Source organism: Xenopus laevis, chromosome 9_10L, assembly GCF_017654675.1.
Source record: "Xenopus laevis strain J_2021 chromosome 9_10L, Xenopus_laevis_v10.1, whole genome shotgun sequence".
Classification (NCBI taxonomy): domain Eukaryota; kingdom Metazoa; phylum Chordata; class Amphibia; order Anura; family Pipidae; genus Xenopus; species Xenopus laevis.
In genome coordinates this window covers 39,592,337-39,664,425 of record NC_054387.1, presented here as the reverse complement: position 1 = coordinate 39,664,425, position 72,089 = coordinate 39,592,337, and the positions used below count along the sequence as shown (strand labels likewise).

At 41.7% G+C, this 72,089-nt stretch overlaps 2 pseudogenes; both read left to right on the top strand.

The window, feature by feature from the left end:
- Positions 1 to 19,359: 19,359 nt before the first annotated feature.
- On the top strand, positions 19,360 to 40,248 carry LOC121397953 (annotated as a pseudogene).
- A 1,062-nt stretch (positions 40,249 to 41,310) lies between these two features.
- Positions 41,311 to 68,888, top strand: LOC108704598 (annotated as a pseudogene).
- Positions 68,889 to 72,089: the final 3,201 nt, after the last annotated feature.

Here is a 72,089-nt window from a genome sequence, read left to right as displayed (position 1 = left end):
TTTTTCTGGCAACTGTGCTTCAGTGGCTGCAACCAAAAAAACTGGGCAAACAATGTCTACAAGGTCAACGTATGGCGAAAAATTACTATTTTCAGCATTTATATGGCATATTTTTTATGGCAACTGTGCTTCAGTGGCTGCGTCCAAAAAAACTGGGCAAACAATGCCTACAAGGTCAACGTATGGCAGTTGTTTAAAGAGAACAGTAGATTACTAGCCAGCAAAGCTACCTAAGCTAAAATGTCCCTCAAATCCCTGCAGACTTCTGTCCCTCCAATACAGAGCAGTATCAAGCAGATTACTAGCCAGCAAACTTACTATCATCTGTCCCTGAAATCACTAACAGCTCTCCCCCTACACTATCTCTTCCAAGCACACACAGGCAGATTTTTCAGATACATTTTTGCCCTTGATCCCCCTCTGGCATGCCACTGTCCAGGTCGTTGCACCCTTTAAACAACTTTAAAATCATTTTTCTGGCCAGAAATGTCTTTTCTAGATGTTAAAGTTCGCCTTCCCATTGAAGTCTATGGGGTTCGCGAACCGTTCGCGAACCGCTCACATTTTTGCGCAAGTTCGCGAATATGTTCGCGAACTTTTTTTCCGACGTTCGCTACATCCCTAATCTGCACCTATACATACCACATTCCACCATCCAGCCCTGCATTTACACCTTTACCTTCCCCTAATCCGACAACTCACTAATCCCTCCATTGACAAATCTGATAGGGATGCAACAAATCCAGGATTCGGCCTTTTTCAGCAGGATTCGGATTCGGCGACTCCTTCTGCCCGCCGAACCGAATCTGAATCCTAATTTGCTAATGCAAATTAGATGTGGGGAGGGAAATCGCGTGACTTTTTGTGACAAAACAAGGAGATAAAAAAAGTTTCCCCCTTTCCATATGCAAATTAGGATTCGGATTGGGTATTCAGCCGAATCTTTCGCAAAGGATTCGGGGTTCGGCTGAATCCAAAATAGTGGATTCGGTGCATCCCTAAAATCTGTCTTCCATTATTCTCCCTTATTCCACCTTTTATGAATTTAGTAATCTGTCTACACCTTCATTCTATTTATTTGCTCCATCTTCACTTTTATTTGCCGCAGTCTATCCATTCATTCATGCATTACTTCACCTGCCTCTATCTATGTAATCGTTTATCCATTACCTACCTCTACCTACCCCATCTCCCCATCCCTGCACAAACCATTCCCTCAAAGACCAACAGGAATTAGACATTTACCCATCCCTCTCATTGAATTCTCTCTATTTCCCCTTCCTACCCAACATCAAAGCTCTTCTTTATTTTATATATGTATAATCTAACATCTATCTATCCAATTACTTGAGTGGCCATTTGGAGCAAAAATGCAAAAACCATGCTATTTCAAGAGCGTTCAGTGCCTTCTACATTTTATTCAATGTCTCCTTAAAGATGGCACCCCTGCCTTGCCCAAATTCAGTACAAAAAAAGACACTGTTATTTCGCAGGCATCGGTGCTATTTAGCGCTGCAGTAAAAAGTTATCATTTTGGTTTCCAGCAATGGTGACTATAACATGAATATCCTTTAAACCCTGATTTATGAATTTATGTTAAATCTTGATAACTATTACTAGGGATACACCAAATCCACTTTTTTGGATTCGGCCGAACCCCCGAATCCTTTGTGAATGATTCGGCTGAATACTGAACCAAATTCTAATTTGCATATGCAAATTAGGGGTGGGAAGGAAAAACATTTTTTACTTCCTTGTTTTGTGGCAAAAAGTCATGCAAGTTCCCTCCTGCCCCTAATTTGCATATGCAAATTAGGATTCGGCCGAATCCGAATCCTGCTGTAAAAGGCCGAATCCTGGCCGAATCCCAAACCGAATCCTGGATTCGGTGCATCCCTTATTATTACAGCTGTTATTCTGAATGTAGCTAATTAAGAACTGATTTTATCCGTGGAGCCTGTAGCCCCAGTGGATGCAATAGTAACTGTATACTATGTGGTTCCTGTCCAAAACCTACATGCAAGTGCACAGGCATTGATGCCATTGGAATCCTCCGCAGCATGCCCACTTTAATGTGTACCAATATCAATACTTAAGGATACTTAACATAAAACCATTACTATTTCACATGCAGTGAAGCGGGGAGATGAAACAATATATACTTGCTAAAGCCATTTAAGTCTTGAGTTAGTCTGCACTGCCCATTGTTGTCTTTAGGGGGTTCTAAATGGGATGAGTAACCCCATGAGAGAAGTCATAATAAGCAGGTAAAGTGGGAATCATGTGTATAGTAGTGCAAGGTGGAAGTAGTATTGTAAGATAGCAACAGTAGAAATTTATAGCAATTTATCGTCACTGGTTATTGCCCAGAATCCATAGACACAGCTCCTTGATGAGGCCAAAAAAACAGACCAACAATTCAAGCAGGCACACAAGGCGAGTTAAACCGGGGTCATACCCCTGGTGCGTTTATAGCGTCACACAACGTTTCAGAGGGCGTTCCCCCTTCGTCAGGTGATACAGAGACGTATGTGCATACCCAATATATAAACTCCCTTAATCATAGGCTTCCTATGCCTCTGATTAAGGAAGTTGTTCCAAAAACTCGTTAGGTGAATGCTATCCGCAGTCTGCGACAATAAATCTTTTTTCACCAGAGCGCCGTAAAGTTGCTTATAGTGGTTGCTAGACTTTTCCAGTTCAAGCCCTCATTTGCAGGTTTAGCCTGGTATGAGCCCCTCTGTTAGTTTATAACAAAAAGAAAGAAACATTGGTGCCAGCCACATTCATTTTCAGTCTAATTTACAGTGATTGGATTTAGAGATCCAGCTTCCAATCAAACCATAACCATAATCAAAGGTTTTTGACTTATTTTACTAATTAATAGTAGAACAAATTTGTCCTTCTGCCATAGGTAGAACCAGTAGACTCTGCTTAGCCTCTTTTCATCACATCTCATTTTATAACTGTCAGTGGCAAAAACTATGATATCTGGGGAGTGTTAATTAGCTTTAAAAAGGTTTTAAAAAGTTTCCTCATATCTACGTGTGTCTTACATAAATGCAAAATGTGGTCTTGTTCTTAAGGAATACAGTTAGAATCAAAGATTGCATTAATATAGGTTCATGTTATTGCCGGTGACGTCATGCGCAGTGCGCCGCCGGTGACGTCACGCGCAGCACGCTGCTGGTGGAGCGTGCCTTTGAGAACCGGCAATTTGGACACAACTATACCCCTGTTGCGTTGAGGGCCCCATCGGGGGTGCAGGGACACGAGCCCTGGTGCCGCTGCACCCCTGCACCCCTGGTAGTTCCACCACTGCCACAAAGCTTTCCTACATTTGGCAATTTTTTTGACATTTCTGAAAATCACCTCAATACTCCAACTCTGAAGCATCGTATCGCCCACATATCATCACATACCATCACATACCAAGATAAAACACCCTAAATATGAAAGTCCAGGATCCGCTGAATAGCTTGATGCCCAACGTGCATAGGTACACCTAAGTGTGTAGCATATAGGGACCCCAGAACGAAGAAACCCCAAAAGAGTTCTGTAATGCCAAATACTGGAAAATCAACACATTTACAGCAGAGGCAAAAGTAAAAAAATGTATGTTCACCCCAGAAAACCATATATTTTTGGAAAATACACATTCCCGTGAATCTAAAATGGGTATGCATGTCTTTCTACTCCAAAGTACCAAGACGCAAATTTGGCAATTTTTTCTGAAAATCACTCAATAGTAAAAAAATCACCTCAATAGTACACATTCTGACAAATCCAAAATACGTAATTATGTCTTTCTACGCCAAACTACCATACTGCAAAGCAACGCTAAAGGCAGCGATTTGTGACATTTCTGAAAATTGTCCGCATTTATCTCACTTAATTTCCTACATACAATTGTAAAACACCCTAAATATTGACGCCAAGGGTCTACTGGACAGTTTGATGCCCAATATGCATAGATATACCAAAGCATCTGGCATATGCAGACCCCAAATAAAAATAGTGCATATGAATTTTCTCTGCTACCGATTCACCTTCTGTAAAAATAGACCCTGGACTGAAAATTATGTGCCCAAGACCCTCTAACAGCAGAAAGACCCCCCAAAACCATATATTTTTGTAAAGTACTCATTGTGGCGAATCCAAAATTGCTAAAAATTTGTTTGTAAATAAACAATTGCAGCAGCACTCCGATATGTTTTTTCACATATCGGAGTGCTGCTGCAAATGTTTATTCACGTGTAGAGAACCTGTGCAGAGAGGAGTTCAGCGTGCACCCGAGACTGCAAACAGTGAGTTGTGTGAGTGTGGCACTTTACCTCTGACTTTGTATAAAAATTTGTTTGTACTCCAAATGATCTAAGTGCAAATGACGCTGACAATGCAAATAAACAACAATGCAAATAACAATGCAAGCATAAAATCATAAAAAAATCAAAAACAATTAGGCAAATCAATGACATAACAAAATAACTGATCCGACAGCGTGGCTAGCGGTCAGAATGCTTGATCCAATAGTCACGCTGTGAAATCAACAGTTTTTAGTGAAATAACAAGACGAAAACTGATAAAATGAAGAACTAAAAATTTTTTATATATATATATATATGTTTGTGCTTGTGTATGCATGTGTGTAAGCTCTAAAAAGTGTGTAAATGTGTCTATATGTGTATGTAAGTGTGTAAATATGTGCAAAAGTATGTAAGTGTACAAAAGACAAAAAAAAACAGAAAAGCAAAAAAACACCTCCCTTTAGTTACATGTGTAGTGGGTGTGTACATACATGAGTGTGTAAATGTGTGTAAACCAGTAAAGAAACGCTACTTACCGTTTCTGTGGCTGGGGGAGTCCTTGGCAGCGTTGGAGGGCCCAGGATCACTCACAGGAAGTGAGTGGGCAGCGCTGGATTGTGTCCCACGAGGTCTCCGATGTTCCTGCGACTCTGCTGAATAAGGTAATAGCCTGAAGTCGGGCCCTGCGACAATAGTGTTGCAGGATCGAGGTGGGAGCCCCCTAAGCTTGTTGCCTAAGGGGTTGGGGACACCGCAGACTCGCCTTCACGGCGGCTAAAGCCACCAGTGCAGCGAGAGGCCCTGAACGTTGCAGCATGTAGGTACCTACATGCTTAGCAGGGAAAAGGTTAAAGAGGTTGTTTACCTTTGAGAGAATTTTTAGTATGATGTAGAGAGTCTTATTCTGAGAGAATTTTCAGTTGGTTTTAATTTCTTATTACTTTTGGTTTTTGAGTTATTTCGCTTTTTATTCAGCAGCAGCACTCAAGTTAGCAATATTAGCAATCTGGTTTCTAGGGTCCAAGCTACACTAGCAACCATGCACTGATCTGAATATGAGACTGGAATATGAATGGTGGAGGACCTGAATAGAAAGTAATATAAAATAGCAGTTTTTATGTCTCATCTTTCTAGAAAGGTCATCTCCTATTTCATCTCTTATTGAAATCGGTGCATGGTTGCTAGGGTAATTTGAACCCAAGCTACCAAATGCAAATTGAAGAGCTGCTGAATAAAAAGCTAAATAACTTGAAACCCACAGTACTAAAAAATGAAAACCAATTGCAAATTGCCTCAGAATATCACTTTCTATATCAGTGGCCCCCAACCAGTAGCTCGCAAGCAACATGTTGCTCACTGACCCCTTGGATGTTGCTCCCAGTGGCCTCGAAGCAGGTGCTTATTTTTGAATTCCTGGCTTAGAGGCAAGTTTTGGTTTCATAAAAAACAGGTGTAGTGCCAAACAGAGCCTCATGTAGGCTACTAGTCCACATAGGGGTTACCATTACCAAACTTACAGCCCTTATTTGACATCCCCCATGGACTTTCTCATGCTTGTGTTGCTCTCCAACTCTTTTTAAATTTAAATTTGGCGCACAAGTAAATAGGTTAGGGACCCCTGCTCTATATCATACTAAAAGTGAACTCAAAAGTGAAGAACCCCTTTAAGGGAGCAAAAAAAACAATTTTCCCCTCTAAAGATGAAGGACTGTGCTCTGAGCTTTCTTCCAATGGGAAACCCAAAATGACATCCTGGGAAGCTGGTTGGAACGTCACCAACAGTATCCAGGTAAGTCGTCCTTCATCTACAGGTATCTGGCTCCTCAGCACAACTCGTTGCAGTCAATCTCCTTTGGGCATAGGGTAAATGTGGCACTGGCACTCTCTGTTATTCCTTGTACTCTGCCCCCACCCCCGCATCTCTGTAACCCCTCAGAGCTCACAAGTCCTGAGAGTTGATCGACTTAGGTCAAGTCTCCAAGGTCAAGTTTTTCTTCAGCCCTAATACCTTGTCCCTCAATCTCAGAAACACTGTGATGAAGAATTGGATTTTTTTGGGGGGGGGGGGGGATCCTATAGCATATATGGTGCAGTAACAACCAGACAGGCTTTTCATCCCCTAGAAATTAATTTCTTTTTTTCAGCCTTTCAGGTTGGACGCACCTTTTCTCCCAGTGAAATTTGCGCATTATGCATCAACTTGTCACCTTCAAATGTACTAATACCTGCTCCAGACGATTTGTATAGTAGAGACACACAATTCCCAATATTCACCTTATAACACTATAATACAGAAACCTCCAAATCTGTCCCCCAAACGAAACCACAATGATCTTGTTTAATAACCCCAATAAAGAATAAATATATGATTCCAAAATCGTTCCTATAATATCTTTAAAATGAGGGGATTCCCAGGAGGATGAAGTAGGACAGTAGTCGAATTCTGGCAGTGTCGGGAAAAGCTAGCAAGGCATCCTAGGCAACCAGCGCGGCGGTGCGCAAACGAGTACCCGTGTGCGCAAACGAGGACGCACGTGCGTATTTGTGCGCAAACGAGGACGCGCGTGCGTAACTGTGCGCAAACGAGGACGCGCGTGCAAACACGAGCGAGGACGCTTTTACTTCAGAGAGTGGCACCTGCTTAACTGTTGCAGTTCAGACTCCTGTCGCTGATATGATACATCCCTCTCTGTAACGCTATTTTCTGTCTGTCTGTATAGCCAATATCTCACCCAGTCTCATAGACACAGATTTACAATGGTCTCTCGGCTGCCTTCACCCTGACTTTCTGTCTAATGTCTGAGCACTCACATACTGTACACTCTCAGGCACATAATGACACAGTCTGTCTGTATTCACACTCACAAGCCTATTTGTTCATTCTATACCCTACTTAATCCCCTCATCATATTCTATTCACTTACATGTCCATCTACCCATAAATTCCCATATACCATACCCTTTACACTACCCATAATTCCTTACCCATAGACACCTACCCACTCATCCATAACCCATTCAATCAGATACAGGCACCCAACCATCCTCCTTCCTACCTACATCCACTAACCCACCGCTCAATACCCCCCCCCATGCAGGCTTCAGTCAGTCCATATATCCCCATTCCCTATGTACCCATCAATCCCTTCTTCTACACCTTTAACCTTCCATTCATCCATTTACTAATTCCTTCATCTGCACCTATACATACCACATTCCACCATCCAGCCCTGCATTTACACCTTTACCTTCCCCTAATCCGACAACTCACTAATCCCTCCATTGACAAATCTGCCTTCCATTATTCTCCCTTATTTCACCTTTCAGTGCACTTACTCATCTGTCTACACCTTCATTCTATTCATTTGCTCCATATTCACTTTTATTTGCCATGGTCTATCCATTCATTCAAGCATTACTTCACCTGCCTCTATCTATGTAATCATTTATCCCTTACCTACCTCTACCTGCCCCATCTACCCATCCTTGCACAAACCATTCCCTCAAAGACCAACAGGATTTAAACATCCACCCATATGTCCTATCTATCTCCTTCTCTCTCCCTATTCACAAGCTCTTCTTTATTTTATGTATGTATAATCTAACATCTATCTATCCAATTACTTGAGGGGCCATTTGGAGTAAAAGTGCAAAAGCCATGCTATTTCAAGAGCGTTCAGTACATACTACATTCGATTGAAATTCAATGTCTCCTTGAAGATGGCACCCCTGCCTTACCTAAATTCAGTACAAAAAAAGACATTGTTGTTTCACAGGCATCGGTGCTATTTAGCGCTGCAGTAAAATTGGTTTCCAGCAATGGTGACTATAAAATGAATATCCTTTCCACCCTGATTTTGAAAGCAATTTGTGTTAAAACTTGATATTTATTTCAGCTGTTATTCTGAATGTAGCTAATTAAGAAATGATTTTATCTGTGGAGCCTGTAGCCCCAGTGGATGCATTAGTAACTGTATACTATGTGGTTCCTGTCCAAAACTTACATGCAAGTGCCCAGGCATTGATGCCATTGGAATCCTCCGCAGCATGCCCACTTTAATGTGTACCAATATCAATACTTAAGGATACTTAACATAAAACCATTACTATTTCACATGCAGTAAAGCAGGGAGATGAAACAATATCTACTTGCTAAAGCCATTTAAGCCTTGAGTTAGTCTGCACTGCCCATTGTTGTCTTTAGGGGGTTCTAAATGGGATGAGTAACCCCATGAGAAAAGTCATAAGCAGGTAAAGTGGGAATCATGTGTATAGTAGTGCAAGGCGGAAGTAGTATTGCAAGATAGCAACAGTAGAAATTTATTGCAATTTATCGTCACTGGTTATTGCCCAGAATCCATAGACCGAGCTCCTTGATGAGGCCAAAAAAACAGACCAACAATTCAAGCAGGCACACAAGGCGAGTTAAACCGGGGTCATACCCCTGGTGCGTTTATATCGTCACACAACGTTTCAGAGGGCGTTCCCCCTTCGTCAGGTGATACAGAGACGTATGTGTATACCCAATATATAGGCAAAAAACCACCCCAATAGAAAAAGGAAATGTCCAATGTCCAAAAGTGCAAAAAATGTTGCAAACAATTCTCTCCAGGTGAAAGTCCTAATACACACAAGGTTACAAAAAAAGTTGCCAAAAAATGTTACAGACATGAATCTCCTGATTACACAAAGTATCAATATTTTAAGCAATGATAAGGGGGTAATTATGTCAGTTTCACAGTGTTCTATCAGCATAACAAATAACTGTCCCTAATAATGGCAAAAAGGTTTTACCTCACCCTGGATGCATATTTGACTTTTTTCGAATATCTGAAAAATAAAGGAAAACGGTTTATTAAACTGGCAATAAAAATTCTATAAAAAACATGTTAAATTGAATCCTTCATTCAAGCCTCTAGGGGACTGTGTCTGTAGAGTCCATATCCAATAGCTTTCATGTTGTAGTAATTTTTGTTTAAAGTCTTGTCCCTGTTTCTCATTCACTTTTTCCAGAATCTGCCAACGGATCTGTGAAACCCAAGGTTTGTTCTCATAAAAATGTTTGGCTAAAGTTGTTTTTTTTTTGTTATTTTTATGAGAACAAACATTGGGTTTCACAGATCCGTTGGCAGATTCTGGAAAAAGTGAATGAGAAACAGGGACAAGACTTTAAACAAAAATTACTACAACGCGAAAGCTATTGGATATGGACTCTACAGACACAGTCCCCTAGAGCCAATAAGTTTATTTTGCTACCAAAATGGATGCAGGCAGCTTAGTTACCATCAAGTACAAGCTACTGTTTTATTGTTACAGAAAAATGGGTGTCACGTAATGCAGAGCTTTCTGCATAATGGGTTTTGGGATTAGTGATCAAACACCTGCCTTTCTGATATTTGCAACAATACATAGACTGTGGGTAGACTGTCAAGGTTGGGGTTGTTTTCTCTGGAAAAAAGGCGCTTGCGAGGGGACATGATTACACTTTACAAGTACATTAGAGGACATCAGGGCCGCCTGGGGCCGTACAACAAAATTTTCAGGGTAAATGTGGCACTGGCACTAATACCTGCTCCAGATGATTTGTATAGTAGAGACACACAATTCCCAATATTCCCCATATAAAACTATAATACAGAAACTTCCAAATCTGTCCCCCAAACGAAACCACGATGATCTTTTGTAATTACTCCAATAAAGAATAAGTATAAAGTGCGTTCACATTATATCTCATTCCTAATTAGAACCGTTGTCCCTTAGCTATATAAGACATGCTTCCTAAACACTAGATATGTGTATGAAGAGTATATATGTAACGGACGTAGCTCGGAATATACCCATATATACTGCTTACTAGTCATTTGGATTACACGGGATATTATTGTGGGCGCAGCTTTAAATGAAAGGATCTGTGAATCCCCAAATATAATTGGTATAAATTAGATTGTGATTTTAGTAAATCTAGTAAATCTTTAAAATAATATCTTTATAAGGATGGGATTCCCAGGAAGATGAAGTAGAACCGTATTCGGATTCTAGCAGTGTTGGGAAATGCTAGCCGGGCACCCCAGACAACCGGCGCGGCGGTGCGCAGACGAGGACGCGCGTGCGCAACCGTGCGCAAACTAGGACGCACGTGCGCAACCGTGCGCAAACGAGGACGCGCGTGCGTAACCGTGCGCAAACAAGGGCGCGCGCGCGTAACCGGGCGCAAACGAGGACGCGCGTCTGGCACCTGCTTAACTGTTGCAGTTCAGACTCCTGTCGCTGATATGATACATCCCTCTCTGTAACGCTATTTTATGTCTGTCTGTATAGCCAATATCTCACCCAGTCTCATAGACACAGATTTACAATGGTCTCTCGGCTGCCTTCACCCTGACTTTCTGTCTAATGTCTGAGCACTCACATACTGTACACTCTCAGGCACATAATGACACAGTCTGTCTGTATTCACACTCACAAGCCTATTTGTTCATTCTATACTCTACTTAATCCCCTCATCATATTCTATTCACTTACATGTCCATCTACCCATAAATTCCCATATACCATACCCTTTACACTACCCACAATTGCTTACCCATAGATACCTACCCACTCATCCATAACCCATTCAATCAGATACAGGCACCCAACTATCCTCCTTCCTACCTACATCCACTAACCCACCGCTCAATACCCCCCCATGCAGGCTTCAGTCAGTGCATATATCCCCATTCCCTATGTACCCATCAATCCCTTCTTCTACACCTTTAACCTTCCATTCATCCATTTACTAATTCCTTCATCTGCACCTATACATACCACATTCCACCATCCAGCCCTGCATTTATACCTTTACCTTCCCCTAATCAGACAACTCACTAATCCCTCCATTGACAAATCTGCCTTCCATTATTCTCCCTTATTTCACCTTTCAATGCACTTACTCATCTGTCTACACCTTCATTCGATTCATTTGCTCCATATTTGCCATAGTCCATTCATTCATGCATTACTTCACCTGCCTCTATCTATGTAATCGTTTATCCCTTACCTACCTCTACCTGCCCCATCTCCCCATCCCTGCACAAACCATTCCCTCAAAGACCAACAGGATTTAGACATCCACCCATCTCTCTCATTGAATTGTCTCTATTCCCCCTTCATACCCAACATCATGACAGTTTCATTAAATCCCATTGATTCTATTACAAAATGTACAAAAGGTAAACACATCATTTATGAGATTTAACCCACTTTACATGAAACATGCATACACTATCTTCTTCTTTCTCTCCCTATTCACAAGCTCTTCTTTATTTTATATATTTATAATCTAGCATCTATCTATCCAATTACTTGAGGGGCCATTTAGAGCAAAAACGTAAAAACCATGGTATTTCAAGAGTGTTCAGTGCCTTCTACATTTAATTCAATGTCTCCTTGAAGATGGCACCCCTGCCTTACCCAAAAAATATCATTTTGGTTTCCAGCAATGGTGACTATAACATGAATATCCTTTAAACCCTGATTTTGAAAGCAATTTGTGTTAAATCTTGATATTTATTTCAGCTGTTATTCTGAATGTAGCTAATTAAGACATGATTTTATCTGTGGAGCCTGTAGCCCCAGTGGATGCATTAGTAACTGTATACTATGTGGTTCCTGTCCAAAACCTACATGCAAGTGCCCAGGCATTGATGCCATTGGAATCCTCCGCAGCATGCCCACTTTAATGTGTACCAATATCAATACTTAAGGATACTTAACATAAAACCATTACTATTTCACATGTAGTGAAGCAGGGAGATGAAACAATATATACTTGCTGAGGCCATTTAAGCCTTGAGTTAGTCTGCATTGCCCATTGTTGTCTTTAGGGGGTTCTAAATGGGATGAGTAACCCCATGAGAGAAGTCATAAGCAGGTAAAGTGGGAATCATGTGTATAGTAGTGCAAGGTGGAAGTAGTATTGCAAGATAGCAACAGTAGAAATTTGTTGCAATTTATCGTCACTGGTTATTGCCCAGAATCCATAGACCCAGCTCCTTGATGAGGCCAAAAAAACAGACCAACAATTCAAGCAGGCACACAAGGCGAGTTAAACCGGGGTCATACCCCTGGTGCGTTTATAGCGTCACACAACGTTTCAGAGGGCGTTCCCCCTTCGTCAGGTGATACAGAGACGTACGTGCATACCCAATATATAGGCAAAAAGAACACCCCAATAGAAAAAGGAAATGTCCAATGTCCAAAAGTGCAAAAAATGTTGCAAACAATTCTCTCCAGGTGAAAGTCCTAATACACACAATGTTGCAAAAAATGTTGCCAAAAAAAATGTTACAGACATGAATCTCCTGATTACACAAAGTATCAATATTTTAAGCAATGATAAGGGGCTAATTATGTCAGTTTCACAGTGTTCTATAAGCAAATAACTGTCCCTAATAATGGAAAAAAGGTTTTACCTCACCTTGGATGCATATTCGACTTTTTTTCGAATATCTGAAAAATAAAGGAAAATGGTTTATTAAACCGGCAATAAAAATTCTATAAAAAACATGTTAAATTGACTTCTTCATTCAAGCCTCTAGGGGACTGTGTCTGTAGAGCAAATACACAAGGGGGGTTGTGGGAGCAAAAAATATATAGAAGCAGTGTCGGACTGGCCCGGCGGGACACCGGGAAAAAACCCGGTGGGCCCCGACCCTCGTGGGCCCCCGCCGGGCCAGACCCCCTCTAATAGTATAAAAATTTTTAAAACGTTTTCGGCGATGCGCATCGCATCACCACTTGCGCATGCGCATCGGCGCTTGCGCATGCGCATCGGCGCTTGCGTGCCGAGAACTGCGCTCACGCATGCACGTGGCGGCGTTCGAGCGGCGCAGTAGGGGGGCGGGGGGCCCTGGACCAGCAGTCCCGGTGGGCCCCGGTCCCCCCAGTCCGACCCTGTTTAGAAGTATAAGGGAAGTGCTACTGGCATATCCAAATGGGTTCAGTAGATATGCAAATGCATGTGTTAACAAAGACAGGGGTTTTTAGTTGCAAAGTTATGATCATAAAGTTGAAAAGCCACCATAGCACGTCAAGGTAAACCCCATATGGCGGTCCCTTACTTGTTTACAAGAAGCTTAGCCAAAGCTACAGGCTGTAAGAGCAAATACACAAGGGGGGTTGTGGGAGCACCCGCATTGCTAAGTAAAAATATATAGAAGTATAAGGGAAGTGCTACTGGCATATCCAAATGGGTCAGTGCACATTCCCTGGGCCCCTGTCTAAGTAATTCAGTAGATATGCAAATGCATGTGTTAACAAAGACAGGGGTTTTTAGTTGCAAAGTTATGATCATAAAGTTGAATCATAACAGCCTGTAGCTTTGGCTAAGTTTCTTGTGGCTTGTAGCACCCCCCATACCCACCCCTATTAATTAATAGTGGCCCTATGCTTTTAACTACACCATATTTATACATTTTTTTCAAAAATGGGCGTTGGTTTGGGCAATCACTCTCTCTTAAAAGCTGCAATTCAGCAGCGGGGGAGGATTTAGCCCTCCAGAAACCAAGGTTCAGCAGACTTTTACTTTTTACTTTACTAATGCTATTATGCAGAGAGACACAGGATCCTCAATACTATGACTACCGCCATATGGGGTTTACCTTGACGTGGTATGGTGGCTTTTCAACTTTATGATCATAACTTTGCAACTAAAAACCCCTGTCTTTGTTAACACATGCATTTGCATATCTACTGAATTACTTAGACAGGGGCCCAGGGAATGTGCACTGACCCATTTGGATATGCCAGTAGCACTTCCCTTATACTTCTATATATTTTTACTTAGCAATGCGGGTGCTCCCACAACCCCCCTTGTGTATTTGACTGTGTCTGTAGAGTCCATATCCAATAGCTTTCGCGTTGTAGTACTTTTTGTTTAAAGTCTTGTCCCTGTTTCTCATTCACTTTTTCCAGAATCTGCCAACGGATCTGTGAAACCCTATGTTTGTTCTCATAAAAATGTTTGGCTAAAGTTGTTTTTTTTTTTTGTTTTTTTTTATGAGAACAAACATAGGGTTTCTCTCCCTACTATACCTGCTATCCTACAGTCACAGTCCCTTCCCAGAGACTATTATCCACTGTTACTATAGGCACCATCTCTCCCTACTATACCTGCTATCCTACAGTCACAGTCCCTTCCCAGAGACTATTATCCACTGTTACTATAGGCACCATCTCTCCCTACTATACCTGCTATCCCACAGTCACACTCCCTTCCCAGAGACTATTATCCACTGTTACTATAGACACTATCTCTCCCTACTATACCTGCTATCCCACAGTCACACTCCCTTCCCAGAGACTATTATCCACTGTTACTATAGACACAATCTCTCCCAACTATACCTGCTATCCCACAGCCGCAGTCCCTTCCCAGAGGCTTTTATCTCACTGTCCTTCTCCTTTAAGGTTGAGCTTGATGGACGTGTGTCTTTTTTCATCCTAACTTACTATGTTATTACTGTCAATGAAATCCTACTGCACTGAGGGTCCAGCAGACAGGGCAGCCATAAGGAGGAGACAGACAGGAGTTCGATCAGGGCTATGGACCACTGCAAAACGAGCTTTCTCATACAATTGCAGGGTCGGTGGGGTTCGGGTTGTAACCAGGTGACTCTACAGAACCTCATGATTCTGACCGGAGTACTTTCAGAGGCTAGATCCCTTGAAAAGTCAGGAAAACATCTAATTAATGTATCTAAGAGGCCAATACAATTTACACTTCAATCAATGCTGTCCGTCAAGCTGCATTTCCTATAAACGTCACTCACGTGATCTGGTAACCTCGGTACCACCGCACTCGTACTGGCAGCGGGGCTGTTACACAACAGGTTGTGTGGGTTATATCTAGTTCCATTGGGGTGGGGGGATTCTCACTGGACTTACATTTTCACCCATTAATTACAATGGTTTAGGACCTACCCTGCTAATTTCTTCATTCTGCTCTCCTTCTCCTTAGTATTTAGCTCAGGGGGTTCCCCTTTAGGAGAGTGTCCAGAACAGGCTTAGTTCGTCCCCAGAGTCTTGTTTTAGCCTCTATATTCCAAGCAAGTGGTTTGGTGCAAAAGTCACCAGTTTCCTTGATCCAGTTCCAGGGCTAGCCAATGCCTCATGCACCCCCGGTGGCACACAGCTCAGGAGATGAGTAGTTTACAGCTAGGCGCTGAGAAGCTGTTCTCCCATATATAACTCAGGTGAAGAAATCTAGGAGAAGAGCTGTTGCCCCTGTTACCCAGCAGAGAAGCCTTTAAAAGGATCCCTGTGATATTTACCCTGTGCCCTGGAACCCAACCATATCTCTTCTAAGGAGCTTTTAATCCAGAGCAACGAAAGGGGAAAGTGGAGCAGCCCTAACACCAACAGTATCTGGTTTTTATTTTAAAAGATGAACATTGCCAGTTCTTTTTTTTTTTTTTTTAATCATCACTTAAACATTAACCACAAGGTTTGAATGGATCCAATAGACATCACTGCAAACCAGTGCGATTCACTCTTCCCACCACTAAACTTGTTTAACATCATTAGTGCTTGAAACACTCCCAAATCTTGGCTACACACACATACACACACACATACACACATACACTCACACACAAAGACATACACATTCACATATAAAGACACACACACAATCAGGACCTTCATGCCACCCCCAGCAGACATGGGTATAGTCACCTTCTACCAACTGCCCCATCCTAAATTCACTTTATTGGGACATGAAGCCTCATTTTAATACATAGATTTAAGGAGGTGTGTGTTGGGGGATGGGAGTAAAACAAATCATCTGAAGTGGTAACATGATGTGCCCTCTGGTGTGGGAGCCCTGGTGCTCTCTGTGGCCTCCTCTTTTGTCTGTTCCATCCCTCTCAAACTGACGACTCAATCAAACGCAAATCCCTTTTCTATCCTACCCAAAGGTTGCAAAAACCCCTTACATTTGGCAGGTTTGTGTAAAACGGTAGCAGACTTTCCCACCACCTCTGAATCCCTCATACCTTCCAGCAGAGCGGCTCCACAGAAACAGTGGGGGAGGTGCCCAGCCTGCACAAAAAATACAAAAGCGGAGGGAGCTCGCCCAGCCAGCACAAATAAAAGAGCCAGACCAGCCAGCACAAAAAAAAAGAATAGGCAAAAAAAAAAATTGTAAAAAAAAAAAACCTAAATCAAGTCAGTGGCTCTGGCGGGCCCCAGTGCAACTGCACCTCCTGCTCCCTCGGTAGTTACGCCACTGGATACAGGCACCCAACCATCCTCCTTCCTACCTACATCCACTAACCCACCGCTCAATACCCCCCCCATGCAGGCTTCAGTCAGTCCATATATCCCCATTCCCTATGTACCCATCAATCCCTTCTTGTATGATGAACTGGACTCATATTGCGGCCTGTATCCTCAAGGGACTCTTTGCCCTTTTGGTTTACCTAACCTGGGCAGATGAAACCAAGGAAGTCATTACAGACAACTTACCATCAACCATCAGGGCAGTGGTCAACCTATTTCTGTTATCCAAAGCTCTGCTGTCCTATCCACTGCCTTTCTTTACAGCAGTAGAGGTCTTGGAGAAGTCACTCTTTCAAGAGAGCACAAGGGCCTTCTTTCCAAACTGCTATGGGGGTGATGGGAGACTGAAATCTTGGGGTCTTACCCTTAGATGTGCCCTAGTCATCTTTACTCTACTTATGGCTATGTATGTGCCCCATTTTGCCCTGTTAATGGGTCTCACAGGAAGCCTCACGGGAGCTGGTCTTTGCTTCCTCCTTCCAAGTCTTATTCCACCTCAAGTTGTTGTGGAGGAAGCTGTTGTGGCACCAAGTCTTCTTTGATGTCTCCATCTTCGTCATTGGTTCCATCTGTAGCATTTCTGGCTTTGTGCACTCTAGAGGGGCTAATAGAAGACTATAGATACAATATAGAAGATTAAGTCTTAGATGGGTAGGCGGCCCTCTGCATTGCAAAGAATTATGCATCAGTTTCTACTGACGTTCTCATTTTACGTATCCACAAATAAAACGCCTCAGCCAACGGGTTGACTGATACCACAAATCTCTGCAATGTGTTTTCAGCCAGTCTTGCAGGGGAGGGAATCATGGGCTTTATTTGGGTTTAACTAATCGAAATTACAGCTGACATAAAATTTAAATGTATATGAATCAAAGGGAGATATTTTATTCTTGTTATATTTATTTAATGATGGATGAATTATGGTGGAAATAAAAATATATAGAAGAGCTATATTGATTGCAAGGAAAATTGGGAGGTTCTCTGAAAGGAAAGCCGGTTTGCATGTTTTTTTTAAACTCATCGGACATTCTTTAAACCAGCGCAATGAACAAACCACAAGGATATACAAGTACCACAATCTAAAGGGAACTTTTTTGTGTCCTTTTCGTCGATCTCAACCTCTTCTAAAAAGATCAGTCAAGGAAGGGGCTGAGATAAATGCATATATCTGGTGTGTGGGTCTCAATAACTTTTTTTTGGAGGGGAGGATGTCAACCACTCTTTCCCCAACAGAAATCAGACAGTGTCTATCTACCTTTAGGCATCGTTCACAACTTGAATTCTATGGGCGTGTTCACACGAGTGGTTGCTGATGTTTCGGGCAAAAACTCCAGTGTGATCAAAGCCTAAAATTGCAGATTTGACTCTTATGGAACCATCCTATGAACCTAAGAAGAGTAACAAGCACACAACAGAGATTTGCCCAGGGACGGAAAGTCATTGTGTGCAGTTTATCTTTTACAAAGTGCAAGGTGTATTACCCGTGAGTGTGTGTGTGTGATGTAACTGTGCTCACAGACAAATGTATATCCTAAAACTGTATTGTGGTACCTTATTATACAACAATAAACAGAGAGATTCTTGTGATGGCTACGTGTCTTGAATGCTCACCCTCACCCAGCTAAACCTGTGGATAGTTTTCACATGTATTTTCTAGTGTTTTGCAGTAGATCTTTTGGATAGGGCTGTCCAACTGGAGACCCTGCTCTTGGATGTGGCCCCCAGTCTTCCCAAGGATCCCAGAGACTTTTTTTATAGGACTTCATAATAAACAGCCCACTATATGTCAGATAGGGCCCACCCCAAAAAACAGGACTTCCTCGGTATCTTAATATCTGCATCACATGTTATCATAGGTCCATTAAATATCTGCCCACCACTGGCTCCTTTAACCTATACTAAGTAATAACGGTTTTACCAGGCAAGAATAGTCATATCAAGTATTTTTGTTGTGTGAATCCATATAAATAACCATTATGAACACTGTCCAGATATTTAGCATGTTTTGTATTGTCTACATGGCAGGGGTGTTACAATAAGTGTACATGGATACGCAGTATTACATAAGTGCCGAAGCTAAGAAAGCTGTATGAGTTCGCTCATAGTATATGGCAGATAACTTTCCAGGATTGAATCTGTGGGTGACTATATGGGATCCAGTTGGCTGTCATGTATATCTGATTGTTTACTGGATGAGAATGTAGTACAGAAGGTCTTTTTCAGACGGCTAAAGCTTCACAGTGCAGATCAAGAAACAATAATGGATATTTAAGGGGCACTTTGTGATTGCTACACTGGTCTAGGCTGCTCAATGTAACTTTCAGCAGGAATCAAGGTGCATGCAGGTGCAATAGATAATGGAAGCAAATAGAAATACTACATATATTTTCAAAATAAAGATTCCCTTTGTAATTAACAGTGTTCCTTGGCACTGAGGTTTGCGGGCCTTTTCGGCTTGACTCTTCCCCCTACTGCAGCACGACAGATGCCATCCATTATATACAATAAATAACATTGGAAGTATCTAAGGCTATAAGTAACTATTCACTTCTACTTTTAGGATTAGCCCACCATCCATGAAAATTTCTCCCTGACGGGGTGACAAACGACATCAGGCCTAGGGGCGCCCACTATGTAAATCCGGCCCTGCACTCAAGTGATTTTCAGTGTGAGTCACAGTTTAATGGCTCAGAAAGAAATAATGTTTTTAAAAAAGGCTCATGTAGTAAATATGAACCTAAACTCTCTGAGAAGCATAGACCTGTACTCTAAAGATGAAGGACTGTGCTCTGAGCTTTCTTCCAATGGGAAACCCAAAATGACATCCTGGGAATCTGGTTGGAACGTCACCAACAGTATCCAGGTAAGTCGTCCTTCTTCTACAGGTATCTGGCTCCTCAGCACAACTCGTTGCAGTCAATCTCCTTTGGGCATAGGGTAAATGTGGCACTGGCACTCTCTGTTATTCCTTGTACTCTGCCCCCACCCCGCATCTCTGTAACCCCTCAGAGCTCACAAGTCCTGAGAGTTGATCGACTGAGGTCAAGTCTCCAAGGTCAAGTTTTTCTTCAGCCCTAATACCTTGTCCCTCAATCTCAGAAACACTGTGATGAAGAATTGGATTTTTTGGGGGGGGGGGGGATCCTATAGCATATATGGTGCAGTAACAACCAGACAGGCTTTTCATCCCCTAGAAATTAATTTCTTTTTTTCAGCCTTTCAGGTTGGACGCACCTTTTCTCCCAGTGAAATTTGCGCATTATGCATCAACTTGTCACCTTCAAATGTACTAATACCTTCTCCAGACGATTTGTATAGTAGAGACACACAATTCCCAATATTCACCTTATAACACTATAATACAGAAACCTCCAAATCTGTCCCCCAAACGAAACCACAATGATCTTGTTTATTAACCCCAATAAAGAATAAATATATGATTCCAAAATCGTTCCTATAATATCTTTAAAATGAGGGGATTCCCAGGAGGATGAAGTAGGACAGTAGTCGAATTCTGGCAGTGTCGGGAAAAGCTAGCAAGGCATCCTAGGCAACCAGCGCGGCGGTGCGCAAACGAGTACCCGTGTGCGCAACTGTGCGCAAACGAGGACGCACGTGCGTATCTGTGCGCAAACGAGGACGCGCGTGCGTAACTGTGCGCAAACGAGGACGCGCGTGCAAACACGAGCGAGGACGCTTTTACTTCAGAGAGTGGCACCTGCTTAACTGTTGCAGTTCAGACTCCTGTCGCTGATATGATACATCCCTCTCTGTAACGCTATTTTCTGTCTGTCTGTATAGCCAATATCTCACCCAGTCTCATAGACACAGATTTACAATGGTCTCTCGGCTGCCTTCACCCTGACTTTCTGTCTAATGTCTGTGCACTCACAGGCACATAATGGCACAGTCTGTCTGTATTCACACTCACAAGCCTATTTGTTCATTCTATACCCTACTTCATCCCCTCATCATATTCTATTCACTTACATGTCCATCTACCCACAAGTTCCCATATACCATACCCTTTACACTACCCATAATTCCTTACCCATAGACACCTACCCACTCATCCATAACCCATTCAATCAGATACAGGCACCCAACTATCCTCCTTCCTACCTACATCCACTAACCCACCGCTCAATACCCCCCCATGCAGGCTTCAGTCAGTCCATATATCCCCATTCCCTATGTACCCATCAATCCCTTCTTCTACACCTTTAACCTTCCATTCATCCATTTACTAATTCCTTCATCTGCACCTATACTTACCACATTCCACCATCCAGCCCTGCATTTATACCTTTACCTTCCCCTAATCCAACAACTCATGAATCCATCCAGCGACAAATCTGCCTTCCATTATTCTCCTGTATTTCACCTTTCGATGCATTTACTCATCCGTGTACACCTTCATTCTATTCATTTGCTCCATATTCAATTTTATTTGCCATTGTCTATCCATTCATTCATGCATTACTTCACCTGCCTCTATCTATGTAATCGTTTATCCCTTACCTACTTCTACCTACCCCATCTCCCCATCCCTGCACAAACCATTCCCTCAAAGACCAACAGGATTTAAACATCCACCCATATGTCCTATCTATCTCCTTCTCTCTCCCTATTCACAAGCTCTTCTTTATTTTATATATGTATTATCTAACATCTATCTATCCAATTACTTGAGTGGCCATTTTGAGTAAAAGGGCAAAAACCATGCTATTTCAAGAGCGTTCAGTGCATACTATATTCGATTGAAATTCAATGTCTCCTTAAAGATGGCACCCCTGCCTTTCCTAAATTCTGCACAAAAAAAGACACTGTTATTTCGCAGGCATCGGTGCTATTTAGCGCTGCAGTAAAATTGGTTTCCAGCAATGGTGACTGTAAAATGGATATCCTTTAAACCCTGATTTTGGAAGCAATTTGTGTTAAAACTTGACATTTATTTCAGCTGTTATTCTGAATGTAGCTAATTAAGAAATGATTTTATCTGTGGAGCCTGTAGCCCCAGTGGATACATTAGTAACTATATACTATGTGGTTCCTGTCCAAAACCAACATGCAAGTGCCCAGGCATTGATGCCATTGGAATCCTCCGCAGCATGCCCACTTTAATGTGTACCAATATCAATACTTAAGGATACTTACCATAAAACCATCACTAATTCACATGCAGTGAAACAGGGAGATGAAACAATATATACTTGCTGAGGCCATTTAAGTCTTGAGTTAGTCTGCATTGCCCATTGTTGTCTTTAGGGGGTTCTAAATGGGATGAGTAACCCCAGGAGAAAAGTCATAAGCAGGTAAAGTGGGAATCATGTGTATAGTAGTGCAAGGTGGAAGTAGTAGCAACAGTAGCAATTTATTGCAATTTATCGTCACTGGTTATTGCCCAGAATCCATAGACCCAGCTCCTTGATGAGGCCAAAAAATCAGACCAACAATTCAAGCAGGCACACAAGGCAAGTTAAACTGGGGTCATACCCCTGGTGCGTTTATAGCATCACACAATGTTTCAGTGGGCGTTCCCCCTTCGTCAGGTGATACAGAGACGTACGTGCATACCCAATATATAGGCAAAAAAACCACCCCAATAGAAAAGGAAATGTCTAATGTCCAAAAGTCAAAAAAAAATGTTGCAAACAATTCTCTCCAGGTGAAAGTCCTAATACACACAATGTTGCAAAAAATGTTGCCAAAAAATGTTACAGACATGAATCTCCTGATTACACAAAGTATCAATATTTTAAGCAATGATAAGGGACTAATTATGTCAGTTTCACAGTGTTCTTTCAGCATAACAAATAACTGTCCCTAATAATGGCAAAAAGGTTTTACCTCACCCTGGATGCATATTCAACTTTTTTTCGAATAGCTGAAGAATAAAGGAAAATGGTTTATTTAACTGGCAATAAAAATTCTATAAAAAACATGTTAAATTGAATTCTTCATTCAAGCCTCTAGGGGACTGTGTCTGTAGAGTCCAAATCCAATAGCTTTCGTGTTGTAGTAATTTTTGTTTAAAGTCTTGTCCCTGTTTCTCATTCACTTTTTCCAGCAACTGCCAACGGATCTGTGAAACCCTATGTTTGTTCTCATAAAAATGTTTGGCTAAAGTTGTTTTTTTTTTGTTTTTTTTTATGAGAACAAACATAGGGTTTCACAGATCTGTTGGCAGATTCTGGAAAAAGTGAAAAGTACAAGCTACTGTTTTATTGTTACAGAAAAATGGGCGTCACGTAATGCAGAGCTTTCTGCATAATGGGTTTTGGGATAAGTGATCCCACACCTGTACCAATGATTCTGCCTTTCTGATATTTGCGACAATACATAGACTGTGGGTAGACTGTCAAGGTTGGGGTTGTTTTCTGTGGAAAAAAGGCGCTTGCGAGGGGACATGATTACACTTTACAAGTACATTAGAGGACGTCACCCGGCCCCCAAGCCTCACCCCAGATCCCGCCCACTCCACACCACAGTTAAAAGACCACATAGACATCAGTGCTAAAAATGTTAACCCCCCCCTCCACAAACACACAAGTTATAAAAAGCTATTGATGGTCAGGCCCCATTATAAGTTAAAAAAAAATGTGCTGCCAGGACCCCCCATAAAAATTGTTTCAACAATTGGTGGTCAGGGCCCCCCTACAAGTTGAAAAAAAGCATTGGCGCCTGGGCCCCCCTGCAAGTAAAAAGAAATTCGATGGCCTACCCCCCCCATAAGTTATAAAAAGCCATTGCTGATCAGGGGCCCTCCTACAAGTAAAAATCAAAAATTGGCAAGATCCCCCCCCAACATTTTTAAAAAACTTGCTTGCCATAGTTTTGTGTCTAAGGAGGGGCCTGGCCATGCTTCACTTACTTGATTAGCCAGGCCCCCCTGCTTTCGTGCTGCCAGCTTCACTAGGTCTATGTCTCCTGAACGCGACAATACCAAATATATATAGTTTTATGGAGATTTCTCACTTGTATTGATCAAAATCTACAAGCAGTACACAACCAAATTTCCAAAGCAACGCTCCCCAAACGGCATACTTTTGATTTCAAGGCCAAACATTCCGCTAACAGTAGGTTTACCCTAGAAAACTACCCATTACTAGAAAGAACAGATTCTGGTGAATCAAAAATGGGTAGAAATTATCTTTGTACTCCAAACTACCAAGTTGCAATTGTTTCCTAAAGTTATAATGTTTTATAGAAATTGGTGAATTTTTTGTAAAATGACCTCAAAGCTTCCAATCTACAGAATCGTATCTCCCACACATCATTAGGTATCAATGTAAAACACCCCAAATATAAAATCCTGGGTCCACTGAACAGTTTGATGCCCAATATGAATAGATGTACCCAAGCACGTGGCATTGGGGGCCCCAAAAGGAAGGCCCCCCGTTTGTTCTGTCATTTCAGATACTGCAAAATCAACACATTTACATAGTTTTGGGGGGCGGCAAAGGTAGAAAAAAGTACGTTCACCCCAGAAAACCATATATTTTCGGAAAGTACACATTCCCCTGAATCCAAATTGGGTATGCATGTCTTTCTACATCAAAGTACCAAGCGGCAAACCATTCCTAAATTTGGTGATTTTGGCGACATTTCCAAAAATCACCTAAAAATTTCTACCCTGCAGCATCGTATTAGCCACATACTTTTAGGTATCAAGAGAAATCACCCCAAATATGAAAGCCTAGGGTCCTCTGAACAGTTTGATGCCCAATATGTATAGGTGTACCCAAGCAAGTGGCATATAGGGGCCTGAAAAGGAAGACCCCCATATGGTCTGTCATTTCAGATACTTCAAAATCAACACATTTACATCGTTTTGAGGGGGGCAAATGTAGAAAAAAGTAAGTTCACCCCAGAAAACCATATATTTTCGGAAAGTACACATTCCCATGAATCTAAATTGGGTATGCATGTCTTTGTACTCCAAAGTACCAAGCCGCAAATCATTCCTAAATTTGGTGATTTTGGGGACATTTCCAAAAATCACTTAAAAATGTCTACCCTGCAGCATCGTATTTCCCACATACTTTTAGGTATCAAGAGAAATCACCCCAAATATGAAAGCCTAGGGTCCTCTGAACAGTTTGATGCCCAATATATATAGGTGTACCCAAGCACGTGGCATATAGGGGCCCAAAAAGGAAGACCCCCCTATGGTCTGTCATTTCCGGTACTGCAAAATCAACACATTTACATCGTTTTGAGGGGGGCAAATGTAGAAAAAAGTAAGTTCACCCCAGAAAACCATATAGTTTCGATAAGTACACATTGCCACGAATCTAAATTGGGTATGCATGTCTTTGTACTCCAAAGTACCAAGCCACAAATCATTCTTAAATCTGGTGATTTTGGTGACATTTCCAAAAATCACTTAAAAATGTCTACCCTGCAGCATCGTATTTCCCACATACTTTTAGGTGTCAAGATAAATCACCCCAAATATGAAAGCCTAGGGTCCTCTGAACAGTTTGATGCATGATATATATAGGTGTACCCAAGCACGTGGCATATAGGGGCCCCAAAAGGAAGACCCCCATATGGTCTGTCATTTCAGGTTCTGCAAAATCAACACATTTACATCGTTTTGGGGGGCGGCAAAGATAGAAAAAGTACGTTCACCCCAGAAAACCATATATTTTTGGAAAGTACGCATTCACCTGAATCCAAATTGGGTATGCATGTCTTTCTACGCCAAAGTACCAAGCTGCAAACTATTCCTAAATTTGGTGATTTTGGTGACATTTCCAAAAATCACCTCAAAATATCTACCCTGCAGCATCGTATTACCCACATACTTTTAGGTATCAAGAGAAATCACCCCAAATATGAAAGCCTAGGGTCCTCTGAACAGTTTGATGCCCAATATGTATAGGTGTACCCAAGCACGTGGCATACAGGGTCCCCAAAAGGAAGACCCCCATATAGTCTGTCATTTCAGGTACTGCAAAATCAACACATTTACATCGTTTTGGGGGGGGCAAAAGTAGAAAACAGTAAGTTCACCCCAGAAAACCATATATTTTCGGAAAGTACACATTCCAACGAATCCAAATTGGGTATGCATGTCTTTCTACGCCAAAGTACCAAGCCGCAAATCATTCCTAAATTTGGTGATTTTGGTGACATTTCCAAAAATAGCCTCAAAATATCTACCCTGCAGCATCGTATTACCCACATACTTTTAGGTATCAAGAAAAATCACCCCAAATATGAAAGCCTAGGGTCCTCTGAACAGTTTGATGCCCAATATGTATAGGTGTACCCAAACACGTGGCATACAGGGGCCCCAAAAGGAAGACCCCCATATAGTCTGTCATTTCAGGTACTGCAAAATCAACACATTTACATCGTTTTGGGGGGGGGGCAAAAGTAGAAAACAGTAAGTTAACCCCAGAAACCATATATTTTCGGAAAGTACACATTCCAACGAATCCAAATTGGGTATGCATGTCTTTCTACGCCAAAGTACCAAGCCGCAAATCATTCCTAAATTTGGTGATTTTGGTGACATTTCCAAAAATAGCCTCAAAATATCTACCCTGCAGCATCGTATTACCCACATACTTTTAGGTATCAAGAGAAATCACCCCAAATATGAAAGCCTAGGGTCCTCTGAACAGTTTGATGCCCAATATGTATAGGTTTACCCAAGCACGTGGCATACAGGTGCCCCAAAAGGAAGACCCCCGTATAGTCTGTCATTTCAGGTACTGCAAAATCAACACATTTACATCGTTTTGGGGGGGGGCAAAAGTAGAAAACAGTAAGTTCACCCCAGAAAACCATATATTTTCGGAAAGTACACATTCCAACGAATCCAAATTGGGTATGCATGTCTTTCTACGCCAAAGTACCAAGCCGCAAATCATTCCTAAATTTGGTGATTTTGGTGACATTTCCAAAAATCACCTCAAAATATCTACCCTGCAGCATCGTATTAGCCACATACTTTTAGGTATCAAGAGAAATCACCCCAAATATGAAAGCCTAGGGTCCTCTGAACAGTTTGATGCCCAATATGTATAGGTGTACCCAAGCACGTGGCATACAGGGGCCCCAAAAGGAAGACCCCCATATATTCTGTCATTTCAGGTACTACAAAATCAACATATTTACATCGTTTTGGGGGGAGGGGGCAAAAGTAGAAAACAGTAAGTTCACCCCAGAAAACCATATATTTTCGGAAAGAACACATTCCCACGAATCCAAATTGGGTATGCATGTCTTTCGACACCAAAGTACCAAGCCGCAAACCATTCCTAAATTTGGTGATTTTGGTGACATTTCCAAAAATCACCTCAAAATATCTACCCTGCAGCATCGTATTAGCCACATACTTTTAGGTATGAAGAGAAATCACCCCAAATATGAAAGCCTAGGGTCCTCTGAACAGTTTGATGCCCAATATGTATAGGTGTACCCAAGCACGTGGAATATAGGGGCCCTAAAATGAAGACCCCCCCTTGTATGTTCTGTCATTTCAGGTACTGCAAAATCAACACATTTACATCGTTTTGGGGGGGCAAAGGTAGAAAAAAGTAAGTTCACCCCAGAAAACCATATATTTTCGGAAAGTACACATTCCCACAAATCTAAATTGGGTATGCATGTCTTTCTACTACAAAGTACCAAGCCGCAAACCATTCCTAAATTTGGTGATTTTGGGGACATTTCCAAAAATGACTTCAAAATTTCTACCCTGCAGCATCGTATTACCCACATACTTTTAGGTATCAAGACAAATCACCCCAAATATGAAAGCCTGGGGTCCTCTGAACAGTTTGATGCCCAATATGTATAGGTGTACCCAAACACGTGGCGTATAGGGGCCCCAAAACGAAGACCCCCATATGGTCTGTCATTTCAGGTACTGCAAAATCAACACATTTACATTGTTTTGAGGGGGGCAAATGTAGAAAAAAGTAAGTTCACCCCAGAAAACCATATATTTTCGGAAAGTACACATTCCCACGAATCTAAATTGGGTATGCATGTCTTTGTACTCCAAAGTACCAAGCCGCAAACCATTCCTAAATTTGGTGATTTTGGGGACATTTCCAAAAATGACTTCAAAATATCTACCCTGCAGCATCGTATTACCCACATACTTTTAGGTATCAAGAGAAATCACCCCAAATATGAAAGCCTAGGGTCCTCTGAACAGTTTGATGCCCATTATGTATAGGTGTACCCAAGCACGTGGCATATAGGGGCCCCAAAAGGAAGACCCCCATATGGTCTGTCATTTCAGGTACTGCAAAATCAACACATTTACATCGTTTTGGGGGGGGGGCAAAAGTAGAAAACAGTAAGTTCACCCCAGAAAACCATATATTTTCGGAAAGTACACATTCCAACGAATCCAAATTGGGTATGCATGTCTTTCTACGCCAAAGTACCAAGCCGCAAATCATTCCTAAATTTGGTGATTTTGGTGACATTTCCAAAAATCACCTCAAAATATCTACCCTGCAGCATCGTATTACCCACATACTTTTATGTATCAAGAGAAATCACCCCAAATATGAAAGCCTAGCGTCCTCTGAACAGTTTGATGCCCAATATGTATAGGTGTACCCAAGCACGTGGCATACAGGGGCCCCAAAAGGAAGACCCCCATATAGTCTGTCATTTCAGGTACTGCAAAATCAACACATTTACATCGTTTTGGGGGGGGGGGGCAAAAGTAGAAAACAGTAAGTTCACCCCAGAAAACCATATATTTTCGGAAAGTACACATTCCAACGAATCCAAATTGGGTATGCATGTCTTTCTACGCCAAAGTACCAAGCCACAAATCATTCCTAAATTTGGTGATTTTGGTGACATTTCCAAAAATCACCTCAAAATATCTACCCTGCAGCATCGTATTAGCCACATACTTTTAGGTATCAAGAGAAATCACCCCAAATATGAAAGCCTAGGGTCCTCTGAACAGTTTGATGCCCAATATGTATAGGTGTACCCAAGCACGTGGCATACAGGGGCCCCAAAAGGAAGACCCCCATATATTCTGTCATTTCAGGTACTACAAAATCAACATATTTACATCGTTTTGGGGGGAGGGGGCAAAAGTAGAAAACAGTAAGTTCACCCCAGAAAACCATATATTTTCAGAAAGAACACATTCCCACGAATCCAAATTGGGTATGCATGTCTTTCTACACCAAAGTACCAAGCCGCAAACCATTCCTAAATTTGGTGATTTTGGTGACATTTCCAAAAATCTCCTCAAAATATCTACCCTGCAGCATCGTATTAGCCACATACTTTTAGGTATGAAGAGAAATCACCCCAAATATGAAAGCCTAGGGTCCTCTGAACAGTTTGATGCCCAATATGTATAGGTGTACCCAAGCACGTGGAATATAGGGGCCCTAAAATGAAGACCCCCCCTTGTATGTTCTGTCATTTCAGGTACTGCAAAATCAACACATTTACATCGTTTTGGGGGGGCAAAGGTAGAAAAAAGTAAGTTCACCCCAGAAAACCATATATTTTCGGAAAGTACACATTCCCACAAATCTAAATTGGGTATGCATGTCTTTCTACTACAAAGTACCAAGCCGCAAACCATTCCTAAATTTGGTGATTTTGGGGACATTTCCAAAAATGACTTCAAAATTTCTACCCTGCAGCATCGTATTACCCACATACTTTTAGGTATCAAGACAAATCACCCCAAATATGAAAGCCTGGGGTCCTCTGAACAGTTTGATGCCCAATATGTATAGGTGTACCCAAACACGTGGCGTATAGAGGCCCCAAAACGAAGACCCCCATATGGTCTGTCATTTCAGGTACTGAAAAATCAACACATTTACATTGTTTTGAGGGGGGCAAATGTAGAAAAAAGTAAGTTCACCCCAGAAAACCATATATTTTCGGAAAGTACACATTCCCACGAATCTAAATTGGGTATGCATGTCTTTGTACTCCAAAGTACCAAGCCGCAAACCATTCCTAAATTTGGTGATTTTGGGGACATTTCCAAAAATGACTTCAAAATATCTACCCTGCAGCATCGTATTACCCACATACTTTTAGGTATCAAGAGAAATCACCCCAAATATGAAAGCCTAGGGTCCTCTGAACAGTTTGATGCCAATATGTATAGGTGTACCCAAGCACGTGGCATACAGGGGCCCCAAAAGGAAGACCCCCATATATTCTGTCATTTCAGGTACTACAAAATCAACATATTTACATCGTTTTGGGGGGGGGGCAAAAGTAGAAAACAGTAAGTTCACCCCAGAAAACCATATTTTTTCAGAAAGAACACATTCCCACGAATCCAAATTGGGTATGCATGTCTTTCTACACCAAAGTACCAAGCCGCAAACCATTCCTAAATTTGGTGATTTTGGTGACATTTCCAAAAATCACCTCAAAATATCTAACCTGCAGCATCGTATTAGCCACATACTTTTAGGTATCAAGAGAAATCACCCCAAATATGAAAGCCTAGGGTCCTCTGAACAGTTTGATGCCCAATATGTATAGGTGTACCCAAGCACGTGGAATATAGGGGCCCTAAAATGAAGACCCCCCCTTGTATGTTCGGTCATTTCAGGTACTGCAAAATCAACACATTTACATCGTTTTGGGGGGGCAAAGGTAGAAAAAAGTAAGTTCACCCCAGAAAACCATATATTTTCGGAAAGTACACATTCCCACGAATCTAAATTGGGTATGCATGTCTTTGTACTCCAAAGTACCAAGCCGCAAACCATTCCTAAATTTGGTGATTTTGGGGACATTTCCAAAAATGACTTCAAAATATCTACCCTGCAGCATCGTATTACCCACATACTTTTAGGTATCAAGAGAAATCACCCCAAATATGAAAGCCTAGGGTCCTCTGAACAGTTTGATGCCCAATATGTATAGGTGTACCCAAGCACGTGGCATATAGGGGCCCCAAAAGGAAGACCCCCATATGGTCTGTCATTTCAGGTACTGCAAAATCAACACATTTACATTGTTTTTGGGGGGGCAAAGGTAGAAAAAAGTAAGTTCACCCCAGAAAACCATATATTTTCGGAAAGTACACATTCCCACGAATCTAAATTGGGTATGCATGTCTTTGTACTCCAAAGTACCAAGCCGCAAACCATTCCTAAATTTGGTGATTTTGGGGACATTTCCAAAAATGACTTCAAAATATCTACCCTGCAGCATCGTATTACCCACATACTTTTAGGTATCAAGAGAAATCACCCCAAATATGAAAGCCTAGGGTCCTCTGAACAGTTTGATACCCAATATGTATAGGTGTACCCAAGCACGTGGCATATAGGGGCCCCAAAAGGAAGACCCCCATATAGTCTGTCATTTCAGGTACTGCAAAATCAACACATTTACATCGTTTTGGGGGGGGCAAAAGTAGAAAACAGTAAGTTCACCCCAGAAAACCATATATTTTCGGAAAGTACACATTCCAACGAATCCAAATTGGGTATGCATGTCTTTCTACGCCAAAGTACCAAGCCGCAAATCATTCCTAAATTTGGTGATTTTGGTGACATTTCCAAAAATCACCTCAAAATATCTACCCTGCAGCATCGTATTAGCCACATACTTTTAGGTATCAAGAGAAATCACCCCAAATATGAAAGCCTAGGGTCCTCTGAACAGTTTGATACCCAATATGTATAGGTGTACCCAAGCACGTGGCATATAGGGCCCCAAAAGGAAGACCCCCATATGGTCTGTCATTTCAGGTACTGCAAAATCAACACATATACATAGTTTTGGGGGGAGCAAAGGTAGAAAAAAGTACATTCACCCCAGAAAACCATATATTTTCGGAAAGTACACATTCCCGCGAATCCAAATTGGGTATGCATGTCCTTGTACTCCAAAGTACCAAGCCGCAAGCCTTACCTAAATTTGGCGATAAAATCAACAGTTTTTACATTTTTGAAAATTGCCTAAAAATATTGCAATTGGCCGCATTTATCTCACCCAATTTCTTACATACAATTCTAAAACACCATAAATACTGATGCCAAGGGTCAACTGAACCGTTTGATGCCCAATATGCATTGATATACCAAGGCAGCTGGCATGTGCGGACCCCAAATGAAAATAGTGCATATGATTTTTCTCCGCTGCCGATTCGCCTTCTGTGAACATAGACCCTTGACTTCATATTATGTGCCTCAAGACCCTCCTAACAGCAAAGACCCCCCCAAAACCATATATTTTTGGAAAGTACACATTCTAACGAATCCAAAAAAGATAAAGACGTCTTTCTACACCAAACTGCAAAGCTTTTCTAAACGCAGAGGTTTTTACATTTCTGAAAATCGCCTAAAATTGTTGCAGTTTGCCGCATTTATCGCACACAATGTTTTACGTATAAAGAAAAATCACCCTAAATATGGACGTCAGAGGTCTACTAAATAGTTTGATGCCCAATATGCATAGATTTACCAAAGTATGTGGCGTGTACGGACCCCAAATGAAAAACATGCCTATGAATTTTCACGCTAGCCAACTAAGCTGCAGGAAAGAGAGCCCCAACTGTGCGTTATGTGCCATAAGACCCCAAAACTGTAAAAAGACCCCCAAAAACCCATATATTTTTGGAAAGCATATATTCTGGCGAATCAAACTAAGTAAAATAAATCTTTCTATACCAAAGCACCAAACAGCAAAACTATACTAAAGATACATAAGGAACAATAATGCATGGATAAAATTGCAATAAAACCACAAAAATAGCGTAAATCAATGAAATAAAATAATTATTGGCCGAAATCGATTATCCAATAGTCACGCTGTCAAAATAACATGCTTTTAGGCAAAACAAACAGTACAATGAATAAGTAAAAAAAAAAAAACCACCTGTTTGTGAGTTTTTGTGTATACATATTTGTGCACTAATAAAAGTTGTCTGAGTGTGCAGATACATGTAATTAAGTGTAAATAAGTGTACAAAATCGACCAAGTGTGCTAAAATAAAAATTTTTACTAAAATGTTTATGTAAGTGTATAAATGTACTGTAGGTATGTGTTAGTGCAGGTAAGTGTGTAAAAAAAACGTGCACTTACCGTTTTTGTAGCAGGAGGATCGCTGGAACCGAAGGAGGACTCCTGGCAGCGTGTCTGCAGAGTAACTGCGCAGCAGGAAGTGAGTGGGCGGGTGGTGCGACGAGGAGGAGGTAAGCAAGCAGCAGCAGCGCTTACATTGCGCTTCTGCTACTTTGAAATCGGATCTGCGACAATCGCGTCGCAGATCCAACTTGACAGCCCCCCAGCCACGTTGCCCAGGGGGCTGACTACCCTCCTGACTCTCTGCAGAGGCGTCAAAAGCCGCCGATGCAGAGAGAAGGGTTCAGCTGCAATAGAACGTACGAGGTATGTTCTTGGCAGCCTGAGCCCTGAACCGCCAGCACGTACGCCGTACGTGCTTGGCGGTTAAAGGGTTAAAAGCTGCAATTCAACAGCGGGGGAGGATTTAGCCCTCCAGAAACCAAGGTTCAGCAGACTTTTACTTTTTACTTTACTAATGCTATTTTGCAGAGAGACACAGGATCCTCAATACTATGACTACCGCCATATGGGGTTTACCTTGACGTGGTATGGTGGCTTTTCAACTTTATGATCATAACTTTGCAACTAAAAAACCCTGTCTTTGTTAACACATGCATTTGCATATCTACTGAATTACTTAGACAGGGGCCCAGGGAATGTGCACTGACCCATTTGGATATGCCAGTAGCACTTCCCTTATACTTCTATATATTTTTACTTAGCAATGCGGGTGCTCCCACAACCCCCCTTGTGTATTTGACTGTGTCTGTAGAGTCCATATCCAATAGCTTTCGCGTTGTAGTACTTTTTGTTTAAAGTCTTGTCCCTGTTTCTCATTCACTTTTTCCAGAATCTGCCAACGGATCTGTGAAACCCTATGTTTGTTCTCATAAAAATGTTTGGCTAAAGTTGTTTTTTTTTTTTGTTTTTTTTTATGAGAACAAACATAGGGTTTCTCTCCCTACTATACCTGCTATCCTACAGTCACAGTCCCTTCCCAGAGACTATTATCCACTGTTACTATAGGCACCATCTCTCCCTACTATACCTGCTATCCCCACAGTCACACTCCCTTCCCAGAGACTATTATCCACTGTTACTATAGACACCATCTCTCCCTACTGTAGCTGCTATCCCACAGTCACACTACCTTCGCAGAGACTATTATCCCACTGCTAATATAGGCACCATCTCTCCCTACTATACCTGCTATCCTACAGTCACAGTCCCTTCCCAGAGACTATTATCTCACTGTTACTATAGGCACAATCTCTCCCAACTATACCTGCTATCCCACAGCCACACTCCCTTCCCAGAGACTATTATCCACTGTTACTATAGACACAATCTCTCCCTACTATACCTGCTATCCCACAGTCACACTCCCTTCCCAGAGACTATTATCCACTGTTACTATAGACACAATCTCTCCCAACTATACCTGCTATCCCACAGCCGCAGTCCCTTCCCAGAGGCTTTTATCTCACTGTCCTTCTCCTTTAAGGTTGAGCTTGATGGACGTGTGTCTTTTTTCATCCTAACTTACTATGTTATTACTGTCAATGAAATCCTACTGCACTGAGGGTCCAGCAGACAGGGCAGCCATAAGGAGGAGACAGACAGGAGTTCGATCAGGGCTATGGACCACTGCAAAACGAGCTTTCTCATACAATGGCAGGGTCGGTTGGGTTCGGGTTGTAACCAGGTGACTCTACAGAACCTCATGATTCTGACCGGAGTACTTTCAGAGGCTAGATCCCTTGAAAAGTCAGGAAAACATCTAATTAATGTATCTAAGAGGCCAATACAATTTACACTTCAATCAATGCTGTCCGTCAAGCTGCATTTCCTATAAACGTCACTCACGTGATCTGGTAACCTCGGTACCACCGCACTCGTACTGGCAGCGGGGCTGTTACACAACAGGTTGTGTGGGTTATATCTAGTTCCATTGGGGTGGGGGGATTCTCACTGGACTTACATTTTCACCCATTAATTACAATGGTTTAGGACCTACCCTGCTAATTTCTTCATTCTGCTCTCCTTCTCCTTAGTATTTAGCTCAGGGGGTTCCCCTTTAGGAGAGTGTCCAGAACAGGCTTAGTTCGTCCCCAGAGTCTTGTTTTAGCCTCTATATTCCAAGCAAGTGGTTTGGTGCAAAAGTCACCAGTTTCCTTGATCCAGTTCCAGGGCTAGCCAATGCCTCATGCACCCCCGGTGGCACACAGCTCAGGAGATGAGTAGTTTACAGCTAGGCGCTGAGAAGCTGTTCTCCCATATATAACTCAGGTGAAGAAATCTAGGAGAAGAGCTGTTGCCCCTGTTACCCAGCAGAGAAGCCTTTAAAAGGATCCCTGTGATATTTACCCTGTGCCCTGGAACCCAACCATATCTCTTCTAAGGAGCTTTTAATCCAGAGCAACGAAAGGGGAAAGTGGAGAAGCCCTAACACCAACAGTATCTGGTTTTTATTTTAAAAGATGAACATTGCCAGTTCTCTTTTTTTTTTTTAATCATCACTTAAACATTAACCACAAGGTTTGAATGGATCCAATAGACATCACTGCAAACCAGTGCGATTCACTCTTCCCACCACTAAACTTGTTTAACATCATTAGTGCTTGAAACACTCCCAAATCTTGGCTACACACACATACACACACACATATATATACACACACATACACTCACACACAAAGACATACACATTCACATATAAAGACACACACACAATCAGGACCTTCATGCCACCCCCAGCAGACATGGGTATAGTCACCTTCTACCAACTGCCCCATCCTAAATTCACTTTATTGGGACATGAAGCCTCATTTTAATACATAGATTTAAGGAGGTGTGTGTTGGGGGATGGGAGTAAAACAAATCATCTGAAGTGGTAACATGATGTGCCCTCTGGTGTGGGAGCCCTGGTGCTCTCTGTGGCCTCCTCTTTTGTCTGTTCCATCCCTCTCAAACTGACGACTCAATCAAACGCAAATCCCTTTTCTATCCTACCCAAAGGTTGCAAAAACCCCTTACATTTGGCAGGTTTGTGTAAAACGGTAGCAAACTTTCCCACCACCTCTGAATCCCTCATACCTTCCAGCAGAGCGGCTCCACAGAAACAGCGGGGGAGGTGCCCAGCCTGCACAAAAAAACAAAAGCGGAGGGAGCTCGCCCAGCCAGCACAAATAAAAGAGCCAGATCAGCCAGCACAAAAAAGAAAAGGCAAAAAAAAAATTGTAAAAAAAAAAACCTAAATCAAAAGTCAGTGGCTCTGGCGGGCCCCGAGGTGGAGCGGACCCCGGTGCAACTGCACCTCCTGCTCCCTCTGTAGTTACGCCACTGGATACAGGCACCCAACCATCCTCCTTCCTACCTACATCCACTAACCCACCGCTCAATACCCCCCCCCATGCAGGCTTCAGTCAGTCCATATATCCCCATTCCCTATGTACCCATCAATCCCTTCTTCTACACCTTTAACCTTGCATTCATCCATTTACTAATTCCTTCATCTGCACCTATACATACCACATTCCACCATCCAGCCCTGCATTTACACCTTTACCTTCCCCTTATCCCTCCAGCGACAAATCTGCCTTCCATTATTCGCCTTTATTCCACCTTCTATGCACTTAATCGTCTGTCTACACCTTCATTCTATTCATCTGCTCATTATTTAAACCATTACCATTAGGGCTCTTACACACGGCCGTTCCGACCTGCGCTCCCCTGTGTTCCGTTTTTTGGCGTTCAGCCGCAGGGGAGCGCAGGAATAGACGCAAGTCATTATTTGAAATGGGGCTGTACTCACTCAGGCGCGTGTAGGCGCGTGTAGGCGCCGAACGCAGGTAAAATGCAGCATGTTGCGTCTGAACCTGCGTTCGGCGCCTACACGTGCCTGAGTGAGTACAGCCCCATTTCAAATAATGACTTGTGTCTATTCCTGCGCTCCCCTGCTGCTGAACGCCAAAAAACGGAACGCAGGGGAGCGCAGGTCGGAATGGCCGTGTGTAAGAGCCCTTATTTGGGGCCATTTGGAGCAAAAATGCAAAACCCTGCTATTTCAAGAGCGTTCAGTGCCTTCTACATTTGATTGAAATTCAATGTCGCCTTGAAGATGGCACCCCTGCCTTGTCCTAATTCAGTACAAAAAAAGACACAGTTATTTCGCAGGCATCGGTTCTATTTTGCGCTGCAGTAAAAAGTTGGCATTTTGGTTTCCAGCAATGGTGACTATAAAATGAATATCCTTTTAACCCTGATTTTGAAAGCAATTTGTGTTAAATCTTGATAATTATTTCAGCTGTTATTCTGAATGTAGCTAATTAAGAAATGATTTTATCTGTGGAGCCTGTAGCCCCAGTGGATGCATTAGTAACTGTATACTATGTGGTTCCTGTCCAAAACCTACATGCAAGTGCCCAGGCATTGATGCCATTGGAATCCTCCGCAGCATGCCCACTTTAATGTGTACCAATATCAATACTTAAGGATACTTAACATAAAACCATTACTATTTCACATGCAGTGAAGCAGGGAGATGACAATATATATTTGCTGAGTTAGTCTGCTGAGAATTGTAGTTCAGGAACAGCTGGCAAGTAGCAGGTTGCGGAGGGAGGAGGCAGGAAGTTTTCTACCAGTCTCACCCCCTGTGAGTTGAAAAAGGTACGAGGCAGCAGGGACACACCGCAGTACTGAACTGTAACACAGCGCTCATAATGTATCTCCCACGCCGACTCACAACCCACTGTGTCTCCGATCCCGGTAGCTCCCCACTTACCTTGTACCTGGCGCACGAGCTGAACCTGGCACAAGCCGAAATCTATTTCCCAGCTCAGCAACCTGCCTTGCGGTCACAGCGGCCACCCTCCCGCCACAGAGACCACTTTCCGGGAAGTAAAGACTCACAACCGCCCCTAAGCGCTCAACTTGCGCTCGCAAGGGGGGCCTGGCTCTTTCAAAACTGTAGCACTGCCGGCCCCCCTTCATGCCAGGCCCAGGACACTTGTACCCCCTGTCCCCTCCTGATGGCCCTGAACATATGATTTCACCATCTTTACATCTTTTAACTTCCCCAAATATATGGGGGAGTTTTGACCATATTTACAAAACTTTTTGATTTGTCTTCAGCTCTCTAAACCTAAACCTGTCATAACTAAAAGGGACCACTTTCTGCTCTAGTGTTTCAAACTAATAAAAATATCATGTAAGTTGCAAACTGGTCTGTTTGCTTCAGAAACACTACTATAGTTCATATAAACATGCTGCTGTGTGTGTTAAAAATTTAAAAAAGACTATATGGCACAGGTTAAATCGTGGATAACAGATAACACAATTATGTGCTACAGAGCTTATCTGCTATCTGCTGTTTAACTTGAGCCTTTTCTCCTTAGAATGGCTGCCCTAATTGCTACACAGCAGATTATTGATATAAACAATAGTAGTGTTTCTGAAGCAAACACAGCGGTTTTACCAGTGCAGGGAAACACTGCATTATAATTTTATTACTTTAAATCACTTTCATTTTTTGATGTTACTGTTCCTTTAACTGTGTACCCCCATAACAACAGTGAGGGTGAGAGACTCCTATGTTGACATTGCCAATGCCTGCTGTGCACCAAGGTTTCCTAAACTCGGAGGAATAGTTGTTAATGTGGCCCAGATTATTGAAATGGTGATGACCTGCATTCTCTATGTAGTGGTTAGTGGCAACTTGATGTACAACAGCTTTCCAAGCTTTCCAATATCCCAGAAGTCTTGGTCCATCATTGCCACCGCTGTGCTCCTGCCCTGTGCGTTTCTCAAGAACCTTAAAGCTGTGTCGAAGTTCAGCTTGCTCTGCACCTTAGCGCATTTTGTCATTAACATCCTGGTGATTGCCTACTGTCTGTCCAGAGCAAGGGACTGGGCTTGGGACAAAGTGAAGTTCTACATTTATGTTAAGAAGTTCCCCATCTCCATTGGCATCATTGTCTTCAGCTATACCTCCCAGATCTTCCTGCCGTCTCTGGAAGGGAACATGCAGAACCAAATTTCATTGTATGATGAACTGGACTCATATTGCGGCCTGTATCCTCAAGGGACTCTTTGCCCTTTTGGTTTACCTAACCTGGGCAGATGAAACCAAGGAAGTCATTACAGACAACTTACCATCAACCATCAGGGCAGTGGTCAACTTATTTCTGTTATCCAAAGCTCTGCTGTCCTATCCACTGCCTTTCTTTACAGCAGTAGAGGTCTTGGAGAAGTCACTCTTTCAAGAGAGCACAAGGGCCTTCTTTCCAAACTGCTATGGGGGTGATGGGAGACTGAAATCTTGGGGTCTTACCCTTAGATGTGCCCTAGTCATCTTTACTCTACTTATGGCTATGTATGTGCCCCATTTTGCCCTGTTAATGGGTCTCACAGGAAGCCTCACGGGAGCTGGTCTTTGCTTCGCTTTGCTTCCTTCCAAGTCTATTCCACCTCAAGTTGTTGTGGAGGAAGCTGTTGTGGCACCAAGTCTTCTTTGATGTCTCCATCTTCGTCATTGGTTCCATCTGTAGCATTTCTGGCTTTGTGCACTCTCTAGAGGGGCTAATAGAAGACTATAGATACAATATAGAAGATTAAGTCTTAGATGGGTAGGCGGCCCTCTGCATTGCAAAGAATTATGCATCAGTTTCTACTGACGTTCTCATTTTACGTATCCACAAATAAAACGCCTCAGCCAACGGGTTGACTGATACCACAAATCTCTGCAATGTGTTTTCAGCCAGTCTTGCAGGGGAGGGAATCACAGGCTTTATTTGGGTTTAACTAATCGAAATTACAGCAGACAAAATTTAACTGTATATGAATCAAAGGGAGATATTTTATTCTTGTTATATTTATTTAATGATGGATGAATTATGGTGGAAATAAAAATATATAGAAGAGCTATATTGATTGCAAGGAAAATTGGGAGGTTCTCTGAAAGGAAAGCCGGTTTGCATGTTTTTTTTAAACTCATCGGACATTCTTTAAACCAGCGCAATGAACAAACCACAAGGATATACAAGTACCACAATCTAAAGGGAACTTTTTTGTGTCCTTTTCGTCGATCTCAACCTCTTCTAAAAAGATCAGTCAAGGAAGGGGCTGAGATAAATGCATATATCTGGTGTGTGGGTCTCAATAACTTTTTTTTGGAGGGGAGGATGTCAACCACTCTTTCCCCAACAGAAATCAGACAGTGTCTATCTACCTTTAGGCATCGTTCACAACTTGAATTCTATGGGCGTGTTCACACGAGTGGTTGCTGATGTTTCGGGCAAAAACTCCAGTGTGATCAAAGCCTAAAATTGCAGATTTGACTCTTATGGAACCATCCTATGAACCTAAGAAGAGTAACAAGCACACAACAGAGATTTGCCCAGGGACGGAAAGTCATTGTGTGCAGTTAATCTTTTACAAAGTGCAAGGTGTATTACCCGTGAGTGTGTGTGTATGTGATGTAACTGTGCTCACAGACAAATGTATATCCTAAAACTCTATTGTGGTACCTTATTATACAACAATAAACAGAGAGATTCTTGTGATGGCTACGTGTCTTGAATGCTCACCCTCACCCAGCTAAACCTGTGGATAGTTTTCACATGTATTTTCTATTGTTTTGCAGTTGATCTTTTGGATAGGGCTGTCCAACTGGAGACCCTGCTCTTGGATGTGGCCCCCAGTCTTCCCAAGGATCCCAGAGACTTCTTTATAGGACTTCATAATAAACAGCCCACTACATGTCAGATAGGGCCCACCCCAAAAAACAGGACATCCTCGGTATCTTAATATCTACATCACATGTTATCATAGGTCCATTAAATATCTGCCCACCACTGGCTCCATTAACCTATACTAAGTAATAACGGTTTTACCAGGCAAGAATAGTCATATCAAGTATTTTTGTTGTGTGAATCCATATAAATAACCATTATGAACACTGTCCAGATATTTAGCATGTTTTGTATTGGCTACATGGCAGGGGTGTTACAATAAGTGTGCATGGATACACAGTATTACATAAGTGCCGAAGCTAAGAAAGCTGTATGAGTTCGCTCATAGCATATGGCAGATACCTTTCCAGGATTGAATCTGTGGGTGACTATATGGGATCCAGTTAGCTGTCATGTACATCTGATTGTTTACTGGATGAGAATGTAGTATAGAAGGTATTTTTCAGACGGCTAAAGCTTCACAGTGCGGATCAAGAAACAATAATGGATATTTAAGGGGCACTTTGTGATTGCTACACTGGTCTAGGCTGCTCAATGTAGCTTTCAGCAGGAATCAAGGTGCATGCAGGTGCAATAGATAATGGAAGCAAATAGAAATACTACATATATTTTCAAAATAAAGATTCCCTTTGTAATTAACAGTGTTCCTTGGCACTGAGGTTTGCAGGCCTTTTCGGCTTGACTCTTCCCCCTACTAGGATTAGCCCACCATCCATGAAATTTTCTCCCTGACGGGGTGACAAACGAGATCAGGCCTAGGGGCGCCCACTATGTAAATCCGGCCCTGCACTCAAGTGATTTTCAGTGTGAGTCACAGTTTAATGGCTCAGAAAGAAATAATGTTTTTATAAAAGGCTCATGTAGTAAATATGAACCTAAACTCTCTGAGAAGCATAGACCTGTACTCTAAAGATGAAGGACTGTGCTCTGAGCTTTCTTACAATGGGAAACCCAAAATTACAGCCTGGGAAGCTGGTTGGAACGTCACCAACGGTATCCAGGTAAGTCGTCCTTCTTCTACAGGTATCTGGCTCCTCAGCACAGCTCGTTGCAGTCAATCTCCTTTGGGCATAGGGTAAATGTGGCACTGGCACTCTCTGTTATTCCTTGCACTCTGCCCCCAGCCCCGCATCTCTGTAACCCCTCAGAGCTCACAAGTCCTGAGAGTTGATCGGCCGAGGTCAAGTCTCCAAGGTCAAGTTTTTCTTCAGCCCTAATACCTTGTCCCTCAATCTCAGAAACACTGTGAGGAAGAATTGGATTTTTTTTTCGGGGGGGGAGGGATCCTATAGCCTAGCGTATATGGTGCAGTAACAACCAGACAGGCTTTTCATCCCCTAGAAATTAATTTCTTTTTTTCAGCCTTTCAGGTTGGACGCACCTTTTCTCCCAGTGACATTTGCACATTGTGCATCAACTTGTCACCTTCAAATGTACTAATACCTGCTCCAGACGATTTGTATAGTAGAGACACACAATTCCCAATATTCCCCTTATAACACTATAATACAGAAACCTCAAAATCTGTCCCCCAAACGAAACCACAATGATCTTGTGTAATAACCCCAATAAAGAATAAATATATGATTCCAAAATCTTTACTATCATATCTTTATAAGGAGGGGATTCCCAGGAGGATGAAGTAGGACAGTAGTCGAATTCTGGCAGTGTCGGGAAATGCTAGCAAGGCATCCTAGTCAACCAGCGCGGCGGTGCGTAAACGAGTACCCGCGTGCGCAACTGTGCGCAAACGAGGACGCACGTGCGTAACTGTGCGCAAAAGAGGACGCGCGTGCAAACACGAGCGAGGACGCTTTTACTTCAGAGAGTGGCACCTGCTTAACCGTTGCAGTTCAGACTCCTGTCGCTGATATGATACATCCCTCTCTGTAACGCTATTTTCTGTCTGTCTGTATAGCCAATATCTCACCCAGTCTCATAGACACAGATTTACAATGGTCTCTCGGCTGCCTTCACCCTGACTTTCTGTCTAATGTCTGAGCACTCACATACTGTACACTCTCAGGCACATAATGACACAGTCTGTCTGTATTCACACTCACAAGCCTATTTGTTCATTCTATACCCTACTTAATCCCCTCATCATATTCTATTCACTTACATGTCCATCTAACCATAAATTCCCATATACCATACCCTTTACACTACCCATAATTCCTTACCCATAGACACCTACCCACTCATCCATAACCCATTCAATCAGATACAGGCACCCAACTATCCTCCTACCTACCTACAGCCACTAACCCACCGCTCAATACCTCCCCCCATGCAGGCTTCAGTCAGTCCATATATCCCCATTCCCTATGTACCCATCAATCCCTTCTTCTACACCTTTAACCTTCCATTCATCCATTTACTAATTCCTTCATCTGCACCTATACATACCACATTCCACCATCCAGCCCTGCATTTATACCTTTACCTTCCCCTAATCTGACAACTCACTAATCCCTCCAGCGACAAATCTGCCTTCCATTATTCTCCCTTATTCCACCTTCTATGCACTTACTCATCTGTCTACACCTTCATTCTTATTCATTTGCTCCATATTCACTTTTATTTGCCATTGTCTATCCATTCATTCATGCATTACTTCACCTGCCTCTATCTATGTAATCATTTATCCCTTACCTACCTCTACCTACCCCATCTCCCCATCCCTGCACAAACCATTCCCTCAAAGACCAACAGGACTTAGACATCCACCCATATGTCCTATCTATCTCCTTCTCTCTCCCTATTCACAAGCTCTTCTTTATTTTATATATGTATAATCTAACATCTATCTATCCAATTACTTGAGGGGCCATTTGGAGTAAAAGTGCAAAAGCCAGGCTATTTCAAGAGCGTTCAGTGCATACTACATTTGATTGAATTCAATGTCTCCTTGAAGATGGCACCCCTGCCTTGCCTAAATTCAGTACAAAAAAAGACACAGTTATTTCACAGGTATCGGTGCTATTTAGCGCTGCAGTAAAAAGTTATCATTTTGGTTTCCAGCAATGGTGACTATAAAATGAATATCCTTTACACCCTGATTTTGAAAGCAATTTGTGTTAAATCTTGATAATTATTATAGCTGTTATTCTGAATGTAGCTAATTAAGAGATGATTTTATCTGTGGAGCCTGTAGCCCCAGTGGATGCATTAGTAACTGTATACTATGTGGTTCCTGTCCAAAACCTACATGCAAGTGCCCAGGCATTGATGCCATTGGAATCCTCCGCAGCATGCCCACTTTAATGTGTACCAATATCAATACTTAAGGATACTTAACATAAAACCATTACTATTTCACATGCAGTGAAGCAGGGAGATGAAACAATATATACTTGCTGAGGCCATTTAAGCCTTGAGTTAGTCTGCATTGCCCATTGTTGTCTTTAGGGGGTTCTAAATGGAATGAGTAGCCCCATGAGAAAAGTCATAAGCAGGTAAAGTGGGAATCATGTGTATAGTAGTGCAAGGCGGAAGTAGTATTGCAAGATAGCAACAGTAGAAATCTATTGCAATTTATCATAACTGGTTATTGCCCAGAATCCATAGATCCAGTTCCTTGATGAGGCCAAAAAACAGACCAACAATTCAAGCAGGCACACAAGGCGAGTTAAACCGGGGTCATACCCCTGGTGCGTTTATAGCGTCACACAACGTTTCAGAGGGCGTTCCCCCTTCGTCAGGTGATACAGAGACGTACGTGCATACCCAATATATAGGCAAAAAAAACACCCCAATAGAAAAAGGAAATGTCCAATGTCCAAAAGTGCAAAAAATGTTGCAAACAATTCTCTCCAGGTGAAAGTCCTAATACACACAATGTTGCAAAAAATGTTGCCAAAAATTTTTTTTACAGACATGAATCTCCGGATTACACAAAGTATCAATATTTTAAGCAATGATAAGGGGCTAATTATGTCAGTTTCACAGTGTTCTATCAGCATAACAAATAACTGTCCCTAATAATGGCAAAAAGGTTTTACCTCACCCTGGATGCATATTTGACTTTTTTTCGAATATCTGAAAAATAAAGGAAAATGGTTTATTAAACCTGCAATAAAAATTCTATAAAAAAACATTTTAAATTGAATCCTTCATTCAAGCGTTGTAGTAATTTTTGTTTAAAGTCCTGTCCCTGTTTCTCATTCACTTTTTCCAGAATCTGCCAACGGATCTGTGAAACCCAAGGTTTGTTCTCATAAAAATGTTTGGCTAAAGTTGTTTTTTTTTTTTTTATTTATGAGAACAAACATTGGGTTTCACAGATCCGTTGGCAGATTCTGGAAAAAGTGAATGAGAAACAGGGACAAGACTTTTAACAAAAATTACTACAACGCGAAAGCTATTGGATATGGACTCTACAGACACAGTCCCCTAGAGCCAATAAGTTTATTTTGCTACCAAAATGGATGCAGGCAGCTTAGTTACCATCAAGTACAAGCTACTGTTTTATTGTTACAGAAAAATGGGCGTCACGTAATGCAGAGCTTTCTGCATAATGGGTTTTGGGATTAGTGATCCCACACCTGTACCAATGATTCTGCCTTTCTGATATTTGCAACAATACATAGACTGTGGGTAGACTGTCAAGGTTGGGGTTGTTTTCTCTGGAAAAAAGGCGCTTGCGAGGGGACATGATTACACTTTACAAGTACATTAGAGGACATCAGGGCCGCCGGGGGCCGTACAACAAAATTTTCAGGGTAAATGTGGCACTGGCACTAATACCTGCTCCAGATGATTTGTATAGTAGAGACACACAATTCCCAATATTCCCCATATAAAACTATAATACAGAAACTTCCAAATCTGTCCCCCAAACGAAACCACGATGATCTTTTGTAATTACTCCAATAAAGAATATGTATAAATTGCGTTCACATTATATCTCATTCCTAATTAGAACCGTTGTCCCTTAGCTATATAAGACATGCTTCCTAAACACTAGATATGTGTATGTAGAGTATATATGTAACGGACGTAGCTCGGAATATACCCATATATACTGCTTACTAGTCATTTGGATTACACGGGATATTAGTGTGGGCGCAGCTTTAAATGAAAGGATCTGTGAATCCCCAAATATAATTGGTATAAATTAGATTGTGATTTAAGTAACTCTAGTAAATCTTTAAAATAATATCTTTATAAGGAGGGGATTCCCAGGAAGATGAAGTAGAACCGTATTCGGATTCTGGCAGTGTTGGGAAATGCTAGCCGGGCACCCCAGACATCCGGTGCGGCGGTGCGCAGACGAGGAGGCGCGTGCGCAACCGTGCGCAAACGAGGACGCACGTGCGCAACCGTGCGCAAACGAGGGCGCGCGTGCGTAACCGTGCGCAAACGAGGGCGCGCGTGCGTAACCGTGCGCAAACGAGGGCGCGCATGCGCAACTATGCGCGGGCGCGCGGGCGCAAACGAGGACGCGCGTCTGGCACCTGCTTAACTGTTGCAGTTCAGACTCCTGTCGCTGATTTGATACATCCCTCTCTGTAACGCTATTTTCTGTCTGTCTGTATAGCCAATATCTCACCCAGTCTCATAGACACAGATTTACAATGGTCTCTCGGCTGCCTTCACCCTGACTTTCTGTCTAATGTCTGAGCACTCACATACTGTACACTCTCAGGCACATAATGACACAGTCTGTCTGTATTCACACTCACAAGCCTATTTGTTCATTCTATACCCTACTTAATCCCCTCATCATATTCTATTCACTTACATGTCCATCTAACCATAAGTTCTCATATACCATACCCTTTACACTACCCATAATTCCTTACCCATAGACACCTACCCACTCATCCATAACCCATTCAATCAGATACAGGCACCCAACTATCCTCCTTCCTACCTACATCCACTAACCCACCGCTCAATACCCCCCCATGCAGGCTTCAGTCTGCACCTATACATACCACATTCCACCATCCAGCCCTGTATTTACACCTTTACCTTCCCCTAATCAGACAACTCACTAATCCCTCCAGCGACAAATCTGCCTTCCATTATTCTCCCTTATAAAACCTTCAATGCACTTACTCATCTGTCTACACCTTCATTCTATTCATCTGCTCCATATTCACCTTTATTTGCCGCAGTCTATCCATTCATTCATGCATTACTTCACCTGCCTCTATCTATGTAATCGTTTATCCCTTACCTACCTCTACCTACCCCATCTCCCCATCCCTGCACAAACCATTCCCTCAAAGACCAACAGGATTTAGACATCCACCCATCTCTCTCATTGAATTGTCTCTCTTCTCCCTTTCTACCCAACATCATGACAGTTTCATTAAATCCCATTGATTCTATTACAAAATGTACAAAAGGTAAACACATCATTTATGAGATTTATCCCACTTGAAACTTGCATATACACTATGTCCTTCTCTCTCTCCCTATTCACAAGCTCTTCTTTATTTTATATATGTATAATCTAACATCTATCTATTCAATTACTTGAGGGGCCATTTGGAGCAAAAATGCAAAAGCCATGCTATTTCAAGAGCGTTCAGTGCATACTACATTTGATTGAAATTCAATGTCTCCTTGAAGATGGCACCCCTGCCTTGCCCAAATTCAGTACAAAAAAAGACAGTTATTTCGCAGGCATCGGTGCTATTTAGCGCTGCAGTAAAAAGTTATCATTTTGGTTTCCAGCAATGGTGACTATAATATGAATGTCCTTTAAACCCTGATTTTTAAAGCAATTTGTGTTAAAACTTGATATTTATTTCAGCTGTTATTCTGAATGTAGCTAATTAAGAAATGATTTTATCTGTGGAGCCTGTAGCCCCAGTGGATGCATTAGTAACTGTATACTATGTGGTTCCTGTCCAAAACCTACATGCAAGTGCCCAGGCATTGATGCCATTGGAATCCTCCGCAGCATGCCCACTTTAATGTGTACCAATATCAATACTTAAGGATACTTAACATAAAACCATTACTATTTCACATGTAGTGAAGCAGGGAGATGAAACAATATATACTTGCTGAGGCCATTTAAGCCTTGAGTTAGTCTGCACTACCCATTGTTGTCTTTAGGGGGTTCTAAATGGGATGAGTAACCCCATGAGAGAAGTCATTAGCAGGTAAAGTGGGAATCATGTGTATAGTAGTGCAAGGTGGAAGTAGTAGGGCAAGATAGCAACAGTAGCAATTTATCGTCACTGGTTATTGCCCAGAATCCATAGATCCAGCTCCTGTGAAGGATGAGGCCAAAAACATGAAAAAAATACATAACTGAACTGAATTAAGACAAATTTTTTTAAAAAAAAGACAATCTAGGGTTACTATTAGTGTAGCTTATGGGTGTTTTGGTCGCTTTAAAAGGGTGGTTCACCTTTAACCTTTTCACTGCCAGCCAATTTGGCCAAGTTGATACTTTTATTGCCAGACCATTTTTGAACATTTTGTGATCTTTCACTTTAGGGGCCTTTCCTGGGGGGGGGGGGGGGTCTTTTAGTTTACCCAGGAAAACAAAAGCTTTCAAAACATGCTAGAATTTTGTTGTAATTCCACTCCTGTAAAAAGATATGGGCTTCTAAGTGTATAAAAAAACAGTGTTTCATGATACAAACGCAAATATCAGAAACATAATTTATTTTATGTACGAGAACACAGCAGATTTCGAAAGTTCTGTGTCTCCCGAACGCGCCAATACCAAATATATATAGTTTTGGAGATTTCTCACTTCTATAGATCAAAAACTAGAATCAAACTACCACATTTCCACTGCACTGCTCCACAAAACTGCATACATCTGATTTCAAGGCCAAACATTCCACTAACAGTAGGTTTACCCTAAAAAACTGCACATTATTGGAAAGAACAGATTCTAACGAGTTCAAAATGGGTAAATATATATTTGAACTCAAAGCTACCAAGTTGCAATTCTTTCCTAAAATTAGCAGTTTTTATAAAAATGTGTGACATTTCTGAAAAATGACCACAAACTGTCCAGTCTACAGCATTGTATCTCCAACATATCAATAGATACCAAGATAAAACACCCTAAATCTGAAAGCCAGGGTCCGCTGAACAGTTTGATGCCCAATATGCATAGGTGCACCTAAGTATGTGGCGTATAGGGGCTCCTGAACGAAGACACCCCATACGAGTTATCAGTTCTGTATTTCCAAATACTGCAAAATTAGCAAATAATGGAAAGGTCCATTATCTGGAAATCCCCTGGTCCTGAGTATTCTGGATAGCAGGTATCATACCTGTACTCAAAGGATATAAGCAAAGGAGTGTGAAATTAATTTTTTACTGTGTTAATGACAAGGGTTAATCAGTGCAGCATTAAATGGGTTGTTCACCTTTACATTAACTTTAATATTGTGCACAGAGGGAGTTTCTTAGAAACTTTGCAATTGGTTTTTAAAGTTTTTTATTTGCGGTATGCAATATTTAGCTTTTTATTCAGCAGCTCTCCAGTTTGCAATTTCAGCAGTCTGGTTGCTAGTGACCAATTGCCCTAGCAACTAGGATTTAATTTGAATCAAATATTGGAATAGGAACTGCAGAGAGCCTGAATAAAAAAAAAGCAAGTACCAATACCAATATCTTCCTTGCCTTGCTTGCCAGAGATCGGTGACTGGACTCTGAAGGGGTGACTGGGGGAAGCCAGTCTCTGCATCTTCAGGGGATAGTATGGTCCAGATTATTTGGCAGACACTGGCCTGTTTGCCTAAAGATTTGCCAGTAACTGCCTAATAATATTCCCCCACTGGCACCCAGCCTAGGACTAAATAAAACAACATTCTGTTTGGGTTACTAAGTGTCAACTTTATGGTTAAACATTTGCATCTTATTCTGAGACTTCCCCAGTATATGTGTGAGTCTGGGCGATGGGGCACTGTATAGGAGAGAAAGAGAGAGGAGGGAGAGAGCAGAGAAGAGAGAGTAGAGAGAGTGAAGTGAGTGATGGAGCACTGTATAGGATAGAGAAGAGAGAGCAGAGACGAGAGAATAGAGAAGAGAGGAAAGAGAGAGTAAGTGTGTGATGAGGCACTGTATAGGAAATAGAAAGAGTAGATAAAGAAGAGCGAGTACAAGAGAGCTAAAGAGAGAGGAGAGAAAGTGAGACTGGACACTATAGGACTGTATGACAGTGTACTGGAGCAGTGTGCAGAAGTGGGTGGTGTTGGTGGGTAATAAACTACAGTTTTGCAGAGTCAGAAGGAAACGTGGAAGGATATGTCTAATGATGAGAACTAATTGAACACACGTGATCAGTGTCGGACTTGTCCACAGGGATACCAGGAAAACTCCCGGTGGGCCCAGGTGTCAGTGGGCCCTCATGCTGCTAAATATTTAGCCTATTTCATGGCCATTCCCTATTTCTATGAGAACATAGAGACAGAATAATAGATTATAGTATGTAAAGAAAAGAGAATAGGAAAATAGAGGTTGAGTGAGAAGAAAAATAATACTGTAGTACTGAGAGTGGGCCCCTGGTCTAAGGATTTTTGGTGGGCCCCTGGTGTCCCAGTCCGATACTGCACGTGATGCGGGTGCAGTCGTACGGGGATGGAAGCGCAGCTGCTGGGCCGGGCCCTAAACCAGAGCACAGACAGGCCATGAGTTTCCCTTGAGGGGAAAATGCCCAAAAGAAAATCTTATGAAAGATATTATTGGTACACGCTAAAAGGAAAACTATACCCCCTGAACAATGTACGTCCAGGGCCAGATTTACATAGTGGGGGTCCCTAGTCCCACTGCCATTTGTTGCCCCTCTCCCCTCCCCTTTTATCATCTGGACTGGAGCAATGGGGATTGGCGCATGGGAAATTTAAAAAAAATGATTGTATCTCCAGCGCATCCCCACTGTTGAACCAATGTGGGTGTAGTTGGACAGCATGCCGCCCCCCCCTAAAATCCCTCCGCCCTAGGCCCAGACCTAGGTGGCCTCTCCACAAATTCAGGCCTGTATAGGTCTCTATAAAAATATATTGCATAAAACAGCACATATGTAAAACTCTGTTCATGTAAATAAACCATTTTCATAATACCTGTAATATCATTTTTTTAGTAGTATGTGCCATTGGATAATCGTAAATAGAAAATAGTCATTTTAAAAAAATAAGGGCCGTCCCCTGGGATCGTAGGATTCACGGTGCAAACAAACATTACAAACAAACCATACATGTTAGGTCACATGAGCCAATAAACAAGAGTTCTGTAATCATATACCAATATAAGCAAATGGACAGAACTCAGGTGAAAAAAAAAAATTCTTGCAGCAGACTGCGGAGAGAATTCACCTAATGCGTTTTGGGAACAACTCCCTTAATCATAGGCTTCCTATGCCTCTGATTAAGGAAGTTGTTCCCAAAACTCGTTAGGTGAGTGCTATCCGCAGTCTGCGACAATAAATCTTTTTTCACCAGAGCGCCGTCCAGTTGCTTATAGTGGTTGCTAGACTTTTCCAGTTCAAGCCCTCATTTGCAGGTTCAGCCTGGTATGAGCCCCTCCGTTAGTTTATAACAAAAAGAAAGAAACATTGGTGCCAGCCACATTTATTTTCAGTCGAATTTACAGTGATTGGATTTAGAGATCCAGCTTCCAATCAAACCATAACCATAATCAAAGGTTTTTGACTTATTTTACTAATTAATAGTAGAACAAATTTGTCCTTCTGCCATAGGTAGAAACAGTAGACTCTGCTTAGCCTCTTTTCGTCACACCAGGGCCGGGCCAAGGTATTTTGGCACCCTAGGCAAGGGCTTCAATCAGTGCCCCCACCCGGTCCTGATTACCATTTCCCAACTTAGCATTCATATTGCCCCATGTACCTGTGCCAGCAGCCATCATGTTACCCCCATTTGTACCTGTGCCAATGGCAGTCAATCTATCAGATTGCCCCTAAATCGCCAATCTGTACCTGTGCAAGCAGCAGCCAAAAAATCCACAATATTTCCCCCAAATATGTTCTTGTGCCAGCAGGAGCCAACATTGTCACAATATTGCCCCCAAATATTTACTTGTGCAAACAGGAGGCAAAAATCCATCATATTGCCCCCAAATATATGCCTGTGCCAGCAGCAGCCAAATATCCACAATATTGCCTCAAACATCTGTTTACCTGTGCCAACAGCCACCATATTGCCCCATGTACCTGACCAGCAGCAGCCAAACCCTCATATTGCCCTTAATCTGTACCTGTGCCAGAAGCAGCCAAAAACTATTTGCCCCCAAATATGTACTTGTGCCAGTAGGAGCCAAGAGGGAGTGCTTCTTCCCGCAGTACTAAAATCAGAATTTTTATTGTTGTACCGAGCAAGCCCAAATCTTGTGGATCAGAGGGTTTCTATAGGGTTTTTCACTTAGATATTGTGCCTATGGGTATTTAAGTCATGGCAGTATGTAGATTGAGTTGGTAGAGGATGGTTATGGGTTAGACACGGGTCAACCTGCGTTTCACCACTTTAGTGATGGACCCCACTCTGACACCAATGAAGAAAGCATGCCCCAGAAACACTGCTGATCAAAAAAGAGAATCTCAGAGCCGGGTCATGAGGGAGGCTACAGAGCGGAGGTGTGACTGCGCATTTGGAGCATGCGTGACTAGAAAAGCAAACAATGCGCTATGGAGAAGGCATAGGACAACGCATGCAGCAAAGGTATTTAGGCGCAGGATGTCCTAAAATGCGTTCTTACGGGTGGAAGCTTGTGTGGACGTGATACTGCCTGCAAGGTGCAACAATAAGACTCCTGAGCAGGGAACCCTGCCAGCAGCCCAGCCGCAGTCAAGCCGGCCACTTCCTGACACCGACAGGACATGCTCATGCTCGTGAGCGTCTATTGGACACTTGTGCGCACGTGTGAAGAGGCGCTTGCGCTTGCTCATGCGCATGCGCCGGTTGACGCATATTTGGCAAATCAACGTGGAAGTGGACAGTCAACAAAGAGCGGAGAGGGGACCGGACTAGGGGTAGCAGGCAGAGGTGATACGTGCCTGGCGCCCCCTAAGCTTCGCGCCCTAGGCACGTGCCTACTCTGCCTACCCCTAGTTCCGGCCCTGCATCACACCTCATTTTATAACTGTCAGGGGCAAAAGCTATGATATGTGGGGAGTGTTAATTAGCTTTAAAAAGGTTTTAAAAAGTTTCCTCATATCTAGGTGTGTCTTACATAAATGCAAAATGTGGTCTTGTTCTTAAGGAATACAGTTAGACTCAAAGATTGCATTAATATAGGTTCATGTTATTGCATAAGAGAACCTCAACTGGCCATTCAATCATTCTAATATCTCACCAAATGAGAGAATCCTTACCAATCTAGATATGCCAGTTATGTGTCTTATAATCCAATGTTTTCATTCCTGAACCAAAGATAAAATCACACAATGGGCTGATGCAGGCTCGTAGGGAGGGAACAACATCCATAGGTTAATGTGCCCTTCATATGGAATTTTCAAGCTAGTCTGAGATATCTGGCCAGTACCTGACTAGATGTTGGTTAGGGTAACCATTACATTTGTCAATAGATTTCTAAACTGCCAAGCAATATTGGACTATATTAGTATGTGATTTTAGCATTAGGTTTGTCCTGGTACTGAAACCCATAACAACCATTTAGAATGTACTGGTGTCGTTCAGTTAGGGCTGTCCATGGTTTTCCATGCCCTTGGCCTGGACTTTAAAAATCAGTGATTTTTTACAAAGAGACCTTGGCCCAATCTGGCTCATAGCCTATTTAAGATTTTATGGTGATTGAATAATCTTGTGCAAATTGGCTAATCTTACTAAAACATCCAATGACTTCCTGACTATGACACATTTGGCCTGCAGATCTGGTGATTTGTAAGATGTGGCAATAGATGCATTATTTTACCCACATAATACTTTACATACTTTATATTAATACCACAATCTTTTAGGATCTGGATCAGCACTCATATTGTTTAAGGCTGCCTGGTGCCCATACTGTCATAGATGCTACTGGAAATTAATCCCCAAAACTGTCAATAAATGACACAGATTGAACATAATAGAGAAGGTAGGGATTACTCTTGCCGTGCCTGATACCAGCTCCCTGCTGCCCCTGTAATGCAGAGTGATATCAGTAATCTTGTTATTTTTGCTCACTGCTGCCAAGCCACAGTAATACCTTGTGCTGAGAGTTTGTATGAAGATTTCAAACTGATGGTCTTCAGGCTGTTGCTAAACACCAAATACTGTATGTTCTAGGTAGATAGGGTCTGGATCAGAGCCAGACGCTGCCAGGCGAGGGGGTAGGGCAGGGCCTGCCAAAACTGAGATGGAAATTGGGCCCCGCAAGTGTGCCGCCGGTGACGTCACGCGCAGCACGCTGCTGGTGGAGCGTGCCTTTGAGAACCGGCAATTTGGACACAACTATACCCCTGTTGCGTTGCGGGCCCCATCGGGGGTGCAGGGAAACGAGCCCAGGTGCCGCTGCACCCCTGCACCCCTAGTAGTTCCACCACTGCCACAAAGCTTTCCTACATTTGGCAATTTTTTTGACATTTCTGAAAATCACCTCAATACTCCAACTCTGAAGCCTCGTATCTCCCACATATCATCACATACCAAGATAAAACACCCTAAATATGAAAGCCCGGGATCCGCTGAATAGCTTGATGCCCAACGTGCATAGGTACACCTAAGTGTGTAGCATATAGGAACCCCAGAACGAAGAAACCCCAAAAGAGTTCTCTAATGCCAAATACTGGAAAATCAACACATTTACAGCAGAGGCAAAAGTAAAAAAATGTTTGTTCACCCCAGAAAACCATATATTTTTGGAAAATACACATTCCCGTGAATCTAAAATGGGTATGCATGTCTTTCTACTCCAAAGTACCAAGACGCAAATTTGGCAATTTTTTCTGAAAATCACTCAATAGTAAAAAAATCACCTCAATAGTACACATTCTGACAAATCCAAAATACGTAATTATGTCTTTCTACGCCAAACTACCATACTGCAAAGCAACGCTAAAGGCAGCGATTTGTGACATTACTGAAAATTGTCTAAAAATATTGCAATTGGCCGCATTTATCTCACTTAATTTCCTACATACAATTGTAAAACACCCTAAATGTTGACGCCAAGGGTCTACTGGACAGTTTGATGCCCAATATGCATAGATATACCAAAGCATCTGGCATATGCAGACCCCAAATAAAAATAGTGCATATGAATTTTCTCTGCTACCGATTCACCTTCTGTAAAAATAGACCCTGGACTGAAAATTATGTGCCCAAGACCCTCTAACAGCGGAAAGACCCCCCAAAACCATATATTTTTGTAAAGTACACATTGTGGCGAATCCAAAATTACAAAAAATTTGTTTGTACTCCAAATGATCTAAGTGCAAATGACGCTAGAAAAAACAACAATGCAAATAAACAACAATGCAAGCATAAAATCATAAAAAAATCAAAAACAATTAGGCAAATCAATGACATAACAAAATAACTGATCCGACAGCGTGGCTAGTGGTCAGAATGCTTGATCCATTAGTCACGCTGTGAAATCAACAGTTTTTAGTGAAATAACAAGAGGAAAACTGATAAAATGAAGAACTAAAAAAAAAAAAATTTTAAAAAATATATACCTGTATGTGTGTGCTTGTGTATGCATGTGTGTAAGCTCTAAAAAGTGTGTAAATGTGTCTATATGAGTATGTAAGTGTGTAAATATGTGCAAAAGTATGTAAGTGTACAAAAGACAAAAAAAAACAGAAAAGCAAAAAAACACCTCCCTTTAGTTACATGTGTAGTGGGTGTGTACATACATGAGTGTGTAAATGTGTGTAAACCAGTAAAGAAACGCTACTTACCGTTTCTGTGGCTGGGGGAGTCCTTGGCAGCGTTGGAGGGCCCAGGATCGCTCACAGGAAGTGAGTGGCCGGCGCTGGATTGTGTCCCACGAGGTCTCCGATGTTCCTGTGACTCTGCTGAATAAGGTAATAGCCTGAAGTCGGGCCCTGCGACAATAGCGTCGCAGGACCGAGGTGGGAGCCCCCTAAGCTCATTGCCTAAGGGGTTGGGGACGCCGCAGACTCGCCTTCACGGCGGCTAAAGCCACCAGTGCAGCGAGAGGCCCTGAACGGCGCAGCATGTAGGTACCTACATGCTTGGCAGGGAAAAGGTTAAAGAGGTTGTTTACCTTTGAGAGAAATGTTAGTATGATGTAGAGAGTCTTATTCTGAGAGAATTTTCAGTTGGTTTTCATTTCTTATTACTTTTGGTTTTTGAGTTATTTTTATTCAGCAGCAGCACTCAAGTTAGCAATATTAACAATCTGGTTTCTAGGGTCCAAGCTACACTAGCAATCATGCACTGATCTGAATATGAGACTGGAATATGAATGGTGGAGGATCTGAATAGAAAGTAATATAAAATAGCAGTTTTTATGTCTCATCTTTCTAGTAAGGTCATCTCCTATTCACATACCAGTCTCTTATTGAAATCGGTGCATGGTTGCTAGGGTAATTTGAACCCAAGCAACCAAATGCAAATTGAAGAGCTGCTGAATAAAAAGCTAAATAACTTGAAACCCACAGTAATAAAAAATGAAAACCAATTGCAAATTGCCTCAGAATATCACTTTCTATATCAGTGGTCCCCAACCAGTAGCTCGCAAGCAACATGTTGCTCACTGACCCCTTGGATGTTGCTCCCAGTGGCCTCGAAGCAGGTGCTTATTTTTGAATTCCTGGCTTAGAGGCAAGTTTTGGTTTCATAAAAAACAGGTGTAGTGCCAAACAGAGCCTCATGTAGGCTACTACTCCACAAAGGGGTTACCATTACCAAACAGCCAATTACATACCTTATTTGACATCCCCCATGGACTTTCTCATGCTTGTGTTGCTCTCCAACTCTTTTTAAATTTAAATTTGGCGCACAAGTAAAAAAGGTTGGAGACCCCTGCTCTATATCATACTAAAAGTGAACTCAAAAGTTCCCTTTAAGGGAGCAAAAAAAAAAACAGTTTTCCCCTCTAAAGATGAAGGACTGTGCTCTGAGCTTTCTTCCAATGGGAAACCCATAATGACATCCTGGGAAGCTGGTTGGAATGTCACCAACAGTATCCAGGTAAGTCGTCCTTCTTCTACAGGTATCTGGCTCCTCAGCACAACTCGCTGCAGTCAATCTCCTTTGGGCATAGGCTAAATGTGGCACTGGCACTCTCTGTTATTCCTTGCACTCTGCCCCCATCCCCGCATCTCTGTAACCCCTCAGAGCTCACAAGTCCTGAGAGTTGATCGGCCGAGGTCAAGTCTCCAAGGTCAAGTTTTTCTTAAGCTCTAATACCTTGTCCCTAAATCTCAGAAACACTGTGTTGAATAATTGGATTTTTTTGGGGGGGGGAATCCTATAGCGTACATGGAGCAGTAACAACCAGACAGGCTTTTCATCCCCTAGAAATTAATTTCTTTTTTTCAGCCTTTCAGGTTGGACGCACCTTTTCTCCCAGTGAAATTTGCGCATTGTGCATCAACTTGTCACCTTCAAATGTACTAATACCTGCTCCAGACGATTTGTATAGTAGAGACACACAATTCCCAATATTCACCTTATAACACTATAATACAGAAACCTCCAAATCTGTCCCCCAAACGAAACCACAATGATCTTGTGTAATAACCCCAATAAAGAATAAATATATGATTCCAAAATCTTTACTATAATAACTTTATAAGGAGGGGATTCCCAGGAGGATGAAGTAGGACAGTAGTCGAATTCTGGCAGTGTCGGGAAATGCTAGCAAGGCATCCTAGTCAACCAGCGCGGCGGTGCGCAAACGAGGACGCGCGTGCGTAACTGTGCGCAAACGAGGACGCGCGTGCGTAACTGTGCGCAAACGAGGACGCGCGTGCGTAACTGTGCGCAAACGAGGACGCGCGTGCGTAACCGTGCGCAAACAAGGACGCGCGTGCGTAACTGTGCGCAAACAAGGACGCATGTGCATAACCGTGCGCAAACGAGGACGCGCGTGCAAACACGAGCGAGGACGTTTTTACTTCAGAGAGTGGCAGCTGCTTAACTGTTGCAGTTCAGACTCCTGTCGCTGATATGATACATCCCTCTCTGTAACGCTATTTTCTGTCTGTCTGTATAGCCAATATCTCACCCAGTCTCATAGACACAGATTTACAATGGTCTCTCGGCTGCCTTCACCCTGACTTTCTGTCTAATGTCTGAGCACTCACATACTGTACACTCTCAGGCACATAATGACACAGTCTGTCTGTATTCACACTCACAAGCCTATTTGTTCATTCTATACCCTACTTAATCCCCTCATCATATTCTATTCACTTACATGTCCATCTACCCATAAATTCCCATATACCATACCCTTTACACTACCCACAATTCATAACCCATAGACACCTACCCACTTATCCATAACCCATTCAATCAGATACAGGCACCCAACTATCCTCCTTCCTACCTACATCCACCTATACTAACCACATTCCACCGTCCAGCCCTGCATTTATACCTTTACCTTCCCCTAATCAGACAACTCACTAATCCCTCCATTGACAAATCTGCCTTCCATTATTCTCCCTTATTTCACCTTTCAATGCACTTACTCATCTGTCTATCCAAAGTGGGAAGGAGCACACCAGAATAAGCAGGCAATGCCTTAGGTCATTTGCAGATTTATTGAGTACACAAGCTTTCGGGGACACAACCCCTTCCTCAGGTGAAATACAGAAACAATGAACATAGTGCAATTTAAACATTCAACCCCCAGACGGAAACGAGCAATTAATCCATCATGTGACTTATTAACCCTTTCAGTATTTATCCAAATCAAAAAGTCCCAAAAGATAGTGGTCAATCTGTGTGTAAATTATACGGATCAAATATCACAGTCTGCTTTCTTATCTGAAAAAGTATAACGTTACAAAACATATTAAAAACAATGTTACAAAAGTCATATACAATATATATAAAAAGATCTATAAAAAGCATCTAAGGCCAAAACTTTCATTAAGTCCCCTAGGGGAAAGCGAATCTATTTTGTTAATCCAAAAGGCCTCCCTCTGAAGTAGTTGTTTATTAACATTGCCCCCTCTTGGCAACTTGATCTTTGCCCGACATAGGGAAGCCCACATGGGCATTTAATTAGGTATATTACATTAGAACTATTACAAGTGAAGTGGCCTTTAATCTTAATCGGGGTTCCTTTGGTGGGATGTGCTATACTATCACCCTTGATAATGCCCGTGCAATGTGCACATTTAATGCACTCAAAGGTGCCCATTCTCAAGGGTGCTAGCAGGCCAGTAGTTTTTGGTTTTTCTAAAAAAAATTTTTAAATTTTTTTTTTTGGAGACAGTTTGGCCTATTGATTTCCCTCGCCTGTAGGAAAATTGTGGCGTATCTCTCCTTTTTAGTGTGGGATGGTAATGTGGAACAATTTGAAACAATGACAAAAGAATTAAACAAGGCACATCAGACAATTAAGTTTACATCTGAATATTCAGAACAAACGCTAGTCTTTTTAGATGTCAATGTTTCAATTGTGGATAACAGTTTAACCACCACTATGCATTACAAACCAACTGATTGTAATACCACTTTACTGCCTAGCAGTTGCCACCCTCCAGGGGTATTCAAAAGTTTACCCTATGGTCAATTTAAGAGGGTTAGAAGAATTACCTCTAATGATAAGCTGTACGATCTGGAATCGGAAAAATGGCTAGAAAGTTTGTACAACGGGGCTATAGTGGAGGTAACATACAAACAATCAGTCAGGAAATTAAAAAAATCAAACGTGAAGATCTACTTACCAGAAAAGGAAAACAAACAAAAAAATCCACAAATAATAGAGTGACATTTGTGACGAGTTTTGGTATTCTAACCCCATACGTGAAGAGAAGTATACTAAAAAATTGGAAAATCTTGAGGAATGACAAGGAAGTAGGGAAAATCTTTAGAGATACGCCACAATTTTCCTACAGGCGAGGGAAATCAATAGGCCAAACTGTCTCCAAAAAAAATTTGAAAATTTTTTTTTAGAAAAACCAAAAACAACTGGCCTGCTAGCACCCTTGAGAATGGGCACCTTTGAGTGCATTAAATGTGCACATTGCACGGGCATTATCAAGGGTGATAGTATAGCACATCCCACCAAAGGAACCCCGATTAAGATTAAAGGCCACTTCACTTGTAATAGTTCTAATGTAATATACCTAATTAAATGCCCATGTGGGCTTCCCTATGTCGGACAAACGTCAAGGTGTATGAAAACTCGCCTGAATGAGCACAAAAGCAATATAAGAAATTATAATCCCGAAAAAGAAAAATTAAAAAATGGAGACTCAAGTAAATTTGCAACAGAGTTATCCGTGGCCAAACATTTTTATTATGCTAAGCATACTGTTGCCCAAATAAGATGGACTATATTAGAACAGATCAAGTTGCCAAGAGGGGGCAATGTTAATAAACAACTACTTCAGAGGGAGGCCTTTTGGATTAACAAAATAGATTCGCTTTCCCCTAGGGGACTTAATGAAAGTTTTGGCCTTAGATGCTTTTTATAGATCTTTTTATATATATTGTATATGACTTTTGTAACATTGTTTTTAATATGTTTTGTAACGTTATACTTTTTCAGATAAGAAAGCAGACTGTGATATTTGATCTGTATAATTTACACACAGATTGACCACTATCTTTTGGGACTTTTTGATTTGGATAAATACTGAAAGGGTTAATAAGTCACATGATGGATTAATTGCTCGTTTCCGTCTGGGGGTTGAATGTTTAAATTGCACTATGTTCATTGTTTCTGTATTGCACCTGAGGAAGGGGTTGTGTCCCCGAAAGCTTGTGTACTCAATAAATCTGCAAATGACCTAAGGCATTGCCTGCTTATTCTGGTGTGCTCCTTCCCACTTTGGATATACATTTGCTGTAACAATTGGCGTGGAAGCAGCCAGGGATACGGATGCACCCAGCAAGAAAGTAAGTGGTGTGCGGCAAAAAAACTTTTTCTGTTGATCCACATCTTACTCATCTGTCTACACATTCATTCTTATTCATTTGCTCCATATTCACTTTTATTTGCCATCGTCTATCGATTCATTCATGAATTACTTCACCTGCCTCTATCTATGTAATCATTTATCCCTTACCTACCTCTACCTACCCCATCTCCCCATCCCTGCACAAACCATTCCCTCAAAGACCAACAGGATTTAAACATCCACCCATATGTCCTATCTATCTCCTTCTCTCTACCTATTCACAAGCTCTTCTTTATTTTATATATGTATAATCTAACATCTATCTATCCAATTACTTGAGGGGCCATTTGGAGTAAAAGTGCAAAAGCCATGCTATTTCAAGAGCGTTCAGTGCATACTACATTTGATTGAAATTCAATGTCTCCTTGAAGATGGCACCCCTGCCTTGCCTAAATTCCGTACAAAAAAAGACACAGTTATTTCGCAGGCATCGGTGCTATTTTGCGCTGCAGTAAAAAGTTATCATTTTGGTTTCCAGCAATGGTGACTATAAAATGAATATCCTTTATACCCTGATTCTTAAAGCAATTTGTGTTAAAACTTGATATTTATTTCAGCTGTTATTCTGAATGTAGCTAATTAAGAAATGATTTTATCTGTGGAGCCTGTAGCCCCAGTGGATGCATTAGTAACTGTATACTATGTGGTTCCTGTCCAAAACCTACATGCAAGTGCCCAGGCATTGATACCATTGGAATCCTCCGCAGCATGCCCACTTTAATGTGTACCAATATCAATACTTAAGGATACTTAACATAAAACCATTACTATTTCACATGCAGTGAAGCAGGGAGATGAAACAATATATACTTGCTGAGGCCATTTAAGCCTTGAGTTAGTCTGCATTGCCCATTGTTGTCTTTAGGGGGTTCTAAATGGGATGAGTAACCCCATGAGAAAAGTCATAAGCAGGTAAAGTGGGAATCATGTGTATAGCAGTGCAAGGCGGAAGTAGTAGGGCAAAATAGCAACAGTAGAAATCTATTGCAATTTATCATCACTGGTTATTGCCCAGAATCCATAGACCCAGCTCCTTGATGAGGGCAAAAAACAGACCAACAATTCAAGCAGGCACACAAGGCGAGTTAAACCGGGGTCATACCCCTGGTGCGTTTATAGCGTCACACAATATTTCAGAGGGCGTTCCCCCTTCGTCAGGTGATACAGAGACGTACGTGCATACCCAATATATAGGCAAAAAACCACCCCAATAGAAAAAGGAAATGTCCAATGTCCAAAAGTGCAAAAAATGTTGCAAACAATTCTCTCCAGGTGAAAGTCCTAATACACACAATGTTGCAAAAAATGTTGCCAAAAAAATGTTACAGACATGAATCTCCCGATTACACAAAGTATCAATATTTTAAGCAATGATAAGGGGCTAATTATGTCAGTTTTACATTGTTCTATAAGCAAATAACTGTCCCTAATAATGGCAAAAAGGTTTTACCTCACCCTGGATGCATATTCGTCTTTTTTTCGAATATCCGAAAAATAAAGGAAAATGTTTATTAAACCGGCAATACAAATTCTATAAAAAACATTGAATTCTTCATTCAAGCCTCTAGGGGACTGTGTCTGTAGTCGGTATTTTAATATCTGCATCAAATTTTATCATAGATCCACGTGAGTAAAGGCCATTAAATATCTGCCCACCACTGGCTCCATCAACCTATACTAAGTAATAACGGTTTTACCAGGCAAGAAGAGTCATATCAAATATTTTTGTTGTCTGAATCCATAGAAATAACCATTAGAACACTGTCCAGATATTTAGCATGTTTTGTATTGCCTACATGGCAGGGGTGTTACAATAAGTGTGCATGGATAAGCAGTATTACATAAGTGCCGAAGCTAAGAAAGCTGTATGAGTTCGCTCATAGCATATGGCAGATACCTTTCCAGGATTGAATCTGTGGGTGACTATATGGGATCCAGTTAGCTGTCATGTACATCTGATTGTTTACTGGGTGAGAATGTAGTATAGAAGGTCTTTTTCAGACGGCTATAGCCTCACAGTGCGGATCAAGAAACAATAATGGATATTTAAGGGGCACTTTGCGACTGCTACACAGGTCTAGGCTGCTCAATGTAGCTTTCAGCAGGAATCAAGGTGCATGCAGGTGCAATACATAAAGGAAGCATATAGAAACACTACATATATTTTCAAAATAAATCATCTCTTTGTTATTAACAGCGTTCCTTGGCACTGAGGTTTGTAGGCTTTTTTGGCTTGACCCCTCCCCCTATTGGAGCACAACAGATGCCATCCATTATATACAATAAATAACAATGGAAGTACCTAAGGCAGTGCTCCCCAACCAGTTGCTTGTGAGCAGCATGTTGCTCCCCAACCCCTTGGATGTTGCTTATTTTTAAATTCCTGGATTTGAGGCAAGTTTTGGTTGCATAAAAACCAGATGTACTGCCAAACAGTCTCCTGTACGCTGCCAGTCCACATAGGGGCCACCAATAGCCAATCACAGCCCTTATTTGGCACCACCCAGGAACTTGTTTCATGCTTGTGTTGCTCCCCAACTCTCTTTACATCTGAATGTTGCTCACAGATGAAAAAGGTTGGGGACCCCTGATCTAAGGCTATAGGTAACTATTCACTGCCAACTTTCAATTAAAATCTTTTGGGATTAGCCCACCATCCATGAAATTCGCCCCCTGAGATGAGTTCAGCCCCATTTCGAACACTCACCGGAGTGTGATGTGCATATTTTACAGATAGACCTAGCCAATGTTCCATCCAAGGTGTGCGCTTGTGCACAAAGAATTTTGACACAAAATTTGGTATTAATATTGACCTCAGCACACAGTTTTTAAAAACTGCGCAATCAAGTTTAAAATGTGCGCACAATTGAATTTTTTTGCGCACATAGCCAAGAAGGAATTACAGGGAACATTGCACCTAGCCTGTCTATGAAGGTAACAAAATAAGAGTGCTGAGCAGCTATAGGCTTAATTAGTTGTCCAATACAATGTAATATCTTGATGGAATGGCATATTGGATCTCACAGCAAGCAGAGTTATCATTTAGAAGTGATTCCCACATGGAGCGGAGATATCTACAGAGTGACGCACAAAGTAAAGTGGCCAAAGAGCACATTTATTATTGAAAGAATGCATTTGGAAGAGCAATGCTCCAATAGATGTGTAGGCACACAAGACAGGGCTACAAACATTACCTACCCAGACAAGGCCACAGGCATGGACTAAGTAGACAAGGCAAACCAATGACTGACACAATAAGATAAAGCACTTAGGGTGTCTCGCTGTGTTTGTGTAGTCATAATAACAATAACAAAATAATCTCAAGGGAAACTCTGATTTGCATTGCCTTGCCCTGTTGTGTCGGTCACCTGGTTGCTATACTGTATTTGGAGGGTGCTGATCCCCCCCCCCCCCCGAGCCCTGACTGAGCACCAAGTTACATTTAATAAAGAGCCAGGGTGTAGCCAAGGCCACAAACACTGACAAAACAGAAAAAATCACAGTTACCAATAAAAAGTAAAAAAAAAATCTGTGGATTTGGACAGAAAGATGGACAGATTGCCAGTAGTTGTGTTATGTGAATCCCTAATGCTGCTCTCTTGTCTTACAGATAGTTCAACAAGAGGATCATTAAATTTTTTCAGAATATTGAGGAAAACAAAAAAAGGGAAAAAAAAAAAAGAATTGATAATGTATGAGGAGTCATGAAGGTGGTTTATATGGAGCAATAAGAGGAGATACAGGCAACATTTGGGGTTGAGAGAGGTAATATGATGACAGTCAATATACTGTAAATCCTGTACCAGTGCAGATATATACAGCTGGATAGAAGAACTATTTGAGAGGCAGATGCCTAGAGATTGGAGATGGACTCAGATCACTAGAGAGACACAGTGCTATACGGTCAAACCACTGGAAAGCCATATTGTTATAAAGGCTCCTTTGTTAACACAGCATTAGTGCAAAGTTGTTTAGGTTAGCAGGGAAGCAGTTCTGCAATACAAAATCTCCCTATATCAGTATTTGTTCCCACCAACCAACAAGGGACACCCACATGTATGGTGCCAGTTATTTCTATTTCTATGTTTAGAGCTTGTAGGCTGTTGTTTCTTACTATGGTTTAGTTCTGGGAACACAGTAAAAGACTGTTGACCATGTAAATAAGGCATAGGAAGGGTTAGGGGCAAATTTACGAAAAAAAAGGGCGAAGTGACTAAAGCGGGCAAAAATTTGGTTTTTGAGTTATTTCACTTTTTATTCAGCAGCACTCCAGTTAGCAATTTTAGCAATATGGTGGCTAGGTCCAAGTTGCACAAGCAACCATGCACTGATTTGAATATGAGACTGGAATATGAATGGTAGGGGACCTGAATAGAAAATTTGTAGCCTTTTTTTGGTTTTTAGATGAGGGTCAGTGACTCCCCATTTGAAAACTGGACAGAGTCAGAAGGCAAATAATTAAAAATCTTTGAAAAAGAAATAATGAAGACTTATTGAAAAATTGCTTAGAATTGACCATTCTATAACATACTAAAAGTTAACTTAAAGGTGAACCACCCCTTTAAGTAAATATTTAGTATGTAATAGAATGGCCAGATCTTTTGTAATTACCCCAATAAAGAATAAGTATAAAGTGCGTTCACATTATATCTAATTCCTAATTAGAACGGTTGTCCCTTAGCTATATAAGACATGCTTCCTAAACACTAGATATGTGTATGTAGAGTATATATGTAACGGACGTAGCTCGGAATATACCCATATATACTGCTTACTAGTCATTTGGATTACACGGGATATTATTGTGGGCGCAGCTTTAAATGAAAAGATCTGTGAATTCCCAAATATAATTGGTATAAATTAGATTGTGATTTTAGTAAATCTAGTAAATCTTTCCAGTAATATCTTTATAAGGATGGGATTCCCAGGAAGATTAAGTAGAACAGTATTCGGATTCGGGAAATGCTAGCCGGGCACACCAGGCAACCGGCACGGCGGTGCGCAGACGAGGACGCGCGTGCGTAACCGTGCGCAAACGAGGACGCGTGTGCGTAACCGTGCGCTAACGAGGACGCGCGTGCGTAACCGTGCGCAAACGAGGACGCGCGTGCGTAACCGTGCGCAAACGCTTTTACTCCAGAGAGTGCCACCCGCTCAACCGTTGCAGTTCAGACTCCTGTCGCTGATATGATACATCCCTCTCTGTAACGCTATTTTCTGTCTGTCTGTATAGCCAATATCTCACCCAGTCTCATAGACACAGATTTACAATGGTCTCTCGGCTGCCTTCACCCTGACTTTCTGTCTAATGTCTGAGCACTCACATACTGTACACTCTCAGGCACATAATGACACTGTCTGTCTGTATTCACACTCACAAGCCTATCTGTTCATTCTATACCCTACTTAATCCCCTCATCATATTCTATTCACTTACATGTATATATATACCATACCATTTACACTACCCATAATTCCTTACCCATAGACACCTACCCCCTCATCCATAACCCATTCAATCAGATACAGGCACCCAACTATCCTCCTCCCTACCTACATCCACTATCCCACCGCTCAATACCCCCCCCCATGCAGGCTTCAGTCAGTCCATATATCCCCATTCCCTATGTACCCATCAATCCCTTCTTCTACACCTTTAACCTTCCATTCATCCATTTACTAATTCCTTCATCTACACCTATACATAACACATTCCACCGTCCAGCCCTGCATTTACACCTTTACCTTCCCCTAGTTCGACAACTCACTAATCCCTCCAGCGACAAATCTGCTTTCCGTTATTCTCCCTTATTCCACCTTCTATGCACTTACTCATCTGTCTACACCTTCATTCTATTAATCTGCTCATTATTTGCAACATCTCATTTATTAGCCGCAGTCTATCCATTCATTCATGCATTACTTCACCTGCCTCTATCTATGTAATCGTTTATCCCTTACCTACCTCTACCTACCCCATCCCTGCACAAACCATTCCCTCAAAGACCAACAGGATTTAGACATCCACCCATCTCTCTCATTGAATTGTCTCTATTCCCCCTTCCTACCCAACATCATGACAGTTTCATTAAATCCCATTGATTCTATTACAAAATGTACAAAAGGTAAACACATCATTTATGAGATTTAACCCACTTTACATGAAACATGCATATACACTATCTCCTTCTCTCTCTCTCCCTATTCACAAGCTCTTCTTTATTTTATATATGTATAATCTAACATCTATCTATCCAATTACTTGAGGGGCCATTTAGAGCAAAACGCAAAAACCATGGTATTTCAAGAGTGTTCAGTGTCTTCTATATTTAATTCAATGTCTCCTTGAAGATGGCCTTACCCAAATTCAGTACAAAAAAAAACCACAGTTATTTCGCAAGCATCGGTGCGATTTAGCGCTGCAGTAAAAAGTTATCATTTTGGTTTCCAGCAATGGTGACTATAACATGAATATCCTTTAAACCCTGATTTTGAAAGCAATTTGTGTTAAATCTTGATATTTATTTCAGCTGTTATTCTGAATGTAGCTAATTAAGAAATGATTTTATCTGTGGAGCATGTATCCCCAAGTGGATGCATTAGTAACTGCATACTATGTGGTTCCTGTCCAAAACCTACATGCAAGTGCCCAGGCATTGATGCCATTGGAATCCTCCGCAGCATGCCCACTTTAATGTGTACCAATATCAATACTTAAGGATACTTAACATAAAACCAATACTATTTCACATGCAGTGAAGCAGGTTGATGAAACAATATATACTTGCTAAAGCCATTTAAGCCTTGAATTAGTCTGCACTTCCCATTGTTGTAGGGGGTTCTAAGTGGGATGAGTAACCCCATGAGAAAAGTCATAAGCAGGTAAAGTGGGAATCATGTGTATAGTAATATATATACACAATGTGTAATGTGTATTTATTGCAATTTATCGTCACTGGTTATTGCCCAGAACCCATAGACCCAGCTCCTTGATGAGGCCAAAAAAAACAGTAACATGAAAAAAATATAACTGAACTGAATTATGACAAAATTTTTAGAAAATCTAGGGTTACTATTAGTGTAGCTTATGTGTGTTTTGATCTCTTTAAGGGAGCAAAATAAACAAGCGCTGTTACTCATAGAAACGCCTGCTCCTTTGTGACCAGTGGCAGAACTACCAGGGGTGTAGCAGGTGCAGATGCACCAGAGACCCTGCCCCCTCTGAGGAACAGTTGTTAATGTGGCCCAGATTATTTAACTGGTGATGACCTGCATTATCTATGTAGTGGTTAGTGGCAACTTGATGTACAACAGCTTTCCAAGCTTGTCCATATCCCAGAAGTCTTGGTCCATCATTGCCACCACTGTGCTCCTGCCCTGAGTGTTTCTCAAGAACCTTAAATGTGTCGAAGTTCAGCTTGCTCTGCACCTTAGCGCATTTTGTCATTAACATCCTGGTGATTGCCTACTGTCTGTCCAGAGCAAGGGACTGGGCTTGAGACAAAGTGAAGTTCTACATTGATGTTAAGAAGTTCCCCATCTCCATTGGCATCATTGTCTTCAGCTATACCTCCCAGATCTTCCTGCCATCCCTGGAAGGGAACATGCAGAACCAAAAGGAATTTCATTGTATGATGAACTGGACTCATATTGCAGCCTGTATCCTCAAGGGACTCTTTGCCCTTTTGGCTTACCTAACCTGGGCAGATGAAACCAAGGAAGTTATTACAGACAACTTACCATCAATCATCAGGGCAGTGGTCAACCTATTTCTGGTATCCAAAGCTCTGCTGTCCTATCCACTGCCTTTCTTTGCAGCAGTAGAGGTCTTGGAGAAGTCACTCTTTTAAGAGAGCACAAAGGCCTTCTTTCCAAACTGCTATGGGGGTGATGGGAGACTGAAATCTTGGGGTCTTACGCTTAGATGTGCCCTAGTCGTCTTTACTCTACTTATGGCTATGTATGTGCCCCATTTTGCCCTGTTAATGGGTCTCACAGGAAGCCTCACGGGAGCTGGTCTTTGCTTCCTCCTTCCAAGTCTATTCCACCTCAAATTGTTGTGGAGGAAGCTGTTGTGGCACCAAGTCTTCTTTGATGTCTCCATCTTCGTCATTGGTTCCATCTGTAGCATTTCTGGTTTTTGTGCACTCTCTAGAGGGGCTAATAGAAGCCTATAGATACAATATAGAAGATTAAGTCTTAGATGGGTAGGCGGCCCTCTGCATTGCAAAGAATTATGCATCAGTTTCTACTGACGTTCTCGTTTTACGTATCCACAAATAAAACCTCTCAACCAACGGGTTGGCTGATACCACAAATCTCTGCAATGTGTTTTCAGCCAGTCTTGCAGTGGAGGGAATCACAGGCTTTATTTGGGTTTAACTAATCGAAATTACAGCAGACAAAATTTAACTGTATATGAATCAAAGGGAGATATTTTATTTTTGTTATATTTCTTTAATGATGGATAAATTATGGTGGAAATAAAAATACAGAGAAGAGCTATATTGATTGCAAGGAAAATTGGGAGGTTCTCTGAAAGGAAAGCCGGTTTGCATGTTTTTTTTTAAACTCATCGGACATTCTTTAAACCAGCGCAATGAGCAAACCACAAGGATATACAAGTACCACAATCTAAACTGTCCTTTTCGTCTATCTCAACCTCTTCTAAAAAGATCAGTCAAGGAAGGGGCTGAGATAAATGCATATATCTGGTCTGTGGGTCTCAATAACTTTTTTTTGGAGGGGAGGATGTCAACCACTCTTTCCCCAACAGAAATCAGACAGTGTCTATCTACCTTTAGGCATCGTTCACAACTCGAATTCTATGGGCCTGTTTACACGAGTGGTTGCTGATATTTCGGGCAAAAACTCCAGTGTGATCAAAGCCTAAAATTGCATATTTGACTCTTATGGAACCATCCTATGAACCTAAGAAGAGTTACAAGGACACACCAGGGATTTGCACAAGGACAGAAAGTCATTGTGTGCTGTTTATCTTTTACAAAGTGCAAGGTGTATTACCCGTGAGTGTGTGTGTATGTGATGTAACTGTGCTCACAGACAAATGTATATCCTAAAACTCTATTGTGGTACCTTATTATACAACAATAAACGGAGAGATTCTTGTGATGGCTACGTGTCTCGAATGCTCACCCTCACCCAGCTAAACCTGTGGATAGTTTTCACGTGTATTTTTTAGTGTTTTGCAATAGATCTTTTGGATCGAGCTGTCCAACTGGAGACCCTGCTCTTGGATGTGGCCCCCAGTCTGCCCAAAGGTCCCAGAGACTTCTTTATAGGACTTCATATAAACAGCCCACTACATGTCAGCTAGGGCCCACCCCAAAGAACAGGACATCCTCGGTATCTTAATATCTGCATCACATTTTATTATAGATCCACGTGAGTAAAGGCCATTAAATATGTGCCCACCACTGGCTCCATTAACCTATACTAAGTAATAACGGTTTTACCAGGCAAGAAGCGTCATATCAAATATTTTTGTTGTCTGAATCCATATAAATAATCATAATAAACACGGTCCAGATATTTAGCATGTTTTATATTGCCTACATGGCTGGGGTGTTACAATAATTGTGCATGGATACGCAGTATTACCTTTCCAGGATTGAATCTGTGGGTGACTATATGGGATCCAGTTAGCTGTCATGTACATCTGATTGTTTACTGGATGAGAATGTAGTATAGCAAGTCTTTTTCAGACGGCTATAGCCTCACAGTGCGGATCAAGAAACAATAATGGATATTTAAGGGGCACTTTGTGACTGCTACACAGGTCTAGGCTGCTCAATGTAGCTTTCAGCAGGAATCAAGGTGCATGCAGGTGCAATACATAAAGGAAGCATATAGAAACACTACATATTTTTTCAAAATAAAGAATCTCTTTGTTATTAACAGTGTTCCTTGGCACTGAGGTTTGTAGGCCTTTTTTGTCTTGACCCCTCCCCCTATTGGAGCACAACAGATGCCATCCATTATATACAATAAATAACAAAAATAACAATGGAAGTATCTAAGGCAGTGCTCCCCAACCAGTTGCTCGTGAGCAGCATGTTGCTCCCCAACCCCTTGGATGTTGCTTATTTTTAAATTCTTGACTTCGAGGCAAGTCCACATAGGGGCCACCAATAGCCAATCACAGCCCTTATTTGGCACCACCCAGGAACTTGTTTCATGCTTGTGTTGCTCCCCAACTCTTTTTACATCTGAATGTTGGGACCCCTGATCTAAGGCTATAAGTAACTATTCACTGCCAACTTTCAATTGGGATTAGCCCACCATCCATGAAATTTGCCCCCTGAGATGAGTTCAGCCCCTATTTCGAAATATGTGCATATTTTACAGATAGACCTAGCCAATGTTCCATCCAAGGTGTGCGCGTGTGCACGTGTACACAAATTGTGGTGCGCACAAAGAATTTTGTGTGAAAACACAAAATTTTGTATTAATATTGACCTCAGCACACAGTTTTTAAAAACTACGCACACAAGTTTAAAATGTGCGCACAATTTAATTTTTTTGCGCACAGCCAAGAAGGAATTACAGGAACATTGCACCTAGCCTGTCTATGAAGGTAACACAATAAGAGTGCTGAGCAGCTATAGGCTTAATTAGTTGTCCAATACAATGTAATATTTTGATGGAATGGCATATTGGATCTCACAGCAAGCAGAGTTATCATTTAGAAGTGATTCCCACATGGAGCAGAGATATCTACAGAGTGACGCACAAAGTAAAGTGACAAAAGAGCACATTTATTATTGAAAGAATGCATTTGGAAGACCAATGCTCCAATAGATGTGTAGGCACACAAGACAGGGCTACAAACATTACCTACCCAGACAAGGCCACAGGCATGGACTAAGTAGACAAGGCAAACCAATGACTGACACAATAAGATAAAGCACTTAGGGTGTCTCACTGTGTTTGTGTAGTCATAATAACAACAACAAAATAATCTCAAGGGAAACTCTGATTTGCATTGCCTTGCCCTGTTGTGTCGGTCACCTGGTTGCTATACTATATTTGGAGGGTGCTGATCCCCACCTCAGCCCTGACTGAGCACCAAGTTACATTTAATAAGGAGCCAGGGTTTACCCAAGGCCACAAACACTGACAAAACAGAAAAAGTCACAGTTACTAATAAAAAGTAAAAAGGTAAAAAAAACTGTGGATTTGGACAGAAAGATGGACAGATTGGCAGTAGTTGTGTTATGTGAATCCCTAATGCTGCTCTCTTGTCTTACAGAAAACAAAAAAAGACAAAAAAAAGAATTGATAATGTATGAGGAGTCATGAAGGTGGTTTATATGGAGCAATAAGAGGAGATACAGGCAACATTTGGGGTTGAGAGAGGTAATATGATGACAGTCAATATACTGTAAATCCTGTACCAGTGCAGATATATACAGCTGCATAGAAGAACTATTTGAGAGGCAGATGCCTAGAGATTGGAGATGGACTCAGATCACTAGAGAGACACAGTGCTATACGGTCAAACCACTGGAAAGCCATATTGCTATAAAGGCTCCTTTGTTAACACAGCATTAGTGCAAAGTTGTTTAGGTT